This window comes from Hyperolius riggenbachi, chromosome 7 (assembly GCF_040937935.1).
Source record: "Hyperolius riggenbachi isolate aHypRig1 chromosome 7, aHypRig1.pri, whole genome shotgun sequence".
NCBI lineage: Eukaryota > Metazoa > Chordata > Amphibia > Anura > Hyperoliidae > Hyperolius > Hyperolius riggenbachi.
Window position 1 is genome coordinate 188,456,266 of NC_090652.1, and position 72,089 is coordinate 188,528,354.

Here is a 72,089-nt window from a genome sequence, read left to right on the forward strand (position 1 = left end):
TCCCTCCACTCTCCACCCTCCACCCTCCTCCCTGCCCCCTCCACCCTCCTCCCTCCACCCTCCTCCCTCCACCTTCCTCCCTCCACCCTCCACCCTCCTACCTCCACCCTCCTCCCTGCTCCCTCCACTCTCTTCCCTCCTCCCTCCACCCTCCACCCTCCTCCCTCCACCCTCCTCCCCCCACCTTCCTCCCTCCACCCTCCACCATCCTCCCTCCACCCTCCTCACTCCTCCCTCCTCCCTGCACCCTCCACCCTCTTCCACCCTCCTCCCTCCACCCTCCACCCTCCTCCCTCCACCCTCCTCCCTCCACCATCCACCCTCCTCCCTCCTTCCTCCACCCTCCTCCCTCCACCTCCCTCCTCCACCCTCCCTCTACCCTCCTTCCTCCTCCCTCCTCCCTCCTCCCTCCTCCCCTCCACCTCTTAACCCTCCTTCCTCCACCCTCCTCCCTCCATCCTCCTCCCTCCTCCCCACTTTTCTCCCTCCTCCACCCTCCTCCCTCCATCCTCCTCCCTCCTCCCCACTTTTCTCCCTCCTCCACCCTCCTCCCTCCACCCTCCTCCCTCCACCCTCCACCCTCCTCTCTCCACCCTCCACCCTCTTCCCTCCACCCTCCTCCCTCCACCCCTTCACCCTCCTCCCCTCCACCCTCCTCCCCTCCACCCTCCTCCCTCCACCCTCCACCCTCCTCCTTCCTCCCACCACTCTCCTCCCTCCACCCTACTCCCTCCACCCTCCTCCCTCCTTTCTCCACTCTCCTCCCCCCTCCCTTCCTCCCTCCACCCTCCTTCCTCCACCCTCCTACCTCCACCCTCCTACCTCCACCCTCCTCCCTCCTCCCTCCACCTTCCTCCCTCCACCCTCCTCTCTCCTCCCTCCACTCTCCACCCTCCTCCCTCCACCCTCCTCCCTCCCCCTCCACCATCCTCCCTCCACCCTCCTCCCATAACCCTCCTCACTCCTCCCTCCACCCTCCTCCCTCCACCCTCCTCCTTCCTCTCTCCACCCTCCTCCCTCCACCCTTTTTCCTTCCTCTCTCCTCCCTCCACCCTCCACCCTCCTCCCTCCTCCCTTCACTCTCCACCCTCCTCCCTCCACCCTCCTCCCTCCTCCCTTACCCTCCTCCCTCCCCCCTCCTCCCTCCACCCTCCACCATCCTCCCTCCACCCTCCTCCCTCCACCCTCCTCCCTCCACTTTCCTCCCTCCTCCGCACTCCTCCCTCCACTTTCCTCCCTCCTCCACCCTCCTCCCTCCACCCTCCTTCCTCCACCCTCCTCCCTCCACCCCCCTCCCTCCACCCCTTCACCCTCCTCCCCTCCACCCTCCACCCTCTTCCCTCCTCCCACCACCCTCCACTCTCCACCCTCCTCCCTCCACCCTCCACCCTCCTCCCACCACCTTACTCCCTTCTCCCTCCACCCTCCTCCCTGCCCCCTCCTCCCTCCTCTCTCCACCATCCTCCCTCCTCCACCCTCCCTCCACCCTCCTTCCTCCTCCCTCCTCCCTCCACACCTCCACCTCTAAACCCTCCTTCCTCCACCCTCCTCCCTCCACCCTCCTCACTCCTCCCTCCACCCTCCTCCCTCCACTTTCCTCCCTCCTCCACCCTCCTCCCTCCTCCACCCTCCTCCCTCCTCCCTCCACCCTCCCCCCTCCTCCCACCACCCTCCTCCAGCCACCCTCCTCCCTCCACCCTCCTCCCTCCCTCCCTCCACCCTCCACCCTCCTCCCACCACCCTCCTCCCTCCTCCCACCACCCTCCTCCCTCCACCCTCCTCCCTCCACCCTCCACCATCCCCCACCCTCCTCCCTCCACCCTCCACCCTCCTCCTTCCTCCCTTCACCCTCCACCCTCCATCCTACTCCCTCCTCCCTCCACCCTCCGCCCTCCACCCTCCTCCCTCCTCTCTCCTCCCTCCACCCTCCTCCCTTCCTCCCTTTACCCTCCTTCCTCCTCCCTCCACCCTCCTACCTCCACCCTCCTCCCTCCACCGTCCACCCTCCTCCCTCCACTCTACTCCCTCCACCCTTCTCCCTCCTCCCTCCTCTCTCCACCCTCCTCCCTCCCCCCTCCACCCTCCACCATCCTCCCTCCACCCTCCTCCCTCCTCACTCCTCCCTCCACCCTCCTCCACCCTCCACCCTCCTCCCTCCACCCTCCTCCCACCACCCTCCTCACTCCTCCCTGCACCCTCCACCCTCCTCCACCCTCCTCCCTCCACCCTCCTACCTCCTCCACCCTCCCTCCACCCTCCTTCCTCCTCCCTCCACCCTCCTCCCTCCACCTCTCCACCCTCCTGCACCCTCCCTCCACCCTCCTTCCTCCTACCTCCACCCTCCTCCCTCCACCCCTCCACCTCTCCACCCTCCTCCCCTCCTCCCTCCACCCTCCACCCTCCTCCCTCCACCCTCCTTCCTCCTCCCTCCTCCCTCCACCACCCTCCTCCCTCCACCCTCCTCCCTCCACCCTGCTCCCTCCACCCTCCTCCCTCCTTCCTCCACCCTTCACCCACCTCCCTCCTCCCTCCTCCCTCCACCCTCTTCACTCCTCCCTCCACCCTCCTCCCTCCAACCTCCACCCTCCTTCCTTCTCCCTCCATCCTCCTACCTCCACCCTCCTCCCTCCTCCCTCCACCTCCTCCCTCCACCCTCCTCCCTCCTCACTCCACCCTCCTCCCTCCACCCTCCACCCTCCTCCCTCCACCCTCCACTCTCCTCCCTCCACCCTCCACTATCCACTCTCCTCCCTCCTCTCTCCTCCCTCCTCCCTTCACCCTCCTCCCTCCACCCTCTTCCCTCCACCCTCCTCCCTCCACCCTCCTCCCTTCACCCTTCCTCCCTCCACCCTCCTCCCTCCTCCCTCCTCCCTCCACCCTCCTACCTCCACCCTTCTCCCTCCACCCTCCTTCCTCCTCCCTCCTCCCTCCACCCTCCACCCTCCTCCCTCCACTCTCCACCCTCCTCCCTCCACCCTCCTCCCTCCAACCTCCTCCCTTCTCCCTCCATCCTCCTCCTTCCACCATCCTCCCTTCTCCCTCCACCCTCCTCCCTCCACCCTCCACCCTCCTCCCTCCTCCCTCCACCCTCCACCCTCCACCCTCCTCCCTCCTTCCTCCACCCTCCACCCTCCTCCCTCCTCCTTCCTTCCTTCACCCTCCTCCCTCCACCTTCCTCCCTCCACCCACCTCCCTCCACCCTCCACCCTCTTCCCTCCTCCCTCCACCCTCCTCCCTCCACTCTCCACCCTCCTCCCTCCACCCTCCTCCCTGCACCTTCGTCCCTCCACCCTTCTCACTCCTCCCTCCACCCTCTTCCCTGCAAACTCCACCCTCTTCCACCCTCCTCCCTCCACCCTCCTCCCTCCCACCCTCCTCCCTCCACCCTCCACCCCTCCACCTCTCCACCATCCTTCCTCCACCCTCCTCCCTCCACCCTCCTCACTCCTCACTCCTCCCTCCTCCCTCCACCCTCCTCCCACCACTTTTCTCCCTCCTCCACCCTCCTCCCTCCACCCTCCTACCTCCACCCTCCTCCCTCCACCCTCCACCCTCCACCCTCTTCCCTCCTCCCTCCTTCCTCCACCCTCCTCCCTCCACCCTCCTCCCCTCCTTCCCTCCACCCTCCTCCCTCCACCCTCCTCCCTCCTCCCACCACCCTACTCCCTCCACCCTCCTCTCTCCACTCTCCTCCCTCCTCCCTTCCTCCCTCCACCCTCCTCTCTCCTCCCTCCACTCTCCACCCTCCACCCTCCTCCCTGCCCCCTCCACCCTCCTCCCTCCACCTTCCTCCCTCCACCCTCCACCCTCCTACCTCCACCCTCCTCCCTGCTCCCTCCACCCTCTTCCCTCCTCCCTCCACCCTCCACCCTCCTCCCTCCACCCTCCTCCCCCCACCTTCCTCCCTCCACCCTCCACCATCCTCCCTCCACCCTCCTCACTCCTCCCTCCTCCCTGCACCCTCCACCCTCTTCCACCCTCCTCCCTCCACCCTCCACCCTCCTCCCTCCACCCTCCTCCCTCCACCATCCACCCTCCTCCCTCCTTCCTCCACCCTCCACCCTCCTCCCTCCTCCACCCTCCCTCTACCCTCCTTCCTCCTCCCTCCTCCCTCCACCCTTCTCCCTCCTCCCCTCCACCTCTTAACCCTCCTTCCTCCACCCTCCTCCCTCCATCCTCCTCCCTCCTCCCCACTTTTCTCCCTCCTCCACCCTCCTCCCTCCTCCCTCCACCCTCCTCCCTCCACCCTCCACCCTCCTCTCTCCACCCTCCACCCTCTTCCCTCCACCCTCCTCCCTCCACCCCTTCACCCTCCTCCCCTCCACCCTCCTCCCCTCCACCCTCCTCCCTCCACACTCCACCCTCCTCCTTCCTCCCACCACTCTCCTCCCTCCACCCTACTCCCTCCACCCTCCTCCCTCCTCTCTCCACTCTCCTCCCCCCTCCCTTCCTCCCTCCACCCTCCTTCCTCCACCCTCCTACCTCCACCCTCCTACCTCCACCCTCCTCCCTCCTCCCTCCACCTTCCTCCCTCCACCCTCCTCTCTCCTCCCTCCACTCTCCACCCTCCACCCTCCTCCCTCCCCCTCCACCATCCTCCCTCCACCCTCCTCCCTCCACCCTCCTCACTCCTCCCTCCACCCTCCACCCTCCTCCTTCCTCTCTCCACCCTCCTCCCTCCACCCTTTTTCCTTCCTCTCTCCTCTCTCCACCCTCCTCCCTCCTCCCTTCACTCTCCACCCTCCTCCCTCCACCCTCCTCCCTCCTCCCTTACCCTCCTCCCTCCCCCTCCTCCCTCCACCCTCCACCATCCTCCCTCCACCCTCCTCCCTCCACCCTCCTTCCTCCTCTCTCCACCCTCCTCCCTCCACCCCTCCACCTCTCCACCCTCCTCCCCTCCTCCCTCCACCCTCCTCCCTCCACCCTCCACCCTCCTCCCTCCACCCTGCTCCCTCCACCCTGCTCCCTCCACCCTCCTCCCTCCACCCTCCTTCCTCCTCTCTCCACCCTCCTCCCTCCACCCCTCCACCTCTCCACCCTCCTCCCCTCCTCCCTCCACCCTCCTCCCTCCACCCTCCTCCCTTCACCCTCCACCCTTCTCCCTCCACCTTCCTCCCTCCACCCTCCTCCCTCCTCTTTCCACCCTCCTCCACCTTCCTCCCTCTACCCCTCCACCCTCCACCCTCCTTCCTCCACCCTCCTCCCTCCACCCTCCACCCCTCCACCCTTCACCCTCCTCCCTCCACCCTCCTCCCTCCACAAAAACTCTAAGCGATCTGTTCAACTTGGAACATGTGCGTGTAATTTATCAATAAAGTCATTGTTTTTATCAAGCATATTGAATTATGAACCATATTACATGATTTTGAGCAATACTGTCATACATAGTAGCATACATTTTGTTTAAAAAAGACATCCTTCCATCAAGTTCAACCAGAATCAGTGCTAATTGAAGGAAACATTGCCTGAGTGATCATTAGGTGAGGGAAGCCTGTTTAACCTCCCTAGCGTTCTGGATGAGCTGAGCTCGTCCAGAGACGCTAGAGGGCAACGCTCAGGCCCCGCTGGGCCGATTTGAATAATTTTTGTTTTAAAACACGCAGCAAGCACTTTGCTTGCTGCTTGTCTCACCCGATCGCCGCCGCCGATCCGCCGCTACCCGCCGCGATGCAGGGCCCCCCCAGGTGAGACCCCGTGCGCTGCCTGGCCAATCAGTGCCAGGCAGCGATGAGGGGTGGATCGGGTCTCCCTGTGACGTCACGACGTGCGTCGTCATGGCGACGGGGGAAGCCCTCCTGGAAATCCCATTCAGAACGGGATTTCCGGACGGGTGATTGCGCCGGCGGTGATCGGAGGGGTGGGAGGGACGCCGCAGGGAGGGGGGAATCATGTAGCTAGCGCTAGGCTAGCTACATGATAAATTAAAAAAAAAATGTGCAAAAAACTTTCCAGCGGCGGTAGGGCCGCGGGAATCAGAACGCCAGGAAGGTTCCCTACAAGCACTCATGATCATTGAAGTAGTGGTCGAGCAGACTCAGTGAGTCAGTTATCACAGGGTGTTGGTGGTGGTTGTGTCACAACTTTATGACACAAGAACTGGTTAAGAAAACAAAAAAGCATTGAATGGTGGAACACTTTTCCTTGTGACCCCAACGCATCAGTTTCATGAACTGATGTTAATTACTATTCCGATAATAATGAGAATATATTGTTGAGAAAAGAGATAATGCAAGAGATTTGCAACGTATCTGCATGTGTGTGATAGTCTTAAAGGACAACTGTAGTGAGAGGTAAATGTAGGCTGTCATATTTATTTCATTTTAAGCTATACCAGTTGCCTGGGAGCCCTGCTGATCTGTTTTGCTGCAGAAGTGTGTGAATAACACCAGAAACAAGCATGCAGCTAATCTTGTCAGATCTGACAATAATGTCAGAAACACCTTGTGATTGATATATACTGAAGGACACCGGTAGTGACCACTAGGAGGAGAGTTCAGGAGTTTTATTAATCCACAAAATACCAGGACCTAGTACAACGGTTGATGTTCCAGGCAGTGGCGTCCCTACCATGGGGCGGCCAGGAGCGCTCCGCTCCGGGTGTCAGCTCCAGCGGGGGTGTCATCAAGGCCTCCCCAGAAGCCTTGATGACACAGGAGGGGAAGCAGCGCTGAAGGAGGGGTGGCAGCGTCGGCGGGGAGGGGGGAAATACCCCCCCACATCTCCCTCACCTGGGTCCCCTCCTTCGGCGCTTCCCCTCCACGGGCGCCGGCAATGGGCACTGACAGGGCGGCTGATAGCCGCCCTCAGTTTACCCGAGCAGGGCTACGGGAAGATGGCCGCCGAAGCCCACACTGGAGACAAAAATAGACGGCAAGATGGCCGCCGACGCCATCTTGCCGTCTATTTTTGTCTCCCAGTGCGGGCTTCGGTGGCCATCTTCCCGTAGCCCTGCACTGATGACGCAGCAGGAGACGGCGCGGGACATTCAAGAGGAGCTGCGGAGGCTGCCTGGGATTCGGAAGAGAGGTTTCATCTGCAGGTAAGTGAATGTTTTTTTTTTCTTTTACAGGCCACCCACCGCTGCTGCCCACCTACCCACCGCTGCTGCCCACCACCTACCCACCACTGCTGCCCACCTACCCACCAGGCTACCCACCGCTGCTGCCCACCTACCCACCGCTGCTGCCCACCTACCCACCACTGCTGCCCACCTACCCACCAGGCTACCCACCGCTGCTGCCCACCTACCCACCGCTGCTGCCCACCTACCCACCACTGCTGCCCACCTACCCACCAGGCTACCCAGCAGGCTACCCACCGCTGCTGCCCACCTGCCCACCGCTGCTGCCCACCTGACCACCACTGCTAGCAGGCTACCCACCACTGCTGCCCACCTACCCACCGCTGCTGCCCACCTACCCACCGCTGCTGCCCACCTACCCACCACTGCTGCCCACCTACCCACCAGGCTACCCAGCAGGCTACCCACCGCTGCTGCCCACCTACCCACCACTGCTGCCCACCTACCCACCACTGCTGCCCACCTACCCATCAGGCTACCCACCACTGCTGCCCACCTACCCACCACTGCTGCCCACCTACCCACCACTGCTGCCCACCTACCCACCAGGCTACCCAGCAGGCTGCCCATCTACCCACCACTGCTGCCTACCTACCCACCAGGCTACCCAGCAGGCTACCCACCACTGCTGCCCACCTACCCACCACTGCTGCCCACCTACCCACCGCTGCTGCCCACCTACCCACCACTGCTGCCCACCTACCCACCACTGCTGCCCACCTACCCACCACTGCTGCCCACCTACCCACCGCTGCTGCCCACCTACCCACCGCTGCTGCCCACCTACCCACCACTGCTGCCCACCTACCCACCAGGCTACCCACCACTGCTGCCCACCTACCCACCACTGCTGCCCACCTACCCACCAGGCTACCCAGCAGGCTGCCCACCTACCCACCAGGCTACCCACCACTGCTGCCCACCTACCCACCGCTGCTGCCCACCTACCCACCGCTGCTGCCCACCTACCCACCACTGCTGCCCACCTACCCACCAGGCTACCCACCACTGCTGCGCACCTACCCACCACTGCTGCCCACCTACCCACCAGGCTACCCAGCAGGCTGCCCACCTACCCACCAGGCTACCCACCGCTGCTGCCCACCTACCCACCGCTGCTGCCCACCTACCCACCACTGCTGCCCACCTACCCACCAGGCTACCCACCGCTGCTGCCCACCTACCCACCACTGCTGCCCACCTACCCACCACTGCTGCCCACCTACCCAGCAGGCTACCCACCGCTGCTGCCCACCTGCCCACCGCTGCTGCCCACCTGCCCACCACTGCTAGCAGGCTACCCACCACTGCTGCCCACCTACCCACCAGGCTACCCAGCAGGCTGCCCACCTACCCACCAGGCTACCCAGCAGGCTGCCCACCTACCCACCACTGCTGCCCACCTACCCACCACTGCTACCCAGCAGGCTGCCCACCTACCCACCAGGCTACCCAGCAGGCTGCCCACCTACCCACCACTGCTGCCCACCTACCCACCACTGCTACCCAGCAGGCTGCCCACCTACCCACCACTGCTACCCAGCAGGCTGCCCTACTACCCACCACTGCTGCCCCCCTACCCACCAGGCTACCCACCATGCTACCCACCTACCCACCACTGCTGCCCACCTACCCACCAGGCTACTCAGCAGGCTGCCCACCTACCCACCACTGCTGCCCCCCTACCCACCACTGCTACCCAGCAGGCTGCCCACCTACCCACTAGGCAATCAGGCTGCTCACCCTTAACCACCTACCCACCAGGCTATCAGCTTGCCAACACTCAAATCTGCTACCGATATTGTGTATTTTGTGGTCAGATCTGCTACCGACATTGTGTATTTTGTGGTCAGATTAACTGCCGACATTGTGTATTTTGTGGTCAGTTTAACTACCGTCATTGTGTATTTTGTGGTCAGTTTAACTACCGTCATTGTGTATTTTGTGGTCAGTTTAACTACCGTCATTGTGTATTTTGTGGTCAGTTTAACTACCGTCATTGTGTATTTTGTGGTCAGTTTAACTACCGATATTGTGTATTTTGTGGTGAAATCTGGTGCTGACATTGTGTATGTTCTGGTCAAATCTACCACAAGATTGAATGATTTTTTTCTGGTCAAATCTGCCGACATGATTGAATGTATTTTCTTGTGAAATCTGCTCACATAACGTGTAATGTCTGGTGAAATGTTCTCGCATTACGTGTATTTTATGTTGAAAGCTTCTGACATTTTGTGTATTTTCTGGAGAAAAGCTGTGCAATGATGTGAATTTTCTGGAGAAAGGTTGACTAAAACTTGGGTGCACTTTTAAATTAGCTCCGCCCCATCCGGTCATAGCCACGCCCATTTTTTCGCCGCGGCGCGCTTCGCGCGCCGCAGGTGGTGCTCCGTGGGTGGGGGGGGGGTGTCTTTCAATACCTAGCACCGGGTGTCAAATGCCCTAGGTACGCCACTGGTTCCAGGGAAACAAACTTCAATAACAACAGCCGAACAGGGACAGAGTGAGAATTCTATACAGTCCAAGAGGATTTCATCTAAAATCCAGGTGTTTTAGTCCAGCATCTCACATAGAGGTTTTAGTAAAATCCAGTGATCTTGGGAGAACAGTTCACAAAGTCCAACTGAGTCTATCCCAGGGCAGGCACCATCTACAGCATTGGATCCACTGCAGCCTGTTGGATCCCTCTCAGAACATCCAGTCTCACAGGCAAAGGAACACAGATCAAGAAAGTAGCTACTCCAGTAGCTCTGGATCCAGGGGAATGGAGAACCAGCGCCGCAGCTTGCTGTCCCCTTGACTGACTTCTCCCTCAGTTACTGACCCTCTTTTTAATGCACATGCTGAATGTTATCAGTCCAGCAGGGCCCAGTCCCCAGTCCACTTAGTAGATAGTGAAAATGACCTTCTGTAGGTGCCTTGTGGTCTGGCAGAGAGGAGTCAGACAATTGTCTCTTGAGCAGATAAGAACAATCCTCCAGGTGCTGTGTTTGTCCAGCAAGGGCAGTCAACGATTGCCTTTTGGATAGATAATGAGAACACAAGTCCTCTATGAGCTCTGGGAGGTGCAGCTACAATTTACAGACAACCTACACAGCAATGAACCATGTAACAATAAAATGAAAATATACATATATTTATAACAAATCTATCACACACCTGATCTGCTGCATGCTTGTTCAGGGTCTAGTATTAGAAGAAGAGGATCAGCAAGACAGCCATACAACTGGTATTACTTGAAAGGCAATAAATATGGCAGCCTTCATATCCCTCTCACTACAGTTGTCCTTTAATTAATAGTAGCTATTTCGCACAAGTTACTGTTATATTCGAACAGTAAATCTTTTCTATCTTGTTCTACTGTTCAGTGCGTGCTTTGGAGTAAGAATGTTGATTGTAATTATGGGGTTGATTCACTATAGCAAATAGCGTGCCTTATGATAGTTAACATGTCTTATCTGAGTTAGCGTGCCTTATCAGAGTTGCATAGCGAGTGCTACGAACTTATGCCTGCTAATTGGAAAAGATGAGAGCTCCACTCGTCCTGCCCTGAGCCCCTGCAGGTCCAATGATTTTAAAGGACATTATCCCCGCACTATGGGGTTGAGTCACTAAACAGCGCCTTATTCATAACGCGCATATGGTGTATAGAGATGGCTTGAACCTTCGATATTTGGTTCGCCAACCTCGAACTCGAACTTTTGCAGACGTTCGTGTTCGCGGGAACCGCAAGAGACTTGAGTGGGCAGGCGAACTTTGAAAAATACAGACACTGTTTCTGGCCACAAAAGTGATGGAAAAGATGTTTCAAGGGGCTTGATTCACAAAGCGGTGCAAAGTGTTTGCACGCCAGTGAAAAGCCCCTTATCACGCCTAAACTCACTTTAGGCATGATAAGAAGCAACTCGCGCGAATTTTCCGCGCAACAGCGCACGCGCGCGCGCAGCGTCCCCGCTTCGCGCGAAGCTCCCATTAAGCCCTATGGGACTAAATTCCTAAATTGGAGGCATAAAGTGCTTGAAAACATCTTGCATGTGTAGGCATGGATCAGCAGGTAGAGCAAGTAGTGTACTGCTTCACACTGACAGACCAAACTCACTGAGTAACGCACCGCAAACAGCTGTTTGTGTAGTGATGGCCGAGCTGGACTGGTGCGCACGATGGCGAGAGTGCAGACAATGGCAGTTTTCAAGCTCATATGATCGGGCTGAGGTACCTCAATGACAGAACAACAGTGACTGTCCAGCTGATCGAATTTCGTCTGTCCACAATGAAGCAATGACCTTATTATCTTGGGTGTGCCCCCCAACACACTCGTATAGCCGGTGATTGCTTCATTGTGATACACAAGCCGCTTCACTGCGGCAAGGTACCAATCACGAAGGGGAATTGACACATGTACATGCCTTTTGTTTTGTTGTGTCAGCCGCTGTGCAGCCAGAAAAATTAGGCATGCACCAGAAAAATTATTATTCATTTTGTTAGCGGCCGCTGCTAGCAGGAATCCACTTGGAGTCCTGGACCCTGTTGGTGGTGGTGGAGAAGGCAGTCAAGCAGCCTGCAGGCATAGATGCTGTGTGGGGACCGACTTAGTCTTGGGGCAGGAAGTCACACAGCGGGCAGGCAGAGATTGCTTCCGTTGTCACACACCACATTCCTGATCTCCAGTTGGTGTGGGGTCAGCCACTGATCCACCTGTTTGTTCAGAGCAGCCAGGAGAGCTGCTCCAGTTTGACTCTCCGCTTTGAGGCAAGACATGTCCAAGATGGTGTGACACTGTCGTACCTGGCATGCAGCATAGGCCCTGGGTAGCTGGGGTGTGTAGATGGAGAGGAGATCGCAGCACCAGTAGAGTAGCACTGCCACTCAGCCGAGGAGGACGACGACGACAGTGAAGAGGATGCAGCAGGAGGAGTAGGAGGAGAAGGAGAGGAGGTGGCATCAGGCCTGCCTGCAAGCCGTGGAGGTGTCACAATTAGGTCCGCTGCACAGCCACGTACTCCCTGCTTACCAGCGGTCACCAGGTTGACCCAATGGGCTGTATAAATAATGTACCTGCCCTGACTGTGCTTTGCAGATCAGGCATCCGTGGTCAGATGGACCCTTGACGCAACGCTGTGTGCCAGAGATGACACCACTTGCCTTTCAACATCACGGTACAGTTTGGGTATCGCCTTTTTTGAGAAATAATTGCTGCCTGGTATCTTCCACCTCATCTTTCTCAGCTTCCGCATGGAAGTGTGACATATCTTCCTCCTCCTGCTCTGATTCTGGCACCCCACTTAACACTCAGTCAGCCGCCACCACCAAAGTGCCATCACCCCAGGGCTCAGCGGTGTGGAAATTTTTTCGTATGTCTGCCTCAGATGAGAGCAATGCCATCTGTACTCTCTGCCACCGAAAAATTGAGCCGCAGAAAGACCAAGACCCGCATAGGGACAACTACCTTACGAAGGCACATGATTACAAAGCACAAACTGCAATAGGATGACCACCTGAGGAAAAGAAGCACACAAAAGCAAAGCCACACACCTCAGTGGAAGATACCAGGCCGCAATTTTTTCTCAAAAAAGGCGATACCTAAACTGTACAGTGATGTTGAAAGGCAAGTGGTGACATCTCTGGCACACAGCGGTGGGTCAAGGGTCCATCTGACCATGGATGCCTGGTCTGCAAAGCACGCTCAGGCCTGCCCGAAGTCAGTCCCCACACACAGCATCTCTGCCTACACGCCGTGTGACTGCCTGCCCCAAGACTAAGTCGCTCCCCACACAGCATATCTGCCCGCAGGCCACTTGACTGCCTTCTCCGCCACCACCAACAGGGTCCAGAACCCCAGGCGGTTTTCTGAATTTTTAAGGCCGCTGCTAGCAGTGGCCGCTAAAATAATTTTTCTGGTGCATGTACATGCCTGCCTAATTTTTCTGCCTGCAGTGCAGCTGCAACAACAAAACAAAAGGCATGTACATGTGCCCATTCCCCTTCGTGATCATTACCTTGTGAAGGGGCTTGCGTATCACAATGAAGCAATGACCGCCAGCTATATGGGTGTCTTGGGGGGGGGGGGGTGGAGGTGTCACACCAAAGATAATAAGGTTGTTGCTTCATTGTGGACAGACCAAATTTGATCAGCTGGACAGTCACTGTTGTTCTTTCATTGAGCTACCACAGCCGGCGACCATATGGGCTTGAAAACCACCACGGCCTGCACTCTGGCCATGGTGAGCACCAGTCCAGCATGATTGTCACTATGCAAACAGCTGTTTGTGGTGCGTTACACAGTGAGTTTCGTGTGTCAGTGCGAAGCAGTACTCTAATTACACTCCCTGATTGATGTATACACAGGCAAGATGTTTTAAAGCACTTTAGGTCTACAATTTAGCATTCAATGTGATTTCTGCCCTTAAAACGCTGCTTTGCGTCCAATCCAGATTTTTACTGGGGACTTTTGACGTGTATCCCACCCCGCCATGGCCCCCTCCAGGTGTTAGACCCCTTGAAATTGCTCATACAGGTTCCTTTTTGACTTCCACTATAGTTTGCATGCAAAGTATAATATACTGGACACTTGCGCCACGGTGAGGCAGGCATCTGGGCAAGTGGCCTAACCTAAGTTAAAAACAACATATGTATAACCTTGGGAGCAAGGTTACACAACATATGTTGTTTTTAATTTGGGGTAGGCCACTTGCCCGGATGTCTGCCTCACCGTGGCGCAAGTGTCCAGTATATTATACTTTGCATGCAAACTATAGTGGAAGCCAAAGTTCCTCCATAGTATAATAAATGTAGCATTTGTGTTGGACGCAAGGCATGCATTTTCAGCCTAATAGAGGTGGTGCATGCCTGAGCGATTAACCAGTCAATTGCAGCATGTTTTTAGGGATTTGCAAACTCCCCCCTCCCCCCCCCCCTTTTTTTCATAATTTTGCTAGTATGTAACTACCAGGTTAGCTGCTCCCAGCCCGTATTCCTGAGTTTCCCATTTGCATGGTGAGTAATAGTAGTTATGCATATGATTTGCATCTGATTTGAATGCGAAGTATGCAGATAACTTATTAGAGGTGCTGCACGTGTGAGCTGTTGGTCATTTCAGATGCAGCCTTTGTGGTATGCGCTGGCCCTCTCCTCGCTGTCCATTAAAATGTAAGTTACACATTTTTGCTTAGCTGCTCCCAAGGTTATGTAAGAATTTATATGTTGGTTGCTATTGGCAACAGCACCACAAACCTTTTGCTCCTGCACCAGCAACTCATCAGAGCTGCAACTCACAGCGACAGCATACAGGAGATAGAGCGGAGACAGCCTTCTTCACCTTTCAAAGGGGTTTATTAAGCTTGTGTTACATGTTGATTTCTTCAGAGTATACAGTCTTTCCTATGTCCTATGTACATCACATATATTTACAGCATACAGACAGGAAGCTAGTATTCTAACTAGGAAACATAGAGAGAGCTGGATAGCTGGAAAGTATAGTACCCTTTTCCCTCCGGTCTCCCTAATTTATATGAACATCAAAGAGTTAAATTCTGACAACACCCGAGCCATACCCCTAAGCCTACAATTGGCTGGCCTGGGCATGAGACCCACCTTATTAATTAATATTCCCTTGTTCTATACCCTAGTTACAAAGAATGCAATGTTTTGTAAATATCGGCTTTGTTTATTGTTCCCGTGGTCTAACTGCAGGTACAGTTCTACCAGATCACCCATTATGTGGCCTTCTAGAGGCACATGTTCCTGGTAACAAGCCGCATCATTTCTTCTTCGAGAAACTCTGCTTAAAGAGAACCTGTATCTCAAGTCTTTTACTAGACTTCAGTACCTGAGGCTAGAATCCAAGTATACTTAAATTCTAACAGCCCCCCTGAAATGACTTGAGATGCGGGTTTCTCCATTAGGGTGCAGACGGTACCTATAAGTCTGCTTTTTTTTATGTTTCACCCTTCCATGCTTGTCTCCAAACACACTCTCTCTGCTCTAGGTGAATGCCCCTGGGAGGGAGAACAAGACCTCTTGTCTCTCTGGGAAGGCCCTTCTTCTAAGCCCTAATCCCACTCTCCGCTCAGCATTCTCGTCACAGGCGTATTGTAACAGACGAAGGGGCAGCTGCGGCGAACAGCACTGCTGCCGCAGCTGCCTCCGTGCCCCTGCCCGTCCCTCCGGCATCTAGGACGCTGAGGACGGGTCTGTCGTTTTCTCATAAGGTCGCTGTCTCGCGCGGGCGCGCACACAGACGGGACCTTTATGCTGGGAGGAGGCTCGTCAGCTGACCTGCTGGTCGGCTGACGTCAGAGGAGACTCACGACGCCTCGGATTGGCTGATTGCAGGGGGCGTGCCTGTGAGGTCTCCTCTGCTTCTTTTTTTTTTCACTATTAAATTTTTATTAGCAAAATCAAGCAAGTTACAAACATTTGGAACAGAACATAAAGTATCTGAGAAGAAAAAGCATACAATATAGGATGTAGCTAGCACTTTGATATACTTATAACCTATTAAAACAAGGCAGTAGGGCGAAAGTAGACCAGTACACAGTCAAAATTCAGAGCACAGTAAAGCTGTAACAAAGATTGGAGTAACTCAAGTGCCTTGCTATGGCTTAAATGACTAGACAGTATGCAGTGCTATGTCTATCTATGCATCTCCCATGTGCCATCGCGCGAGACGGGAAAAAGAAAAAAGGATGTAGGGAGGGAAAAAGAAGAGAAAAAGGAAAGGAGTGAGAGGGAAGATCAGAAGAGATTATTGAGCCATCAGCTCCTTGTATTCATCTGAGCATTGGAACTCTGTCCACACCGACCAGGTAATGGTATATTGATCTGACCGATCTGTTGAGAGAAGGATCAATCTTTCCATGGTATCAATTGTGTCAACCTTCTGTAACCAGGCTTTAATAGAGGGGGGGTTCTGGGACTTCCAGTGCAAAGGGATAAGGGCTCTCGCTGCATTCACCAGGTGTATCGTCAAGGATTTTTTGTAGCTTTTGACTGAAGTAGTTGTGTCATGCAACAGAAAAAAGCTCGGGCTGAAGACCAGAGTCGAACAAGTGATCTTTTCAATTAGTTTATGGATAGATTCCCAAAAGTTAACCAAGGAGGGACAGGACCAGAACACTTGAAGTATATCTGCATTTTGGTTTCCACATCTCCAGCATGAGTCTGAAACAGATGGAAAGAACGTGTGCAGGAGGTTAGGGGTCCTGTACCACCTGGTCAAAATCTTGTAACCTGTCTCCTGTGTTGAGACATTTAATGAGCCTTTATGGTTGAAAGTAAAGATGTTTTGCCATTGATCCTTGCTCAAGGAAATACCCAAATCCCTCTCCCACTTCTCTTGGAACCTCAGTCTGTCAGGGCAGGATGACATCAGTATAATTTGGTATATTTGTGAAATCAGATGGTCAAGTGGAGCTATAGATGAGATCAAATTTTCGAAGGATTTTGACCAATTAAACTTACCCTTCAAGGAGTTATCCTCTGCTTCTTAAGCCACCGGGCTTCAGTTGTTCCCTGTCTGCTGTCATGAATACATTGTGTTAGCGCTCAGACCTTAGATTAGTTCCCAGGTGTTGAAACCAAGGACTTCACACCAGACTAGGATTGTTATATTGTTATTGATTACTTGTGTATGATTCTGGCTATCCTCTGACCTCTCATTCGCTCACTGATTCTGTACTTCTGCCTATCTGCCTATAGTTACTGAACCTCTGCCTGTTTACTGATTACTCTTCTGCCTCACGATTCTGTACTGATACTTACCTCTCTGTTGCCGAACCTTGCCTGTCTGACCACTCTACTCTCCAGTGGGCCCTAGCCACTGGTGAGGTGCTCTATACCCACCAGCTCCACTGGTGAGGTGTTGCCTAGTGACTGACAGTACCTTCCCAGCTCCCCTGGGAAGTTTTAGCCAAATCTATCCAAGTCACCTGTTATACCTTTCCAGCTCCTCTGGGAAAGTCTAACCTTGCTTCTCTTCAGCTCCTGTTTAACTAGTTCCTTGCCAGCCCCTCTGGTAAGGATTAGTCAGCCTATTTCTGTATCCTCCTAGTCAGACCTTTCCAGCCCCTCTGGAAAAGGTCTGTGTGAATATTGGTCTCTTGCCAGTTCCCCTGGTAAAGACCAGCATTACTATTTTCTGTACTCTCTCTGTTAGTACCTTCTCCAGCTCCTCTGGGAAGGTTTGATCAAATCTATACAGTCAGCGTACTGATAGTACCTTTCCAGTTCCTCTGGTAAGGTCTCGCAAAACTATTAATGTTACGGTTGCACCAAACACTACTCACACAGTTTGTGTTAGCTATACTGGCATTATTGGTGATTCTGCAGATCACCTAATAATCTGGTATAGTGTCTGCATTATTGGTGATTCTGCAGATCACCAAATAATCAGACGTCTGAGTTATAACATTCAACCATTACACGTATCCCTTGCATACTCCACTTGACCATGGAAAGTGAAATTTGTTTGTACCCAAAGCGACGGAACAGTGCTAGGGGTCTTCTAGAAAACCACCTTTATACAATCAGCTCCGTCCCATAGGTACCTGCTGAAACCTTGTATTATGTGGCTGAGCTTGAAAATATAGGCTTGTGAGATTGTGTACTTGACCCCGATCCTCGAACCATGTTTATTTGTTTGTGTAATTTTAGTTTCAAAGTATTTTATTGAAGTTTAGTAACAAAACAGGTTATGCAATAAGGTTGCCCCGATAGGGCCAAAATTACAATGGTATGCTTGGGGGGTAGAGAAAAGAAAAAATAAATGGTGGTTGATATCGAGAGAAAATAATGGGTTTGTTAGGTACAGAATCAGCAAGAATGATAGTCAAATTATACATGTTCAGGCGATCAAGGTGTTTATATGCTTAAGACCGTGGTTCGTAGCTGTTGTGTTTCAGTCAGGGATAGCCAGGGCTGCCAGGTTCTGATAAAAGGTAAGGTAGAGTCATTAGCAATTGCCAAAAGGCATTCATTGATAAGAATCTCATTTATTATTTCTTTAGTTTGGGTTAAGGAATGGTTGAAGCCATTGTCTGGCCAAGTGTATTCTGGCAGCCTTGGCTATGTGCTGAGCCAATCGATGTTGAGGATATTTCCATCCTTTCGGTTTGTGGCCTAGTAATAAAAGGAGTGGGTCGGTTGGTTGTGCTTTTTCAAGTGCCGAGTTGATGAGGGCTGACACCTGATCCCAGTAGTTGCGGGCAAGTGGACAAAACCACCAAGTGTGGGCCATGGAACCAACTCGACCACAGTTTTGAAAGCAGTATTTAGACCTGGACGGGTCAAACCTGTGGATCTTATTTGGGGTTTGGTAGGTGCGATGAAGCACCTTCATGTTGGTCTCAATGTGGGAACAGTAGCTACTTCCTTTTGTAAGGGTCAGGCAACATTCCGACCATTGTTTTAAAGATAAAGTTACGCCTAGGTCAGATTCCCACTGTGTCATGGCGGTTAATTTGGAAGGTTCTAATGGCTGTGAAAATATGGAGTACAAGTAGGAGATCAGACCACCTTCTAATGGCGTGTTTAGACACCATAATTCAAACGGAGTCCTGGGGGGGGGACCCGGCCAGCGGCGTGGGAAGAGATTTTAGATAGTGGAAAATTTGGAGTGCTGAAAAGTATTCCGATGGCGGAAATGAAGTTTTCTCTTTAAATTGGGCCCAGGAAGAGCATTTGTCATCTACCAATAAGTGCTTGATTAGGAAGTAGCCACTATTCTTCCACCAACGAAATGATGCATTCTCTAGACCGGGGGTGAAGTCTGGGTTCCCAAATAGTGAAGTTAATTGTGGGAGGGCCGATTTTAATTGTTTAGTGGTTTTAAGTTTGTTCCAGAGTGTCAAGGTGTGGGCAGAGAACGGCGATGAGGATTTGTAAGATGGGGGGAGTTTGTTGGACGCCCACATTAGTACCAAGATGGCAGCCTCTCCTTTTACCTGCTCCACACCTTGTCTCGGCTCTGGGAAGCATTAATCACATATATGCACAGAAGGAACAAAAATACTTACAGATTCTGCACCATGAAATCTCTGGCTACAACTGGAACCTTCTGGGAAACGTGGAAGTTTATGGATGCCTAAGTTACAAGCTGGATTGTACTCACCATGAAAGTCATGTGTAGCTGACCTTGGTTTTGGAGTCCTGCATGGGATTGGGAAGCTGATAATCCACACAAACAAACAAAAGCCTTCTCTACTCCTACAAGGACACACAATGGAATAGGATTTCTCCACCTGGATACTCATGAGGTCCACAGCTTCAAACAAACCAACATAATAAAAAGCATGTCCATGCAACACAGCAAGCAGATCTCCTACCTTCCCAAGTCTTCTTCCCAAGGTAAGGGAATTCATCCTCCTTCCCCAAACAGAAGTAATATCTTTCAGCTGGCAATCCGTTTTTGCAGACTGTACAAATACTTTAAATGCATTCAGAGGCTGAAATTATATTGACTCCATTGCCTTTCTAAGTAAACCTTAGTAGGCCCCATGCTTCTGCATATCAATGGACTTTTCACACCTATTCTAGCAGATTCTGAAGGCCAGCATTTGCTTTTGTCTACCCCCCACTGATAAACAACAACAATCAAAGGAAGAGCTTACTTAACCCATTCCTTCCCAAAGAGCAATGTTAATCTATACAGCCAGCTTCTTACTATCTCTCAGGCCATTGAGAGCTGCATCCCACATTGGAAAAAAACAAGCTAATTTGCTGGAATCTCTAGGGATTTTAAATAAAACGCACAGAGGTAAAAAAGGCGGCCAGGCCCATAAAAAGTGCCACACTCAGTCTCAGTCCAACTTCAGGGACCCAGGCTCATTCAAAGAAAAGAACTTTCCAGCGATCTCTAGTGATGTGTACTGGAAATCAGAGGCTGAAAGTAGCAGAAGTTACCATGTCCCTAGTCAGAGATGCAGTAACACCCCGGCAGTGAACCCAGTCGCCATTGCTAAGCCCCATGCAGTCACTGCATTGCTCTGCAATGCCCGCTCTATAAACAATAAGACAGCCATTATTGCGGACCTTATTCAGACATGCGATTTTTCATGCATCACTGAAACCTGGATTGATGCCAATGCGGGCCCCACATTGGAAGCAACCATCCCATATAATTACTCAGTCCTAAGTGAGGGAAGACGAGACCGCAGAGGAGGGGGTGTAGCAATTTGTGGCAAAACAACTCTGCAGCTCAGGGCCCTGAATGTTGGCTCAACAAAGTCCTTTGAATGTATAGGTGCCCAGATCTCAGCTGGTAAAGGCTTCAAAATTTTAGTGGTTTATCGTCCCCCCGGAGATGCTGACCCTTTCCTACAGGAATTCCCAGAACTTCTGGCCATGCTGGCTCTGTCTTATCCGAGATGGATCATCCTTGGTGACTTCAACATCCGGGCTGATAACACTCAATCACAAGATGCAAATGAACTAATAAATCTCATGGGTGGACTAGGCTTCACACAAGTTGTAAAATCAGCTACCCACAGAGGAGGGCATACGCTAGACTTACTGTTCCACCTCGGAATGGACATTAGTAACATAACAGTAACCCCAGTGGTGTGGTCAGACCATCACATAATACAGTTTACTATTGAACATCACCCTATCAAGCAGCTCCCTAAAGAAACAATCAAAACCCGTCCCCTGAGTAAATTAACACCGGAGAGGATAACTGCCAACCTGGATTTTACAAATCTGCTCCACAGTCAAATGGACCCAAACTCTCTAGTAACCCAGTACAACAACACGATATATGAAACACTTGACAGTATTGCCCCATGGCGCACCAAATCAGCAACCAAAAAGCAGAAAGCTAATTGGTTTGACAAAACCATCATGGATCTAAAAAAGAAAGGGCGCAGACTAGAAAGACAGTGGCGTAAATCAGGGACTGGGGAGCACAAATCTAGCCTAGTTCAACACCTCAGACAATACCAACAAGCAATAACCAAGAAAAAATCAGACTTTATCTCGCACAAAATATCTACAGCCAACAACAGAGCTGCTCAACTCTTCCACACAGTGGAATCACTCTGCAATCCTTCCTGCCTAAAAGCCCCAACCACATACTCCAGGGAAAGGTGTGAAGAATTCTCTGCCTTCTTCACAAACAAGGTGTCTACCATCTGTGCCAGCATTACACCAACAACATCAATTGACCACTGGACGTTGCATATGCCTACTACCGTACCACCATGGCAAGTCTTTGACACTCTGAGTGTAGAAGATTTTGGAATTCTCATTCAAAGTCTCCGCCCCACTACCTGCGACCTGGATCCTGGCCCAACTGGATCCTTAATGCAGTGCCCAGCGCTGTTCAGGCCAGCACTTCACAAAATCACTCAGTGCTCCTTGCAAAGTGGACTTTTCCCAGAAGAACTAAAGAAAGCAATCATAAAACCCGTCCTGAAGAAACCATCACTAGATCCTGATTCTGTAACCAACTACAGACCTGTGGCGAACTTACCATTCCTATCAAAAGTTATCGAGAAAGCAGTCGCCAACCAGCTAGAAGCCAGGCTTACAGATAACAACATCTTTGATACTTTTCAGTCAGGATTCAGGAAAAGGCACAGCACTGAAACAGCATTAGTCCGAGTAATGAATGATCTACTTACTGCAAGGGACAAGGGTGATTGCTCAATTCTGATTCTTCTTGACTTGTCAGCAGCATTTGATACTGTGGACCATTAAATACTAATCCAGCGACTGAAGAATTACTGTGGCCTAAGGGGTACTGTTCTTAGCTGGTTTCAGACCTTCCTATCTGGCAGGACACAGCAAGTATGTCTGGGCACACACTACTCTAATCCAGTGCCACTTGCCTATGGAGTTCCACAGGGTTCTGTACTATCACCATTACTCTTTGCAGTCTACATGCTCCCACTGGGCAAAATAATCCAGAACTATGGTTTAGGATACCATTGTTATGCAGATGACACACAACTGTATCTGTCCTTCAAGCCTGGCACCCAAGACCCATCAGCATCCATAAATGCGTGTCTAGTGGATTTACAAAATTGGATGAACACCAGCTGGCTGAGGCTGAACTCTGACAAAACAGAGGTGTTGGTGGTAGGTGGTCCACACATGATGGATAAAGTTCAAAACGCTCACCACCTCAAACTAGCAATTGGGGGAGATACTGTACAGTATAAAGACTCTGTGCGAAACCTTGGGGTGATCCTGGATGGAAATCTAAAACTCAGACAGCAGGTATCAGCTGTCGTCAAGTCTTCCTTCTTCCATCTAAGAAATATAGTGAAAATAAAACACCTTATCCCAGCTGAAGACCTACCTGCCCTGGTTCACGCATTTGTATCCTCCCGCCTAGACTACTGCAACGCCCTGTTAATCGGATCTACAGATAAGGTTCTGCGCCCCTTACAGCTAGTACAGAATGCTGCAGCCAGACTCCTAGCCAATGCCCCCCGCAGCTCACACATCACCCCAGTACTGCAAACTCTTCACTGGTTGCCAGTAAAATGGAGAATCAATTTTAAGATCTGCCTGCTGACATTCAAGGCTCTACACCACATGGGACCCAAATACATAGCGGATCTATTGGAACTTTATGCCCCTCCACGCACCCTCCGCTCTGCCAACAAGATGAAACTGATTATTCCCAGGATACACTTAACATTTGGTGCTCGGGCCTTTTCCTATGCAGCCCCTACTCTATGGAACTCACTTCCACAATCAGTACGAGAGGCTCCTTCTCTGGACAGCTTTAAAAAAAGGCTAAAAACTCACCTCTTTTCCCTAGCCTTTGAGACTGCATAATGCAGGGTCACAGCGCTTTGAGTCCTCAGGGAGAAAAGCGCTATATAAATATTATTGTTATTGTTATTGCAGGGAGTACGGTTTAAGGAGACTGTTTTCAATTTGGGTCCAGAGTGGTGGGTTGTGCAGGGAGAAGAGTTGAGATAATTGGGCTATTTGGGATGCTTTGTAGTAACTATAGAGGTCTGGTACCCCGAGCCCGCCCCTAGATCTGTTCCAGTACATTATTTTGCGGGAGATTTTGGCCTTCCTGTTGTGCCAGATGAATTTGAAAATATGACCTTGGAGGTCTTTCAGGGAGGCCTGGGTGATGGAGATAGGTAATGATCGGAAGAGGTAAAGTATGCGTGGTAATAGTGTCATGCGGACGGCGTGGATACGCCCTGTCCAAGATATGGAAGGGGAGGCCCATTTTAGTAAGTCTGATTTTAGTTTGGCTAGCATTGGCTTGATGTTTAAGTCATATAGTTCTGATGGGTTACCTGAGATTTTGATGCCTAAATATGTTAGGTACTTGAGCTGCAATTTAACTCCTAGTGAAGATGTTAGGGAGGAGGCCACTGCAGGTGAGAGATGTATAGGTAGGATCTCTGTTTTGTTAACATTAAGCTGAAGCCCAGATAGTTTCCCAAATTGTTTAACTAGAGAGAGGAGGTTTGGCAGGGAGGTGTGTGGGGAAGTGAGAGTTAATAGTAGATCGTCAGCAAAGAGGTTGGCTTTATATTCGTGGCCTGCTACTTTAATTCCTTGAATGTCAGGGGAGTTGCAAATTTTTTCTGCCAAGGGCTCGATCACTAGGGCGAAGAGGGCAGGGGACAGAGGGCACCCCTGACGCGTGCCGCGTTGGATGGGAACTAGTGTGGGATGGTCGGTTGGTAGTTTTAAGGTGGCGGTCGGGGAAGAATAAAGGCAATTGATAGCTTTGAGGAAGGGGCCTCCGATTCTAGCTTTCCTCAGAGCTTCCATCATGAAAGGCCAATTGATAGTATCGAATGCCTTTTCCATGTCAAGGGAGGCTAGGATAGTTGGATTTTTGCTGGTCTTAGTTATGTGGATGAGGTTTATTACTTTTCTCAGGTTATCGGGAGCTTGTCGTAAGGGGATGAATCCCACTTGATCTTTGTGGATTAGGGGTCCCAATACTTTATTTAGTCTGGTCACCATAATAGAGGTAAAAATTTTGTAATCTAAATTTAGTAAGGATATGGGCCTAAAGTTTCGGCCGTCTAAATGGTCTCGTTTTGGTTTGGGGATGACAGTGATTATTGATTGGAGAAATTCTGGAGCTGGGGTTTTGCCTTGTAAGATGGAGTTAAAGAGCCTTGTGAAGTAGGGGGTTAGGGGCCATTTAAATTTTTGTAGTAGATTGCGGTTAGGCCATCAGGGCCAGGGGATTTGCCGTTTTTCAGTTTTCTGATGGCCTCGGTCACTTCCAGTTCAGTGATCGGGACATTTAAAGCTGCTGACTTTTCTGGTAGTAAGCGTGGTGTAGGGATCGTATGCAGGAAATCACCTATGGATGGGAGGGCCCTACTATCTTGGTTTGCCGAGTAAAGGGTTTTGTAATAATCGGCAAAGATTTGATGAATTTTAAGGGGATCTGAGGTTATTGTTCCTTGCTGTGTTTTAATTTGGAGTATTTTGTTGATATTTTGTATTTCGCGTAGTTTTTTGGCTAGCCAAGAGTTGGGCTTGTTATGGTGCATATAGTGTTTTGACTTGGTCCAACGCATGGCTTTTTCTGTTCTATTGGATAGTAATACATTGATCTGCTTGGTGGTATCTTCTATTTGTTTTAGGATGTAAAGGGATGGGTGATGGGCATGAGTTGCTTTGAGGCGGTAAAGTTTATTTGCTAGTTGGAGTTGTTTTTCTGTCTTGGATTTCTTTTTTTGGCTAGCTATCTTAATGAAATGACCTCTTATGGTCGGCTTGTGTGCAAGCCAGAGGATATCCGGCTTGATTTGATTTATGTCATTATCTTTAAAGTAGTTTAGTATGTGCTCCTCTATATCAAGGACTGTTTTGGAGTCTGTCAGGAGTGTCTCGTTGAGCCTCCACGGTGACCGCGAAATAGGGGTGCTTAATGAGGTGCAGGAAGCCCAGACGATATCGTGGTCAGACCATGTTGCAATAGCGTGTCTTGCATAGGCCAAATTGGGGATTAGTGAGGATGACATGATGATGGCATCTATTCGGGAGTAGGAGTGATGGGCCTGAGAGAAAAAGGTGTATCCCCGTTTATTGGGGTTGAATTCTCTCCAGGTGTCCACCAAGTGGAAAGGGGATAGTAATCCTTTTAGTGTTGCCGCTAGTTGTTGTCTGGGGGAGACTGTTGTGGTAGATCTGTCCATGGCGGGGTTGGGTGTCACGTTAAAGTCTCCTGCCCAGATGATTTGTGTTTGTCCCAGGTCAGATAAATGGGCCAGTATTTTCTTTATGGCTTGTATTGGGGCCTCCGGTGGTGCATAGAGATTTATTATACAGATTTGCGTGTGTTGGAGTTTACCCTGAATAATGACAAACCTGCCCTCATCATCTGTAATCGTTTTTTCAACCAGTAAAGGAAGGGAATTAGCTAGTAGGGTGATCACTCCTCTGTGTTTTTTTGCTGCTGATGAAGTATAGAATCTCTGGTAGTTTTTGTGGAAATATCTAGGGGCGGAATTTGTGGAGAAATGGGTCTCCTGGATACAGATTATGTCCGGATGACATTTTTGATAGTCTATGTGTAACGATCGGTGAAGCACAGAGAGAATCTGATTACCGGTGATCTGCAGTATCACTGGGAATACAGATGTATACCAGATTATAAGTGATCTGCAGTATCACCGATAATCCGATATACCAGCTAACCACTGTTCACCTGAGTAGAGTGTAGTGTTTTGGTGTAACAGTAACACTTTAAGGACAAGGCCTCAGTGCAGTCAGGAGTACTGCATGGATTCCTTCCGCAGACCCGGACTCTCCAAGACGGGAGGAGTCGGGCTGACAGCAGGAAGGATTGTCTGAAAGTAACCCTCTGGAGGAAGGGTCACTAACAGAACGAGGAACCGCTTCTAACAGTAAGGTCGGTTCTCGAGGTCGGACAAGCCAGGTCGTACACACAAGGACAGATAAAGTACAAGATCAGGAGGCAAAGGCGGAGTATAAGTACAGGCAGGGTTCGGCAACGGGGTATCAGATATATCGAGGTACAAAATCAGGAGGCAGAAGCAGAGTCTAGGAACGAGCCGGGGTTCGGCAACAGAGTATCAGAAATATCGAGGTGCAAGATCAGAGTTCAGGAGGATAGTCAGGCAGGCAAAGGGTCATAACAAATAATCACAATCAAACTAGTACTTTAGCTATCAACAGAATCTAGCTAAGTGTAGGATTACAGCTCCAGCTGGTCCCGGCACACTTGCGGATCTGACTACGGATCTGGGTGCTCCCACGTATGTGATCGCAACGCCAGACAAGGAACAAGTGAACAGCCAGCAGTATATATACACAAGGACCTTTCCAGGACCTCCCTAATTGCTGGACCAATGAGATTGGTGAAACATGTCAGCTGACCCGCCTGGTCAGCTGACTCCCTTCTGGCTGTTATTTAAGCTCTGCCTCTGTGCGCGCGCGCGTGTCACTCTGAATCCAGGTGGACTAGCAGTCCCAGCCACACCAGTACTGTTTTGCAATGTATCGAGTGCGGATTCCGCCGTTACCAATGCGGATTCCGTGGTCACCAACGCGGATTCCGCCGCTCTGCCTATGCAGCATGCGGCGTTCTTTCTGCGTTGTGACGCCATGTTGGATGCGGAAACAGCTGCCTCACCCTGAGAGGCAGCGGCTTTTCCGCGTTTCATCACACTATGACAGCCTTCTTCCTTTTTGCAGGAGCGTTCAGGCCCTTGGCGTTGTGGGATATAATATTAATTGAAGCCATTACTATTTTTGTGCCGGAGCGGGCATGCTATTTGAATGTTTTGCCTAAAGAGCTTGAGATTCTGTACTACAGCAGCTAGGGAAGGGAGCTCGCAGGGTGTGTCAACCAGGGAAAAAAAGAACTTAAAACAGGCAAAAGATAACATAATGATTGTTGGTAGAGCTAGTTGAGCGTGAACTGAACCAGCTCTCAGAGAGCAAGATATGCTCTTTGTGACAATAGGCATAGCTGGGGATATTAAGATGCCAGCCATGCAGATTGTCATTGTGAGGCAGCACTTCTAACCAGTGCCTGCAGCAACCATGCTGTATTTGGCTATAAAGTGAGAAGCTAGTTATAACATGACCAACGTGGTAACAACAAGAGTTAGGGTACACTGAAATGATATGCATTGGTATATATCAAATGAATAAATGGTTTTTGTATCAGTGATCCTAAAACGGAGTGAGCAGGTAAGAAATTCAACATGAACTATAATACATAATGAAGGGGAAGGAAAAATGAGAAGTAAGGGCCTCGTGAGTCAAAAGGCGTCCCAAGTCGACCCGGGAGTCCAGATCAGTGATACAATGTAGGTAGTCCTCATAGTATACTGGGGTGGCCTACAGTGGTGCAGATAAGTGTTCAGGCCGTTTATCCGTTAGGTGAGGCTTGCGGTATCAAGGTGTTGATCAGTTCAGGGTCGGGATAGCCGTCCCCGACTAGGTGAAAAAGTGAAGGTTGTATTTATTGTCTCTAAGTAGTAAAGTCAGCATTGGTTATGCTCCGGTTAGGGACATTGTCAGTCGTATGGTGTGGCTGAAGGTGGCCGCATTTCATTAGAAATATAGCGGAAGAAACCGTTCAAGTTCCGACTTAGGTGGCCCCTGTTAGCTTGATGCGGTATTAGGGTCTTTACAAATCACTAGTAGGTAGGGGCTGTAGGTTAGGTACCATGTGGACTCGCCCAGGAGACTTTAAATAAGGGACACCGTAGTACTCACAGTTTTAGGCCCAACTTCCGTAGGTCGGAATGTTCCCCATGGCACCTTCGTTACTTGTCTCCTGTTTGAGGGCAGGAGCGAGGTGCTTTGGTTGTCCAAACCTCTGTTGGTCTCGGGGCTCATTGCGGTAAGGGGGTAATGTCCATGGGCTCTGCTTGTATTCCTGCCAGCTCTAGTTGCTTATGGCCTTCCTCCAAGGTGCGACACATGAAGGCCTTTCCGCCATGCTGGAAAGATAGAGAGAAGGGAAATCCCCACCTGTATTTGACGGAGGCCTTCTGGAGCGATAGGGTTACAGGTCGGAGGAGTCATCTGCGCTGGATCGTCATCGGAGCCAGATCAGCATATAGATGGACGGTGTCTGGGACTCCTGGTAGGGATGTTAGGTTTCTGGCAGCTTGCAGTATTTGGTCTCTGACCTCTTCGTAATGAAGTTTAAGGACCACGTCTCTGGGCAGGTGCGGTTTGGGTGGCTTGGCTAGCGCCCTATGTATGCGTATGTTGCGAAATTGCTGCGGATCTTCCTGGGGGAGGAGAGCGCTAAAGAGGGCAAGCGCCACGGCTGGTAGGTCGGTCTCTGTTTCTGGGAGCCCTCGGATTCTGAGATTGGCGCGGCGGTTGCGATTTTCAAGGTCTTCTATCTTTAGCTCTAAGGTATCGATCTGGGTGCCTTGACTGTCCATCTGCTCTTTATCTTCCGCTAGGCATACTGTGATGGAGTCTGTCTGTTTTTCCAGGTCAGCGACCCGGCTTCCAATTTCCCGCATCTGGAGGGTAAAATCCGCAAATCTCTTTGCGTTCAGCATGGAAGACTTTTTGGATATTTGCCACCAGCTCGTCCTGGGTAGCAGGCCGGACCGGGGGAGTTATTGGCGAGTTCTTTTTGTTGGCTTGGGGTGAGGTTCGGTGCTCTGGGGAAGCCGGGCTCTGCTGCGTAGTGGCTTGTTGAGCCTCCGCCATCTTGCTTTTAGCAGAGCGCGTGGAGGCCGGAGATGTCTTGGGTGTACCAGAGGTTGTGGAGTCCGGAGGATCGCCCTTTTTGCTCTTCTTTTTCTTCCTGTTCATGTCACGGGGCCAGGCTGTAAGTTTTGGGCGAATTTATGCCCATTTGTAGGAGTTTTTAAGTGGGTTGTGCAGGTCTGGAGCGGAGCAGCCGGGGATCATGTCCACATCGGTCAGCGCCGCGCATGTGCCCTGTTTGTGTAATTTTAAACACAAACTCACCTGTGTAATGATGCATATGATTGTAATCCCCATCACTACGACCAGTGGGTGCAGGAAAAAAGTTTGAATTGCGGAGGCCCAGTCTGAGTGCCCCTGGAATATCGCCAGAAACCTACTCCACCAGGTCAGACTGGAACTCACCTGATTATATTTGTGTTCAACCTCTTTAAGATCACCTTGATCATGGTGAAATATCACCTCTATTTTAGTGTTCTGTTTGTTTAACCGTTGTAACAAAGTGTGGTCTTGTGTCAAAACCTGTACCCATTTGTCCCATGGCGTGTTACACAGTACTTCCCCACTGGAAATATTGGTTTGGCTTCAGGGCAGATCTTTTGAATGGCCACTGTGCATTTGGTGCTATTAAGCCAGCAGGCTTTATCATTAAATCTGACTTGTCCTGGCAAACACAGGTACTTATCTGCACATTACAAGCATAATGGCAAGTCCACTTGTTTCATTTCTCCGTTGAGCACCACAAAATGCTGACCTCTCAGGTCATGGTGTAAGACATGCAAAAGATCCTTCCCAGGAAAATCGATGAATCTGTGCAATCATCTTTTGAGAATTGTTTGAATGTGCCTTTGAATGCACCCCTGAACCTTATAGCTGTTCCCAAAACCATTTTCAGATGATACTGGGTACCCACATTCTGCTGTCCCAATGTGCCTAATTTCTGAATGACCTACTTTTAGTCCCCTCACCCTTTTATCACAGAGAGTCCCCGGGGTGCTACCTGATCTATCCCAGGATTCTACCTCTCAACTGCCAAATGTCCCCTGATCCATTAAACTAACCTCCCATGCTAACCCTTGTGTCCCTCCCCTGAAGAATATGGGTGGGACTCTCTCTTCAGGGAAACTGATTAGAATATCAATGACAAACGCTATTCCCAACTGTCCTGATTGGACCTTTGCCCCCCCACCTTATGTCCTGAGGCAAAATACGTACCTTCAGTCGGGAAAAATGTACTCTCGGCAATCTTTCTATTAAGAGTACCTGGTCACTTAACCATCTAACATTAGTGGCTAATTGGCCGTGGATATGGACTGTGTAGTATTGTCTCATATTGTGACCCGTGTAGTGAGGATGATGTTACCTGTGTTGGCTTTCCCTTTTCTAGGATCGCTGTCCCCACCCTCTTTGTCAGCTGAAAATGTGTCTGGATCTCGATTTTTACTTCTCGTTCCGAGAACCAAACCCTTCTGCTTTCCAGTCTTTATGTGTGCATAGTGGTCTCAGAGACACCTCCCGTTGGTTGCTCCAGAGTGTGATATTGTTCCCTGCTTCTCTCCTGGAGGGGCAGTGATGCTTACTGCTCGTTCCTCTCTAGTCTAGAACCATCTCACTCTGGAAAACCAAGACAAGGTGACCCTGTACCACGCTTCACCTTTTGCATATACCCAGTGTAGTGCAATGTACCTTTTAACCAGACTTTGGATCAGTGTCTGGGCTGGGAGAGCATGACATTCAGGAGTAGCATTGAGCTTCTGTTAATATCATTCTTCCAGCACACCTGACCCTTCATACCTGTTGCCACCATCGGGCCATGAAATAAGCTTCCATCTGGCACCAATGACTCCTTTCTCCTACCCGACTTGGTCCGTACTGACCACTCTGTGCAGGACAAAAGGATCAGTACCTTTTACTCCAAACATGAACATGCTTGGGCCTTTTGTTCTCATTAACCCCTCATTGTCCATGAGAATGTCTTCTCTTCTCCTCGGACTTCTAGGATGACATGGCAACCTATGATCACCATCAGCACGGTACTCTTCATTATTAAAGCACCTCCTTGGGAAAGAAAAACATATGCACTTTGTATTATGCTGTGCTCAGACAGTGTCTTTAGTCTTTGTCCAATATTGGAAAACTCATTCTTTTCCACTGCAGGATTGGCCGGAAACTTTTGCTCATCCGACTGACATCTCCATCTCTGCCTCTGCTGCCTGTAATTCAGCTTTCTTGATTCCATATTCGCCAAACTCCTTATCAAAGCTTGTTGCTTTGCGTTGGCCTCTGTACCAGACAAGCTCTGAGTCTCCCAGCAATCTTGGCCCAGTTTTCTCACAGGCGTCCGATGCGCTGAAGCTCCTAATGGGATCTGGCCAAACCCATTTTCTCTTTGACTGACTTCCCCTGTGTGTACGTACATTACATGACAGGTCGCCCACATCTCGACCCTGCCGCCGGGACTTCCAGACTCACACACACATAAGCACAGTGCTTATCTCCTCTTGATAAGCTTTGCACTTCTCGTCTCTGGCCTCCGTAGCCTGCTCTTAACTCTTCCAGCTCAGCTCTGAGCTGCTCCTGTTCTCTTGTGCTTGCTTCACAGAGATGTAAGTCGCCGCCTCAAGAAGTTGTAATCAGACTGACTCTTGTGCACACCTGGATCACCAATTAACGATCTGGGATCGGCCTAGGGTTTCACGGCACCAACTGTAAGAATTTATATGTTGGTTGCTATTGGCAACAGCACCACACACCTTTTGCTCCGCCACCAGCAACTCATCAGAGCTGCAACTCACAACGACAGCATACAGGAGATAGAGCGGAGACAGCCTTCTTCACCTTTCAAAGGGGTTTATTAAGCTTCTGTTACATGTTGATTTCTTCAGAGTATAAACAGTCTTTCCTATGTCCTATGTACATCACATATATTTACAGCATACAGACAGGAAGCTAGTATTCTAACTAGGAAGCATAGAGAGAGTCGGATAGCTGGAAAGTATAGTACCTTTTTCCCTCCGGTCTCCCTAATTTATATGAACATCAAAGAGTTAAATTCTGACATCACCCGAGCCATACCCCTAAGCCTACAATTGGCTGGCCTGGGCATGAGACCCACCTTATTAATTAATATTCCCTTGTTCTATACCCTAGTTACAAAGAATGCAATGTTTTGTAAATATCGGCTTTGTTTATTCCACTATTAAATGTTATTAGCAAAACCAAGCTAATATACAAACATTTGAAGCAATGCATAAAGTATCTGAGAAGATAAAGCATACAAGGTAGGATATAGCTAGCACTCTGATATACTTATAATCTATTAAAACAAGACAATAAGGCGACAGTGGATCATTACACCCTCAAAATATCAGCTCACAGTGAAGCTATGGCAGGGATTGAAATGTTTCAAGTGCCTTGCTATGCCGGAAGTAACTAAATAGTATGCGGTACTATGTTTATCTATGCATACATCTCCCATGTGCCGTCACGCGAGATAAAGAGTAAGGAGTAGGGAGGAAAAGAGAAGGGAAAGAGGAGAAGGAAAATGAATGAGGAATAGGATCAAAAGAGATTATGGAGCCATCAGCTCCTTGTAGTCATCAGAGCATTGGAACTCTGTCCACACTGACCAGGTAATAGCATATTGATCTGACCGATCTGTTGAGAGAAGGATCAATCTTTCCATGATCTCAATTGTGTCAACCTTCTGTAACCAAGCTTTAATAGATGGGGGATTCTGGGATTTCCAATGTAAAGGGATCAGGGCTCTCACTGCATTCACCAGGTGTATCGTCAGGGATTTTTTGTAGTTTTTGACTGGGGTAGGTGTATCATGCAGCAGAAAGAAGCTTGGGCTAAAGACCAGAGTCGAGCAGGTGATCTTTTCTATTAGTTTATGGATAGATTTCCAGAAGTTGATCAAGGAGGGACAGGACCAGAACACATGGAGTATATCTGCATTTTGATTTCCACATCTCCAGCACGAATCTGAGACAGATGGAAAGAATTTGTGCAGGAGATTAGGGATCCTGTACCACCTGGTCAAAATCTTGTATCCTGTCTCCTGTGTTGAGACATTTAAGGACCCTTTGTGGTTGAAGATAAGGATATTTTGCCATTGTTCCTTGGTAAGGGTTAAACCCAAATCCCTTTCCCACTTCTCTTGAAAGCTCAATTGTTCAGGACAGGATGACATCAGCAAAATTTGGTATATTTGTGAAATCAGATGGTCATGTGGAGCCCTGGATAAAATCAGATTTTCGAAGGGCGTTAAAGATCTTGACCAATCAAACCTACCCTTTAAGGAATTGATGTATGAACGTATGTGAAAATATTGCCAGAAGGTAAGTTTCTTGTCTTCCCAAAGAGCCTGCATTTCAACCATGTTTTTCACCTGTCCGTTTGCAATGAAATCTAGAACCCTCGGGCAACTGTCTTTCGGCCACCTCTGTAAAAATGGTATATCAGCTGCTGATAAAAAATTAGCATTGGCTATTAGTGGAGTGAGTTTACTGGGGAAGGCTGACAACCCGAGCGCTGGAAGGTATTTCCGCATATTTTTAATTGAAGCGGAAAGCAAAGAATTGTTCCAAGATTTAATCATCTGGCTCGGGGTGTCAGCCCAACCCAGAGTACAGGCCGAGCAGCTAGCAATTTCCTGTTCAATGAGGACCCATTTTTTAGGGGTGGTGGTGTTTGCCCATTCCACCACTCTTGACAGTATGGAGGCAAGGTGGTACTTGAACAGATCTGGGATACTCATGCCCCTCGAGTCTTTAGGAAGGGACAGAATAGTGCGTCTAATGCGGGGTGGTTTGTGGCCCCAAATAAATTTGTCAATTTGGGTTTGTAGCGTGTGCAAGAAGGAGGCAGGAAGCGTAATCGGTAGACACTGGCTGATGTATAAGAATCGGGGTAATATATTCATCTTGACTGATGCCATCCTGCCAAACCAAGACAGGTGAGGCTTCTGGCCCCATGACAGAAGATCTGTCTTAAGAGCTTCTCCAATCCGTGTGAAGTTTGCTTCAAATAATTTATGGAGGTCATTTGTAATATCTATCCCCAAATATCGTATTGATTTCTCAGCCCAGAGGAAGGCAAATGAGGAGCGGCATTTTTGAACTGTCCCGATATCTAAGGATATGTTGAGGGCCTGGGATTTATGAAAATGTATACGTAAGTTAGAGATTGCCCCAAATGCCTCAAATTTCTTAATCAGACGAGGCAAAGAGATAAGCGGGTCCTTAAGATAAAAAAGTAAGTCATCTGCGAAAGCTGCTACGACATGGTAAGTTTTACCAATCCACATTCCATTAATTGACTCATCCTCTCTGATTGCATTCAGGAAGGGCTCCAAGGTAAGTATGTAAATCAAAGGGGAAAGGGGACACCCCTGTCTAGTTCCATTAGTGATCGTTAGTGGAGCGGATAGCACCCCATTTGCCCTTACTCTGGCCGAGGGATTTGAATACAAAAGGCCAATCCACCCCTCCATAGCCGGACCTATGTTAAGGCGTGACAGGGTGGCATGGATATAATCCCACGCCACCCTGTCAAAGGCCTTTTCTGCGTCTGTGGACAATATGAAGGTCCCTTTGGCTGAGTTTTTCGCATAGGAGATAACATCTATTGTCCTCATGACATTGTCTTTGGATTCTCGACCTGGGACGAATCCAGCTTGGTCTAGATTAATGTGCTTGGGAATGTGTGGTAATAATCTATTCGCCAAAATTTTTGCCAAGAGTTTGGCATCTAGATTTAGAAGTGAGATCGGGCGGTAATTAGAGCAGTTTTGGGTGTCTTTACCTTGCTTAGGAATCACGGCAATATGAGCTTCCAGAAATTGTCTGGACGGATGAATACCTGGTGGGAGAGTATTAAAGGCTGCAACAAAAGCAGGGGCAAGGATGCCACTAAAGGACTTATAGTACTGAGAAGTAAAGCCGTCTAGCCCGGGGGCCTTCCCTGGTTTAAGGGCTTTAATTGCAATCAGGCGTTCATCTGTTGATAATGGCGCTTCTAGGTCTTCTCTGTCAGAATTTGTTAGTTCTAGGGGTTTGGAGTGTTTAGCCAGAAACTCTGAAATTAAATTTTGCCTTCTTGTCTGTTGGTTTGGATCTGGTTCCCCAGAGCGCAGATTATATAAAGAATTGTAGTATGAATGAAACTCCTCGACTATCTCATCAGATCTTACCAGATTACGTTGTTGTTTTATTGATCAAGGATGGAATTTGGGAAGAAATAATTTGCTTTCTCAGAGCCCTCGCCAGGTATTTTCCTGACTTATTGCCGGATTCGTAAAATATGCACCTACCATTCAATATCTTCCTCCTAGCTTCTGAGAACAATAGGTGATGGAGTTTAATTCTAGTAGAGTTCAGTTCCTCAAGGGTCTGAACAGCTTGTGACCGTTTGTGCAGGGATTCCAGTCTCGTTACCTCAGATGTTAATTTAAGGATACCCTCCTCCCGTTCCCTTTTTAGCTTTGCACCCAGTCTAATCAAATTCCCTCTCACTACAGCCTTATGAGCCTCCCAGACCGTAAGGGCTGACACCTCTGGACCCGAGTTGGTAGAAAAGTAATCTGAAAGTGTATTAGAGATTGCCTCTCGTCTGCCGCTATCAGAGAGCAAATTTGGATTGAGCCTCCAGCACCAAGTTTTGGATGTTTTGTTAGAGAAGCGGAGATTAAGGAATACTGGAGCATGATCCGAAATAATTTTAGTGTCAATGGAGGTGTCAGATATCATTGATAAGTCTCTCTGTGACAGAAAGATATAGTCAATTCTGGTATGTTTGTTATGTAAAGGGGAGAAGAATGTGAAATCTCTTTCCGTTGGATGTGAGATCCTCCACGTGTCCAGCAGAGTCAGCCCTTGTAAACTAGTTTTGATGGTATTTAAGGCTCTGAAGGAGATAGAGGATGAGCCATTGGAGCAGTCAAGCAGGGGATTGAGTGGGACGTTCAGGTCTCCACCCAAAGTCAGAATGCCTCCATAGAAAGTTAACAGTTCTGAAAGCACAAACTTCATAAACGTTGGTTGATGTTGATTAGGGGCGTACAATGCCACGAAAGTAAACTGTCTTTCTCTAATCATACCCTTGACAAATAAAATATCTACCCTCTGGATCCTGTCTGACATCTTGCATTACAAATGGGATACGCTTGTGTATGAAAATGTAGACTCCTTTTGTTTTTGTGGTAGGAGAAGTGGAGTGGAATGCTGTAGGAAAAGCAGCATGAAATTTTGTAGGAATATGATTTGCTCTCAAATGGGTCTCCTGGAGGAGTGCAACATCTACTTTTTCTTTTCGTAAGTAGTCAAACACCACCGTCCTTTTTTCTGGTGTATTGATCCCATTTACGTTAATGGAAGCAAGTTTTAGGCATTCCCACCCCGAAGTGTGGTTTTCGTTGTGTGGTTGTCTTGCCATATCTGGTAGACGTCTAATAATATCAGACAGGATCCAGTGGGGGCCAATTGAAGATGGTCTAAGATAATAGAATTTAAAGAGAGTAAAGAAAAGAAGAGAAAATATGAGAAAGGCAGAGATCGCCTGGCACATGGGAGAATTTGAGTGTTTTTACTGATAGAAACAGTAAAACTGAGAATGAACCCGCTCAGGAACGACTTGGGGGGTCGCTCCTGGACTTTAGTGGGAGATCAAGTGGTCAGTGTGCAAATCAATACACACTGGGCGGGAGGGTGACAATTGACAGTCTATAAACAGGAAAACAGCAGTTTAACCATATATCCCGCATGACCCGTGTGGTTGAAAAAGTAAAGATAATCGTTAGGCCCTAGACATATTAATGCAAAAATAGCAGGTCCTGTACATTCTTAGCTGTAGTTGTCATAGTAATAACCGAACAGGAATTCAGATTTAGCTAATCACATTAAAATAATGTCAGCAATAAATCAAACAAGCAATATACTGAGAAGGTACTAGAATAGCAGGTGAAAAATGTCCCACACAGACCTGAGTAAGGTGGAGAACTGTGGGGTACTGTGTGCAAAATAAAGAGTCATTATCAAAACTTTGGCAGAGAATAAACCAAGATTAATACCTAAAGCAGACCCAGGTGAGAAGTATGGGTCATCGAAGGGGTTGTACCGGGCGAGAGCCCATGCTGGTTTAGCAAAGTTCAGTCCTCTTCAGAATGACCCTGACTCTGCTCACTGGCTTGAACTTGTTCGGGCCTGGGGTCCTCTTCCTGGCCTATCTGGGATTGTGTCATCTCGGAACTGCAGTTTTGAGCGGTGGTAATTGAGTCCAGTCCCGGAATCAGGCAAATACCCTCCCGTGGAGGGATCTTTAAAGTGGGTAGGCCCAGATCTGTACAGAATTCCCCGAGTTCAGCAGAGTTGCGGAGTAGAAACATCTTGCCATTAGTAAAAACTGACAGAGCGAAAGGGAATCTCCAGCAGTAAGTTAGGCCTTTATCTTTCAAAGCTTTCAGCAACGGTTGGAGAGCTCGCCTTTTAGACAGAGTGATAGGGGACAAGTCCTGATACAGATGGATAGGGTGATCATTAAACAGAATCTCCTCCTGGGTTCTGGAAGCCTGCATAATTTCCTCTTTAAGAGGGAAGGATTCCAGGAAACAAATAATGTGTTTCTCGGAATCCATATTGCGGGGTTTCAGGGCTCTGTGGGCTCTGACAAAGTTTATCTCAGTTTCGGGAGATCTTTCAAGCAGATCATTAAAAATGGCCGACAGCGCTTTTTTAGTGTTCTCAGCCGTTACCGATTCCGGCACTCCTCTCACCCTAATGTTGTTTCTTCTGCCCCTGTTATCAAGGTCTTCAAGATGTGTAGAGTGAGCAGCTAACAGAGTATTGTGTGAGACCACTGTCTGGTGGAGCACCGAGATCTGCGCATCTCTTTTAGTGCCCGCAGCTTTTAGTGTGTTCATGCATCCCCCTATGGCGGCCACTTTAGCGCGTACTTCCGCAATGGCGGCATGCAATGAGGACTTGATGTCCTCTGCCATCGCCCGTATGCCAGCCAGGGTAGAGGGTCGTTCACCCACCTTTGAGCTGTGAGGAGGAGAGGACTCGGAGGAAGAGGAGGAGGAAGCGGCCTTAGTGTCTTTCTCCTTCGCCGGCGCCATCTTGGCCAGCTGAGTTGCGCTTCTCTGTGTTCTGAAGATCTCTGGATCGATTCTCACTTGTTGTGATAGAGGGAGTTTGGGGTCTGTGAGGGTGCTTTGGGAGCTTCTGGTGCTTCTCACAGCAGTTGGGGGCCAAAACGAAGCTCAGATATGCAGCTTTAGACGGGTTCTGCGCGGGAGCTCTGGTTCAGGCAGCCATCTCCTTACGGCGTCAAGCCACGCCCCCCTTATTAATTAATATTCCCTTGTTCTATACCCTAGTTACAAATAATGCAATGTTTTGTAAATATCGGCTTTGTTTATTGTTCCCGTGGTCTAACTGCAGGTACAGTTCGACCTGATCACCCATTATGTGGCCTTCTAGAGGCACATGTTCCTGGTAACAAGCCACATCATTTTTTCTCCAAGAAACTCTGCTTAAAGAGAACCTGTATCTCAAGTTTTTTACTAGACTTCAGTACTTGAGGCTAGAATTCAAGTATACTTACATTCTAACGGGTTATACATATATGTTGTTTTTAATTTAGGTTAGGCCACTTGCCCGGAGGTCTGCCTCACTGTGGCTCAAGTGTCCAGTATATTATACTTTGCATCTAAACTATAGTGGAAGCCAAAGTTCCTCCATAGTATAATAAATGTAGCATTTGTTTTGGATGCAGGGCATGCATTTTCAGCCTAATAGAAGTGGTGCATGCCTGAGCGATTAACCAGTCAATTGCAGCATGTTTTTAGGGATGCGTACCCCCCCCCCCCTTTTCATAATTTTGCTAGTGTGTAACTACCAGGTTAGCTGCTCCCAGCCCGTATTCCTGAGTTTCCCATTTGCATGGTAAGTAATAGTAGTTATGCATATGATTTGCATCTGATTTGAATGCGAAGTGTGCAGATAACTTGTTAGAGGTGCTGCACATGTGAGCTGTTGGTCATTTCAGATGCAGCCTTTGTGGTATGCGCTGGCCCTCTCCTCGCTAAGAAAAGAACATGTTTATTGATTCTAGGGGCTTTTTTTTGTTCCAAATAAAGGAACCAATCTTGCATTGTAGCCCCTGTAGGAACTCTTTAGGGAGTGTTATAGGAATAGCTTGAAATAGATATAAAATATGAGGGAGTATATCAGGGGCGTAACTAGACATCACTGGCCCCCCCTGCGAAACTTTGGATGGGCCCCCCCCCTGCGAAACCTTGGATGGGCCCCCCACCCCCGCGAAACCTTGGATGGGCCCCCCACCCCCTCGCTTTCTGCACAGGAAAACTGAGGACCAATGTGTTTTCCCCATGCAGATAAAAACACTTAGGCTTAAAGGAAATGTCAGGCAATCGATGCTACCCCCAGATCTACTTGCCCGGGGCTTCCTCCAGCCCCTTGCAGCTGACAAGTCCCTAGTTGCAGCTCTGCTCCCAGTACATACACACACACACACACAGCTGTATTATTTTACCAAATGAGAGCACATGCTATATGGAGGAACAACAATGACATGCTGAACAATAGATATAGTATTCACTGTAATGCTGGGTTTACACCATACAATTTTCTGTTAGATTTCCCTGCCAGATAGATAAAGTTCAACATGTTGGAAATGCATCTATCTTATGATCTATCTGTGAGCAATTAGGCATTGTTCTACTCAGCAGGAGATAAACAGAAGACAATGCACCAGAGATAATGGCCATTCTCTACAGAAAATAATCTAATTATGCATTCTAACAGAAAATCTAACAGAAAAATCTAACAGAAGAATCTAAAATTGTATGGTGTAAACCCAGCATAACTTTTGCAAAACATTCAGAATGTCACTGATTGATACTGTTATTACAAGATCTTGGACTTCATTAATAAGCTCTCAATGAAGCAGCAGCAACAGTAAAGACATCAATCTCCACTCCATTGTGTTGTAAAAGTAATCCGAGGGCATAAGGAATCTAGGAATCTCCACTCCATTGTGTTGTAAAAGTAATCCGAGGGCATAAGGAATCTAGGAATCCTTTCAGAGTGAAAAAGGGAAAGTCTGCAACTTCTTTTCAAAATGTGACTCTTTTGTTTGTAAGGTTATATATGTGGTCATCAGAGCTTTGCAGCAGTGAGAGACAGATGTTTTCTATGAACCCTAGGGAGCAGGGACAGTGTACAAATTTTAAAGTGTTTGAGTCCTTATCTGTGTGGTGGACACATGCAGTCAATATAACAATGGTGCGAGAGCAGAATACAGTATGTTTTTTATCTCCATGCCCTTAGCTGTCAGTCTCTCAAACTTTTCCCCCCACGGGCCCCCTGTGGCTTCTGGGCCCCCCTGCAGAGGCATCCCTTGCAGGGTCTATTAACCTGACCCCTAGAAATGTTATAACCCCACTACTGCATTGAAAGGGCATTTTTTGCTTTAATTCTTCAGCCAAGGATGAAGGAACCATGACGTTCAGAGCCTCAGACTTTGTCATGTTCATTTTAAAGTTAGAAAGTGATTCAAAAATACCAAAAGCTTCTATAGCTGCTTTCAAGGAAACCCTAGGGTTAGTCAAAAATAATAAAATGTCATCTGTGAAAGCAGCTATTTTAAAGCAGATGTTACCAATTTCAACACCCATTATTTGCCGGTCAATATTAACATGTCTGATGAATGGTTCTATCGTTAAGGTGAAAATCAGTGGTGAGAGTGGACACCCTTGACGCGTTCCATTCTTTAGGAAGAAGGGCTGGGAGAGACAACCATTGATCCGAACATGAGCCGTAGGCTCAGAATATAAAGTCAATATCTTTTGTTCCATAGCACTCCCTACATTTATGTATTTCAGCACCTCCCTCATATAACCCCATGCTACTCTGTCGAAGGCCTTCTCCGCATTCACAGATAGGAGAAGGCCCTCGACATTTCGCTTCTGCATATACTCGATTAGTGTGATGGCTTTCGTCGTGTTGTCCCTGGCTTCTCTTCCAGGGACAAACCCCACTTGGTCTTTGCCTATTATAGAGGGGATTATTTTAATGAATCTGTTGGCAATAAACTTGATAAAAAGTTTCGTATCCATATTTAGCAGCAAAATTGGTCTATAATTAGCACAAATTGTATCATCTTTCCCTTTTTTGGGTATCACTGTAATATGCGCTGACTGCATCTCTGCAGGTAAGTGATTTAGATCACAGATCTCGTTGATCATAGCAGTAAAATGGGGTGTTAAAATGGCACTAAAAGCTTTCTAATATGCTCCAGAAAAAACATCTGGGCCTGGACTTTTATTTGGTTTAAGTGTTTTTATAGCTGCCACAACCTCCTCTTCCTGAAAGTCCCCCCCCCCAATCTTCAATCTCTTTCTTATCCACTTTGGGCATACCTGAAGTGTTTAAGAACTTATTAATTTTACTTATCCTTAGATTTTTCTCATCGTCTGAAGTGTTGTGAGATTTGATGGAATATAATTCGGAATAAAATTCTTTAAATCTTTTAGCTATCTCTGGTGTTTTCTGCAGTAAATACTGTAAGGAAACGCGGAAAGGCTGCCGTCTCTCAAGGTGAGGCGGCTGTTTCCGCGTCCAGCATGGCGTCACAACGCGGAAAAAACGCTGCATGCCGCATAGGCAGTGCGGCGGAATCCGCATTGGTAACGGCGGAATCCGCATCAGAGGCGGCCCCCGCACTAGATACATTGCATGACAGTACTGGTGTGGCTGGGACTGATAGTCCACCAAGATTCAGACTTACACGCGCGCGAGCACAGAGGCAGAGTTTAAATAGCAGTTAGAAGGGAGTCGGCTGACCAGCTGGGTCAGCTGACAAATTCCACTGCTCTCATTGGACCAGCAATTAGGGAGGTCCTGGAAAGGTCCTAGAGTATATATACTGCTGGTTGTTCACTTGCTCTTTGTCTGGCGTGCGATCACATATGTGGGAGCACCCAGATCCGTAGTCAGATCCGCAAATGTGCCGGGACCAGCTGGAGCTGTAATCCTACACTTAGCTAGATTCTGTTGATAGCTAAAGTACTAGTTTGATTGTGATTATCTGTTATGACTTTTGCCTGCCTTGACTACCCTTCTGAACTCTGATCTTGTACCTCGATATTTCTGATACTCTGTTGCCGAACCCCGGCTCGTTCCTTGACTCTGCTTCTGCCTCCTGATTTTGTACCCCGATATATCTGATACCCCGTTGCTGAACCCTGCCTGTACTTTGACTCCGCCTTTGCCTCCTGATCTTGTACTTTATCTGTCCGTGTGTGTACGACCTGGCTTGTCCGACCTCGAGAACCGACCTTACTGTTAGAGGCGGTTCCTCGCTCTGTTAGTAATCCTTCCTCCTGAAGGTTACTTCCAGTCTGTCCTTCCTACTGTCAGTCTGACTCCTCCCGTCTTGAAGAGCTCAGGTCTGCGGAAGGAATCTGTGCAGTACCCCTTGCTGCACTGAGGCCTAGTCCTCTAAGTGTTACTGTTACACCTAACACTACACTCTACTCAGGTGAACAGAGGTTAGCTAGTATATCGGATTATCAGTGATACTGCAGATCACGTATAATCTGGTATACATCTGTATTCCCAGTGATTCTGCAGATCACTGGTAATCAGATCCTCTCTGTGCTTCACCGATCGTTACAAATACCCTTTAGTATTTCTTATGGCTCTAATGTCTCCCCCAATTTGCTTCTCCCTCAATGTTCTGGCTAAATATTTCCCGGGTTTATTGCCTGCTTCATAAAAAATCCCCGTTCTCAGAGTAAATTCTGCCTGGAAACATCTATCAAGGGCCTTGTTAAAGCGGTTTAAAACTCTGACAAAATATTCAACAAAAATGTGTTTTCTTACTTTTTATAACCCATACAATTATCATATTTTCTTTTGTGCACAAGTATTATAATTCATTTAGACATTATAACTTCCCAAAGTTCAGTTTATTTACTTTGAAAGCTGCTGGTGCATTTTATTCACAACTGTTGAAATTCTGTTTTAAATGCAGCCATCAGTGATTTCTGACCTGCCTTGCACTCCAGGACGCATTAGCATAAGTTTCTACACAGCCAGAGAATGTTTACTTAATTGTATCACGTAAAGAATGTATACAGAAGATAAGCTAATCACCAGTTCGGATGCGGCAGCCCCTGCAGGAGAAAAAGTCAGTCCTGTGATGTAACCCTTTAAATGCTGTTTTACTAAAAAAAAAAAAACATTGTGTTAGTATATTATATGCTGTAAATAATCTTTTAGAGCAAAGAAGAAATACTGGGTTATATTCCACTTTAAGCAATGTTCTTATTTCTGTTAACCTGTTAGAGTTTGTAACAGACATATTTATTTTATTCAGAATTTCCAAACACCGTAGCTCCTCCATCCAAAAATCAATCTCCTCCCTCTTTATTTTCCTTAATTTAGATTGTTCAGCCAATAGCAACCCCCTCATATTGCATTTATGAGCTAGCCAAACTGACTGTCTGCTGGTCCCTGGCGTGACCTTTTTCTCAAAAAATAATTCAAGCCCAGCTCTAAGCTTGAATACCTTCTTCAGTGAGTAATTGTGCAGGGAATCTCCAATTGAAATCTTTATCTGGTTTAGCCCCCAACACTAAAGTCAAAATAATAGGAGCATGGTCTGATCTAGTTCTTAGCTCAATTTTTGCTTCCAAAAATGTAGGTAGATCCTGGTGTGAATTGAAAAAATAATCTATTCTTGTTACCTTATTATGTAAAACAGACCAATATGTAAAGTCTTGTTCCAAGGGATGGCTCATTCTCCATGGATCTATGGGCCTGATTCACAAAGCGGTGCTAACAGTTAGTACGCTGGTGAAAAGCCCTTTATCACGCCTAAACTCAGTTTAGGCATTATAAGTTTGGGGGCCTGATTCACAAAGCGGTGCTAACAGTTAGCACCCTGGTGAAAAGCCCTTTATCACGCCTAAACTCAGTTTAGGCATGATAAGTTTAGGCGTGATAAGTTTAGGTGTGATAAGTTTAGGCATGATAAGTTTAGGTGTGATAAGTTTAGGCATGATAAGTTTAAGCGCCAACTGCGTTAGCACCGCAGTGCACAGCTGAGCAAAAGTTTTGCGCTAGCAAAGACTGGTGCACTTCGTATAAAGTTTAATGGCGCTGCTTTGCGTGCGGGACTTTGCAAGCGATCTAAACATATCTAAACTTAGCATGCCTAAACTTATCACACCTAAACTTATCATGCCTAAACTTATCACACCTAGGGCCTGATTCACAAAGCGGTGCTAACAGTTAGCACCCTGGTGAAAAGCCCTTTATCATGCCTTAACTCAGTTTAGGCATGATAAGTTTAGGTGTGATAAGTTTAGGTGTGATAAGTTTAGGCATGATAAGTTTAAGCACCAACTGCGTTAGTACCGCAGTGCACAGCTGATCAAAAGTTTTACGCTAGCAAAGACTGGTGCACTTCGTATAAAGTTTAATGGCGTTGCTTTGCGTGCGGGACTTTGCAAGCGATCTAAACTTATCTAAACTTAGCATGCCTAAACTTATCACACCTAAACTGGCTTTTCACCAGAGTGGTGCAATGGTTATCATGCCTAAAGTCTCTAACTGGGTTATCACCGCTTTGTGAATCGAGCCCCTAAACTGGCTTTTCACCAGAGTGGTGCAATGGTTATCATGCCTAAAGTCTCTAACTGGGTTAGCACCGCTTTGTGAATCGAGCCCTAGGTGTGATAAGTTTAGGTGTGATAAGTTTAGGCATGATAAGTTTAGGTGTGATAAGTTTAGGCATGATAAGTTTAGGTGTGATAAGTTTAGGCATGATAAGTTTAAGCACCAACTGCGTTAGCACCGCAGTGCACAGCTGATCAAAAGTTTTACGCTAGCAAAGTCTGGTGCACTTCGCATAGAGTTTAATGGCGCTGCTTTGCGTGCGGGACTTTGCACGCTATCTACACTCATCTAAACTTAGCATGCCTAAACTTATCACACCTAAACTTATCACGCCTAAACTGGCTTTTCACCAGCGTGGTGCAATGGTTATCACGCCTAGGGCCATATGCAATTCACTTTTTCTCCTGAGTTTTCTCCTAGGTGAAATTTTTAAACTTGAGAATAAAATGCCTTTTAAGCTACCAGAAAGCAAGATAATGCTCAAAATAAATTTGATAGTACCTTTTCACCTACTTTTTGGTACTTTTTTAGTTGAAAAGTGCTGTAAAGTAATTTGAAATTGAAGATGAAAAATTATCTCCTAGGAGAAAACTCAGGTGAAAAAGAGAATTGCATTTGGCCCCTAAAGTCTCTAACTGGGTTAGCACCGCTTTGTGAATCGAGCCCTATAAGTCTAAGCAAGGAAAAGTTATGCTTGATTCTGTTCAGCACCTTGCATCTTGGGGAGGAGGCCCATCTGAAGTATCCAACTCTGGGTTTAGAGTAATATTCAAATCGCCACCCAGAACAAGCATACCTTGAGAGAATGTCAGCAGACAGTCAGTTATATCAGCCATAAAAGGAGCCTGACCTGAATTGGGAGCATAAATTGCACCTAGAGTGACTAGTTGATCATTTAATAAGCCCTTCACAAAAACAAATCTGCCATTTTCATCAATTGCACTATCCCTGAGTTCCCATCTTACCCTTCTGGAAAGAACAATAGATACTCCCTTTATTTTACCCTCAACAGTCGAGGAATTGTAGATAGTTGGATACCTTTTGTCAAAAAACATAGGGGTTTTGCCCTTCTGAAAATGCGTTTCTTGCAAGAATAACACATCACATTTATTTTTATGAGCTTCATAGAAGACCCATTTCCTTTTATACGGTGAGTTTAGCCCTTGCGTGTAAGGACATAAAGGATACTCTGGCGTTGTCTCTAGGCATAGTGAGGACTTATCTTTATCTAAATTATCAAATATCTGTTTCAGAGAGTATGCACTGACAAGGTTCAAAGTAACCGGGTTTTATACAATTCAAGGATTGATTGGGTTCTGAACAAGACCTCTTCCGTAACGTGGGAGAGTGAAGATCCAGGGACCACAGTTAATAGCACTACTTGGCTTTTGAGAACAGAGTAAAAGGGTTAAAACCCAATTACAGCATGTGAGAAAACGCGGAAAGGCCGCCGCGTGTGTCAAGAGCAAGGCGGCTGACTCCGCGTCCAACGCGGCGGTTTGCACGCATAGACACGCGTCTGGTAGTATGGTGGAATGTGGAAAGGCCGCCGCATGTCCTGACAGCAAAGCGGCTGTTTCCGTGTCCAACGCGGCGATTTGCATGCAGCAGCGTGCGCTTGGTGTGGCTGGGTCTGTTAGTGCACATAGGCAGATGGAGAGCTACGTGCACGCGGGCCTGAACTCAGGACCTTTATACCAGCAGGGGAAGTGTCAGCTGATCAGGAAGATCAGCTGATTCCTGCAGGACTCATGATTGGCTGAGTGGCTCGGGCGGGGCGGCAGAGTCCAGCTACTATATATGCTGCTGCTTGTCAGTTGCTGGTTGTCTGCCATTGCTAACACTTACTTGAAGGCACTCAGACCTTAGTCAGATCCCACAGTGTGTTAGAACCGGGTGTACCTGGGAATTCACACTGAGCCAGATTACTTTTGTATTCTTATTGCTGTGTTATTCTCTAGCATAGTTCCAGGGTGTTGATGATCACGGACCTCACACCCCAGACTAGGAATACTGTATATCATCTGTGTTATTCTCTAGCATAGTTCCAGGGTGTTGATGATCACGGACCTCACACCCAAGATTAGGGACTTGTGTTATCCTGCTGTTATACTTCAGACTAGTTCCAGGGTATTGATGACTACGGACCTCACACCCAGACTAGGGAACTTGTATGATCTTTGTGTTATATATTTCAGACTAGTTCCAGGGTGTTGATGACTACGGACCTCACACCCAGACTAGGGAATTGTATGATCTTTGTGTTATATTCCAGACTAGTTCCAGGGTGCTGAGACTACGGACCTCGCACTCAAGACTAGGGAATTGTATTTGTGTTACGTTAGCCCAGTTCAGGGCAAGACCTTTCATATTAGCAGCAGGGCTTCCTGCTACCCAGCCTGGGTCCCGCTCCTAGGGGTCCACAGGCTACAGGAATATCACCCACAGTCAGGGGTGAGTTCCTCAAGTGTCTTAGGCTGCTAGCTCCTCTGGTGGTCTCTACTCGAAGTTATTACTGTTGCACCAAACACTCACACACTCAGGTGTCTAGATGTTAGACATATCTGATTATTGGCGATTCCGCAGATCCTCAATAATCAGGTATATCTGTATTCTTGGGGATACTGCGGATCGCCAAGGATCAGATTCTCTCTGGTTGCTGACACCGATCGTTACAGAATGGCAGACCGAACCCAAATGGATGCACTGTATGGCCATGTTGAAGTCCTGACCACCGCGGTAAACCAACTTTCCGCGGCAGTTTTGAACCAACAGACCCAGATATGTCAGATATTTGGAGCTATTCAGGAACTTCAATCAGCTATGAACGCAGTGCGATCTTCTCTAGTTACGGACATCCCTATGTCCGTGCCTGAAAATTTTTCTGGCAACAGATCTGACTTTCGGAACTTTAGAAATAGAGTGTTATCATACTTTGAGTTAAGGCCTAACTCGTCTGGAACCGGGGCAAAGAGAATTACATTCATTAAGACTCTGTTGTCAGGGGATTCCCAGACCTGGGCATATGGTCTTCCTATTGGGCATCAGGCCCTGACCTCAGTCGACAAATTTTTTAAGGCTATGGCTATGATTTACGATGACCCGGACATCACCTTGACTTCTGAACGGAAGCTCAAGGTTCTACGTCAGGGCAAAGGTCCGGTAGAGAATTATGCTGCGGAGTTCAGGAGGTGGGCAGTCTCGGCTAGATGGGACGCATTCGCTCTCCTAGATTGTTTTTTGGCCGGATTGTCAGATAATATTCATGAGGTAATGATAGGTCATCCTGAGCCCGAATCATTGTATGAGGCGATCTCTTTGGCCATACAGATAGATCGCCGGTTGCGCCACCAGAGACAGGTTCGTGGTAGAGTGGCCAGAAGGTCTATCTTACATGACTCTTCTCGGTCTCCCTCACCCCCAGGTGAACCTATGCAAATTGGGTACACAAGGTTGAGTCTGGGGGAAAAGAGTCGCAGGAGCCCAAAGAAGAACGCTTTACATGGGCCAGACAAATGCTGTCGCCTAGGGTTAGTCAAAACCATAGGTGAGCAGGGTTCATCCCTGAATGACGGTCGGCTGATCCTTCCTTGTTCGGTTACGTGGGAAGGTCAGACCAAGTCCGCAGATGCCATGGTGGACTCAGGTTCGTCAGCGAACCTCATAGATTACGATTTTACCAAAAGTTTGGGGATACCGTTATCTGCACCCGACCGGCAAATTTCGGTCACTGCAGTGGATGACTCTCCATTGCGCAGTGCCCAGTTTCTTTCCCAAACCCCCCTACTGTCATGTTGTTTAGGGGCATTGCATGAAGAGAGTTTACAGTTCCTGGTCCTGCCGATGAAAGGCTCTACTGTTGTTCTCGGTATGCCCTGGTTACAACTTCACTCTCCACTGATTGACTGGGCTTCAGGACAGCTACTGAACTGGTCAGCCCATTGTCATGAGCACTGTTTGAAGAAGGGTGAGGTGGTTAAAACCAGGATACAGGTCGCTGGAAAGGCAGGACAGTGTACAGATATTTCTAATGGTTCCTGTTCCTCACGGTTACCTCTCATGCATAAATCTGATAGCAAAAGCCCCAAAGCAGACGCTTTAGACAGAGGTTTTGGGCCCAAAACCATTCTACCACCGAAAAGACAGGCTGACAAGAAATAATTTCCTGTGTCCCTGCCCGGGTCAGTGCTGCATGTGGATTCCACTCCCTCCCTCCCTGGGTTGATTGATGGCCGGCCTGAGTATGAGATAAAAAGAAAATTCTCTAACTTACATCCTGGAAAGCCAGGAAGGATATGTCCGGAGTCCACTCCTCAGGGGGGGTACTGTGAGAAAACGCGGAAAGGCCGCCACGTGTGTCAAGAGCAAGGCGGCTGACTCCGCGTCCAACGCGGCGGTTTGCACGCATAGACATGCGTCTGGTAGTATGGTGGAATGCGGAAAGGCCGCCGCATGTCCTGACAGCAAAGCGTCTGTTTCCGCGTCCAATGCGGCGGTTTGCATGCAGCAGCGTGCGCTTGGTGTGGCTGGGTCTGTTAGTGCACATAGGCAGATGGAGAGCTACGCGTGTGCGGCTGAACTCAGGACCTTTATAACAGCAGGGGAATTGTCAGCTGATCAGGAAGATCAGCTGATTCCTGCAGGACTCATGATTGGCTGAGTGGCTCGGGCGGGGCAGCAGAGTCCAGCTACTATATATGCTGCTGCTTGTCAGTTACTGGTTGTCTGCCATTGCTAACACTTACGTGAAGGCACTCAGACCTTAGTCAGATCCCACAGTGTGTTAGAACCGGGTGTACCTGGGAATTCACACTGAGCCAGATTACTTTTGTATTCTTATTGCTGTGTTATTCTCTAGCATAGTTCCAGGGTGTTGATGACCACGGACCTCACACCCCAGACTAGGAATACTGTATATCATCTGTGTTATTCTCTAGCATAGTTCCAGGGTGTTGATGATCACGGACCTCACACCCAAGATTAGGGACTTGTGTTATCCTGCTGTTATACTTCAGACTAGTTCCAGGGTGTTGATGACTACGGACCTCACACCCAGACTAGGGAACTTGTATGATCTTTGTGTTATATATTTCAGACTAGTTCCAGGGTGTTGATGACTACGGACCTCACACCCAGACTAGGGAATTGTATGATCTTTGTGTTATATTCCAGACTAGTTCCAGGGTGCTGAGACTACGGACCTCGCACTCAAGACTAGGGAATTGTATTTGTGTTACGTTAGCCCAGTTCAGGGCAAGATCTTTCATATTAGCAGCAGGGCTCCCTGCTACCCAGCCTGGGTCCCTCTCCTAGGGGTCCACAGGCTACAGGAATATCACCCACAGTCAGGGGTGAGTTCCTCAAGTGTCTTAGGCCACCAGCTCCTCTGGTGGTCTCTACTCGAAGTTATTACTGTTGCACCAAACACTCACACACTCAGGTGTCTAGAGGTTAGACATCTCTGATTATTGGCGATTCCGCAGATCCTCAATAATCAGGTATATCTGTATTCTTGGGGATACTGCGGATCGCCAAGGATCAGATTCTCTCTGGTTGCTGACACCGATCGTTACACAGCAAAACTGTATCAAAGAGACACCTCCAAAACAGAGGGTGTCTTGGGTGCGGAGGTGCGGTCAATGTCTCCTATATTATACAGATATTCAAGACTCCAGAATATCTTGTATACCAACCGACAGATTCCTTCAGTTGTAGAAAAGGATAACTAGGATATAAGATGTGTATGCAAAGAACAAATCACTGATTCCTCTTTAAATGTAGATGAACTACAAATATGTGTCGCAAGGGGGGGGGGGGGGGCAGGCTAATAATATGTGAACATATAGCAAAGACAACCATTCAAGTAAGTCTCCAATACTAAAATGAAAGTGAACTTTTGAGAGATCGCTACATGACGGTTTACGCAGTAGTTTATGATTAAAAAAAGAAAAAAAGGGTAATATTCAGCCTCATCGTTATATCTTTTATATAAATGAAGGGACATAACATAAAACTCTTACGGATATCTGAAATAAAACTGTATATATCCCCATGAAACACCCATTCTCTCCCCAAAGCTCAATGTAAGACTTGTATCAAAAACTGTAAGTATCCCGATATGCTCTTTGGAGCAACCTCTTTAAAAAAACATCATATTAAACTTTAACACTAACATAGAGCAGAGAGTGTAATGTTACCATGACTTCAGCCTGAAAACTCATGTATGAAGTGAGGCAAATACCATTGAATTGCTTCAGTCTCATAACACTGTAGTTATATTATATGTAGCTTGTTCAGTAAGCCAGCACCTATTTCAGTAAGGAGTTTCTTGGGCAAGTCTCCTTAACACTGCTACTGCCTACTGAGTGCACTCTAGTGGCTGCCTCGCAAGCGCTTTGAGTCCAACAGGAGACATCGCTATACAAATACTGGAATTATTAATTATTATTATTATATCAAACTCTCCTGGATAGAATGCACTCCACATTCACCTATCATCAAACTGTATCATCTTCTTGAGCCACGATCTCCTGGTTTGACTCCTCCTCAGAAGAAGGGCTGACGTGATGTCATGTCTGAACTTGAGTTTATGCTCCTTCTCCTACGCTTAGAACGGCCTCTGTTTCTTTGCGGTTTAGGCGGAGCAACAGTACCCAGCAGTGTCAAAAGTCCAAATTCCTGCTTCCATTCGCTTAAATCAGGAATATTAATTCGCAATGCTTCGCAAAAGGGACCCAAGTCCCCTGGTGTGTGCACAATGGGAGTCTCACCAAGCTGGGTGACACTTAAACCAAATGGGAATCGCCATTTATACAGAATGTTTTTCTCCCTTAGAAGCTGCAATAAAGGTTTCAGCGCTCTTCTCTGTGTTATAGGGGAAAGATCTTGAAATATAGTCACTTCAGAATCATTAAAAAGAGAATCTGTATTGTTAAAATCGCACAAAAGTAAACATACCAGTGTGTTAGGGGACATCTCCTATTCCCCTCTGTCACAATTTCGCTGCTCCCCGCTGCATTAAAAGTAGTCAAAAACAGTTTTTAAAAGTTTGTTTATAAACAAACAAAATGGCCACCAAAACAGGAAGTAGGTTGATGTACAGTATGTCCACACATAGAAAATACATCCATACACAAGCAGGCTGTATACAGCTTTCCTTTTGTATCTCAAGAGATCACTTGTGTGTTTACCTTCTGTCCCCTTCAGCTCTCATGCACGGAATACAGGCTGTGAGGCTGATCCTTTCTTCCTGTTTGTAATTCCTCAGTATGTGTCAGCCAGCTACTTTCACAGCCTAACAGAGGAGGATTTTTATCCAGCTCTCTTCTATCACTGATAAGATAGCAGAGAAGCTGCTGGCTTATGTAAATAACTCATACACTGAAGTGTGCATAGAGGGGGAAGTGCATAGCAGACCAGCACGGAAGAGTTGGCAGCCTTCCAGACACAGGCCGACAAGTCTGACAGGGGAAAGATACATTGATTTATTACAGAGACAATGATAGTACAAAGTGCTGCAGTAAGCCAGAACACATTAGAAAAGGTTTAGGAACTTGTAGGATGGTAGAAAAAGCATTGTAATTTTTGTTACGGAGTCTCTTTAGAGATGACTGCCTCTCTTCCCAACAAACTGTTAAAGATTGTAAAAGCATTCAGTAGCTGTGCCGGTTGCACCGTTTCTGCTATACCTTTGATTCTCAGGTTCCTCCAACCTCTATTATCCTATATTAAGTCCTCGATAATCCTGAAGGCTTGCTGTATCTGACGATCCTGTTTATGGGCTTGCTTCTTAATGCGCTTGATGTCTCCGGCCTGGTCTTTAGCTGTACTAGCGATCACCTCCACTTTATTTGTTAAGAACTGAATGTCTCCGCGCACGGAGGCCACCGCATCTTGTAAAGCAGACTTCAGGTCTCCGGCCACCGCATTTAAGTCTCCCAGCGTAAGTACCTTTGCCTGGGGCTATTGTTCCACTCTCGGCCCCTGTGTGCCTTCTCCAGAGGGTTGATGCGTCACAGCCTGGGTTTCCGGGGTCTGGCGCCATCTTACTCCTTGTGTTTGTGCTCGGAGTGGCCATCTGTGATCTAAAAATCTCCGGTATGCCTCTTTGTGAGCTTTTCGGTGAATTCTCTCTCGGCAGATTGCCTGCTTTTCTTTCTCTGCCCATCTCTACGGAATGGTTGCGGGCTAAAAATAGCTTTCAAACGCCTGCCTCCCCGGAGCTTCTCCCTTACACGTCCTTCTCCATCAACTTCCGGCCACACCCCCTCAGTCGTGATTCACTTTATGCAGCCAAGCAATTTTCACCTCTCATTCATTCACCTATAACTTTATCACTACTTATCACAATGAACTGATCTATATCTTGTTTTTTTCTGCCACCAATTAGGCTTTCTTTGGGTGGTACATTTTGCTAAGAGCTACTTTACTGTAAATGCATTTTAACAGGAAGAATAAGAAAAAAACTGAAAAAATTCATTATTTCTCAGTTTTCGGCCATTATAGTTTTAAAATAATACATGCCTCCATAATTACAACCCACGTATTGTATTTACCTCCCGGGTCCTGGGTATTACACCGTTTAAATTATGTCCCTATCACAATGTATGGCGACAATATTTTATTTGGAAATAAAAGTGCATTTTTTTCCGTTTTGCATCCATCACTATTTAAAAGCTTATAATAAAAAAATATAGAAATATTTTATCTTTACATGGAAATTTAAAAAATTTAGACCCTTAGGTAAATATTTGCATTTTTACGATTGGTTTGTTTACATTACGTCACTCTAAGCGTAACATGTACGTAAGAGGCAGAAAAAGCGAGGCTTCCGAGAGAAGCCGTCGCTTTTTCTGCTGGGGAAAGGGATCAATGATAGGGCACCATGTCCCAATTCATTGATTCCCTGGCTAACAAACCGCGACCCGGGAGCGCGCGTGATCGGCCGCGGGAGGGCACATGCGGCCTTTTGGACGCTAATTATACGTCCAAAAGGCCAAAGCAGTTAAAGAAAAGCCATGACCAAGAATTGAACTTCATCTTAATCAGTAGCTGATACCTCCTTTTCCATGAGAAATCTATTCCTTTTCTCAAACAGATCATCATGGGGCTCTGTATGGCTGATTTTGTGGTGAAACCCCTCCCACAGTGTGATGTCAGCGCCTCGCAGCACTGAGGTGCTGACATCATACTGTAGGAGCCTTGTTTCATTGTGGGAAATAACAGCTGTTTCTAACTGACAAAAATGCAAGCAGCATCTCCTTCCAGTGACATCACCTGCCAGCAGTAAAAATATCACCATGTGATAAATGTCAGAATGTAAATCAGGGAGAGAAAAATTTTAACAATGAGCAAACACTGACTAAATCATTAGAGATGGCATGAACGATTCGCCGGATAGAACTTGTTCGCGCAAACTTAGCTGGTTCGAGTTTGCGGTAAACCGCGAACACTTAGTGAGTTCGACCCACCCCCTATACTACATCATTGGGCTAAACTTTGACCCTTTACATCACAGTTAGCAGACACATGGCAGCCAATCAGGCTGCACTCCCTCCTGGAGCCCCTCTTTCCCTTATAAAAGGCAGCAGCATCGGCAATGTTCTCACTCTGTGTGCTGCTGTATTAGTGAGAGAAGGGAGAGACATTGGAGAGATAGGGAAAGCGATAGTTAGGTCTGTAAGGTTGCTGATATTTGTTGATGAAAAGCACCCCAAAACTGCTCTTTTGAGAGTTAATGTTCTTCTGTGTTTTTTTTGTGTCTGTGTGCCACTGACACTGCATATACAGCCCTGTCTGTCGCAGCTGGCCCTTGCTAATTGCTGTACTGTGCCAGGCCCAGCACATTCAGTACCTTTCACTGCCTCTGTGTGACTGCACTGTGTATTACACCACCAGCAGTCAGTTCAAAAAAGTGTTCAGTACCTCACCTTTAAATGAATGAGGCTTGGATCCTGGAGGGCTACTGCCTGCCCGAAGACTAAGTCAGTCCCCCCACAGCATCTCTGCCTGCCGGCCGCTGCTGCCTGCCCCATGACTAAGTCGGTCCCCAAACTGCGTCTCTGCCTGCAGGCCACTTGACTGCCTTCTCTGCCACCACCAACAGGGTCCAGACCAGGACTCCAGGTGGATTCCGGAATTTTTAAGGCCGATGCAACAATAATAATTTATTCATGCGTCAATTCCCCTTTGTGATCATTACCTTGCCGTGGTGAAGGGGCTTGCATATCACAATAAAGCAATGACCGTCTATGTGAGTGTGTTGGGGGCACACCTGGCCCAAGATAATAAGGTTGTTGCTTCATTGTGGACAGTTGTTCTGTCATTGAGCTACCTCAGCCCGACCATATGGGCTTGAAAACCGCCATCGCCTGCACTCTCGCCATCGTGCGAACCAGTCCAGCACGGCCATCACTACACAAACAGCTGTTTGCTGTGTGTTACACAGTGAGTTTGGTCTATCAGTGTGAAGCAGTACACTACTTACACTAACTGCTCATCCATGTATACACACGCAAGATGTTTTCAGGCATTTTAGACCTCCAATTTAGCAATGCAATGTGATTTCTGCCTTTTAGGGATGATAGCCCTGCTGTGCGGCAAATCCGTAATTTTCCCTGGGACTTTTGGCATATATCCCACTCCGCCATGCCCCCCCTCCAGGTTTTAGACCCCTTGAAACATCTTTTCCATCACTTTTGTGGCCAGAAACAGTTTTTGTAGTTTTTCAAGTTCACCTGCCCATTGAAGTCTATTGCGGTTCGAAAAGTTTGCAGGTTCGCAAACTTTTTCGGAAGTTCCAGTTCGAGGTTCGCGAACCAAAAATCGGAGGTTCGAGCCATCTCTATAAATCATGTATACATAATTATTGTAAAAATTAAGCACTTTTTTATTACATTATTTTCACTGGAGTTTGGCAGTTGGCTGATGGTGTAATGGTTAAGGGCTCTGCCTCTGACACAGGAGACCAGGGTTCGAATCTCTGCTCTGCCTGTTCAGTAAGCCAGCACTAATTCAGTAGGAGACCTTTGGCAAGTCTCCCTTACACTGCTACTGCCAATAGAGCGCCCTAGTGGCTGCTGCTCTGCTCTGGCGCTTTGAGTCCGCAAGGAGAAAAGCGCAATATAAATGTTATTTGTCTTGTCTTGTCTATCTTTAAATTAACTTATTTTCCTTTGAATAGAAAGTCCAACACAGTTGTCACTTGTTTTTTGTCAGAGATTTGTAAGAATTTTAAGTCTAATAAAAACTTGCTTTTTTTGTGACAGGAAGATTTGTGTAAATGTTCCAGATGTTTTCATTTTTCTTTTTTGTCCTACTCAGAAAAAGTTTGGCTTGGCTAGAAACTGCAATAACAATCTGAGATCATATGAGATTCCAGATGTTTATCTTCATGAATAGTTCCAGCTTGTCATGAGAAACCTGATCAAGATGTTTAGCCTGCATTTTCCCATGCTTAGCGGAATGCAGCTATATGTTAATAGTCTGTCCTTTGTATAACTTGTCTCAGAGAGTTAATAAGTAAACTAGAGCACTGCTTGTAAGTAGAGCAAATGTCAGGCTGTAATGCTAAATAAAAAATAAATAAAAAGACAGTAATGTTTGCAATTCTATAACTTATCAGGAAATCAATCCCCCCCCCCCCACCCTCAAAAAACAAAAAACAAAAAAAACTCAAACCCTCTTTAACTGACTCTGCCCTACAATGAAGCCAACTGAATCGTGATTCAGAGCAGCAGTCTGTAGGGGGGGTGGCATTTGCTCTTCACTGAGACGATCTTTGTTAGTCTCTCCCTCTGGTCTGCTGCTCCTGCCTGAATTACAGAGCTTGCCTGCAGGGAGCTAGGGATGGTCGCTGGATTCCGCGGAATTAAAAATTCTGTGATTCCGGACGGATTTTGATGATTCCGTTCCATTGTGACGTAACGGAATTGCTATATCTCTATGGTGGAATTTCCACGGAAAAATATGAAATTCTGCTGAATTTTACGGAATTCACATTTTTTTTCCCACCGACCTGATTTCTGCCTAAGAAAAATTTCTACCCGACAGACTCCTTCCTCCTCTCTCCTCCCGGAGGAGGGTCTCGTCTTCCAGGGAATTGTAGGATTTTAAAAGCCAGCTTACATACCTTGGCCGGGAATTGCACCCAGGTCTAGTGCTTGGTAGGCAGCTCTCTTCACCACTATACCACCACCAACACTACATGCTGAAGCCAGCCTAGCATGTACCATTATGATATATCCAAGAGAAAAATGAGTTTGCTTAGGGATTTGTAGGATGTTAAAAGCCAACTCACATACATTGGCCGGGAATCGAACCCAGGCCTACTGCTCTGTAGGCTGCTATCCTAACCATTATACCACCAACACAACACACTACAATGCTACATGCTGAAGCCAGCCTAGCATGTACCATTGTGATATATACAAGAGAAAAATGAGCTTGCTTAGGGAATTGTAGGATTTCAAAAGCCAGCTTACATACAGTGGCCGGGAATCGAACCCAGGTCTAGTGCTTGGTAGGCTGCTATCCTAACCATTATACCACCAACACTACAAGCTGAAACTTCTTGGAGCAGACTTACTTCCTCCCTCCAAAAGACACACATACATCCCAATAAAATCATTCAACAGCAACTGTGTGCACAGTCTTTGTGGTACACAGTCTCTGTTGCACAATTGGTTAGCGCGTTTGGCTGTTAACTGCATGGTTGGTGGTTCAAGCCCACCCAGGCATGGCCTTGCCTTTGGTGTTCAACAGTTGTCTGAAGAGAATCCCATATAGCCATGTAGATTCATCTCTCTCTCTCTCTCTCTCTAGTAGGGATGGTCACCGCTTTCCGCGGAATTGTATCTTCCACAATTTTGGGTGGAAATTGGTCATTCCATTCCATTTGGTCGGAACGGAATTGCTTTTTCAATCCGGCGGAATTCCGAAATTGTCTGTGAAATTCTGCCGGTATAAGTTGATGGTTTTAAGCTGAAAATTCAGTTCAATGGCATCAAGTCCTAGAAAGAGAGAGAGATAGAGCTCATTTTTCTCTTGGGTATATCACAATGGTACATGCTAGGCTGGCTTCAGCATGTAGCATTGTAGTGTGTTGTGTTGGTGGTATAATGGTTAGGATAGCAGCCTACCAAGCACTAGACCTGGGTTCGATTCCTGGCCAATGTATGTGAGCTGGCTTTTGAAATCCTACAATTCCCTAAGCAAGCTCATTTTTCTCTTGGATATATCACAATGGTACATGCTAGGCTGGTTTCAGCATGTAGCATTGTAGTGTGTTGTGTTGGTGGTATAATGGTTAGGATAGCAGCCTACCAAGCACTAGACCTGGGTTCGATTCCCGGCCAATGTATGTAAGCTGGCTTTTGAAATCCTACAATTCCCTAAGCAAGCTCATTTTTCTCTTGGATATATCACAATGGTACATGCTAGGCTGGCTTCAGCATGTAGCATTGTAGTGTGTTGTGTTGGTGGTATAATGGTTAGGATAGCAGCATACAGAGCGGTAGGCCTGGGTTTGATTCCCGGCCAATGTATTCACATACATTGGCCGGGAATCGAACCCAGGCCTACCGCTCTGTAGGCTGCTATCCTAACCATTATACCACCAACACAACACACTACAATGCTACATGCTGAAGCCAGCCTAGCATGTACCATTGTGATGGCTTTTGACATCCTACAAATCCCTAAGCAAGCTCATTTTTCTCTTGGATATATTATAATGGTACATGCTAGGCTGGCTTCAACATGTAGTGTTGGTGGTGGTATAGTGGTGAGGAGAGCTGCCTACCAAGCACTAGATCTGGGTTCGATTCCCGGCCAAGGTATGTAAGCTGGCTTTTGAAATCCTACAATTCCCTGGAAGACGAGACCCTCCTCCCTCCGGGAGAAGGGAGGAGGAAGGAGGCAGGAAGGGAGGAGAAAAAGGACTAATGGAACAGTCAATAGGTTCTATGGGCTACCATTTAGCATAAATAAGATTCTATTTGCGATTATTTTAATTTTTCCGCCGGAATCCGGAATTCCGCGGAATTTTGCAAAAATCCAGCAGGATTTTCATAGCGATGGAATTTAGCGCTGGCGGAATCCGTGAATTCCGGCAGAACGGAATTTGCTCTTTCCGATCATCCCTACTGGGAGCCTCTGTGTGGTGGCATCCCCTTATTTATTAAACACTGCTGTTGTAATTATACAGGGAAACTTACAATAACGTTTGCATATTCACAGTGATGATTGTAATTATGATTTAAAACTGATTTTACATAAACGATGTTTAAGTACTGTTTGTTAATTTTTGTTTTGTTTTGTTTTTTATGATTTAACCGGATCAGGATCCAAAACATAGCTTTACGTTTTATACTACTACAAAGTTTCTAAACGATATTTTATAGCATTTTTATTATAACATTGATAAACCTTTAAAAATTAATTTAGTAAAGATTAAAACTTAATTCACATATTTCAAAAAATACAATCATTAAAAATATAAGTACGTTCATAATAACTGTAGTAAAACATTACTAAATATAACTAACATTTTACTACAACTAAACCTAACCCTACTCTCACACAGAATCCTTCCTCTACCTATCCCTAACTAGAGCTGGCCCAAACGGTTCGCCAGCGAACTTGTTTGCACGAACAACAGGGGTTCGCGATCGAACGCGAACTTTATGCGAGTTCGACCCGCCCCCAATACTACATTATTGGGCTAAACTTTGACCCTCTACATCACAGTCAGCAGACACATGGCAGCCAATCAGGCTGCACTCCCTCCTGGAGCCCCCCCTCCCCCATAAAAGGCAGCATCGAAGGCCATTTTCTCACTCTGTGTGCTGCTGCTATTAGAGAGAGAAGGGAGAGAGGTTGCTGCAGAGATAGGGAAAGCTTAGTTAGGCTCTTGTTAGCTTGCCCTTTGCTGATATTTATTGCTAAAAAGCACCCCAAAACAGCTCTTTTGAGAGCTAATGTTCTTGTGATGTGTTTTTTTGTGTGGCCCACTGACACTTGCATATACAGCCCTGTCTGTCACAGCTGGCCCTTGCTAATTGCTATACTGTGCCAGGCCCAGCACATTCAGTGCCTACCTTTTCACTGCACCACCTGACCTGTTTGACTGCTGCACTGCACATTTTATTGTAATACCAGTCACTGCATACCTTTAACTGCACCTGTGTGACTGACCGCAAGCTGTTTTATATACCAGTCTGTGCATACCTGTTCACTACACCTGTGTGTGAGACAGCTGCATATTGTATTGTAATACCAGTCCCTGCATACCTGTTCACTGCACCTGTGTGACCGCACGCTGTTTTATATACTAGTCCGTGCATACCTGTTCACTGTACCTGTGTTACAGCTTCACATTGTATTGTAATACTAATCACTGCATACCTGTTCACTGCACCTATGTGACAGCACCAGTGTTGCCAACCATCCGTAAATTTACGGATTTTCCGTTAATATGTACTTCATTTTCAGTGCCCGTGATTTCCGCAATCGTTTTGACACTGTCCGTAAAAATTGCAAGCTTGCCGGGGGCGGGACATCACCGCAGAACAGAGAGAGACTCCAGTCACTCAGACCCATCCGGCCCGCCCCTCGGCTCAGCCTGGCTGCCTACCTTCTTCAAAGCTGCCCAGCCTTTAACCATCCCCTTTATTTCCTGCCGGCCACTCACCTCTCTCATCGCTGCTTGGCTGTGAGTACAAGCTGCGTGTGACTCCGCCCCAAGCATCGGAGCTCCAGTCAGCAATAGAAGCCACTAGCCAATACTGCTGTAGCCGTCCCTGCTGCCAATCAGCACTCAGTGTCCTGTGCATCGGAAAAAAAAGCAGTGTGCTTGTAGTGCAGACTCTGTTCTCTGCACTGTGTCCAGCCAGCAGCTTCTCGAGCTGACAATGACAGGCAGCACACACAGAGCCCCAGTAAGCAGAGCAGACAGCTTGTGTTGGGAGTGGGACTTGAGAGAGTGTGAAGCTGGATAAAATATCTACCAGTATTGTACTTTATGATTTTACAATATGAAAACAAGCTTTCTCTCTCTGTATTGCTTGCTTCTTGTAAAGCAGGTCTTGTATTTCTGTTAATTATCAATATCTGCTTTGCTTTGCCAGATTCCATGTGTTTTGAGTGAAACCACTGCCAGATTCCATGTATATTGAGTGGAACCACTGCCAGATTCCATGTATATTGAGTGGAACCACTGCCAGATTCCATGTATATTGAGTGAAACCACTACCAGATTATGGGCTTGATTCACAAAGCGGTGCAAAGTGTTTGCACGCCTGTGAAAAGCCCTTTTTAAGAAGAAACTCGCTCGATCTCCCGCGCGCAAAGATTTGCGCACGTAGCGCACCGCGCTGCGCGCGCAGTGTACCGTGCTTCGTGCACAGCGCCCATTGAGCCCTATGGGACTTTGCGCGCGTGCCTGTGCGTTTGCGCGCGCAAAACTTTGCGCGTGGGAGCTTCGCGCGAAGAGCAGCACAAATCGGTGATAACTCAGTGGTGCACAGGTTATCACGCCTAAAGTCTTTTAGGCGTGATAACTGAGTTATCACCGCTTTGTGAATCAAGCCCTATGTGTATATTCAGTGAAACCACTGCCTTTCACTGGACTTATGTGACTGCACATTGTTATACCAGCAGTCACTGCATACCTTTCACTTCATCTGTGTGACAGCACGTTATTTTATAAACCAGTCCGTGCATACTTTTTCACTGCACCTGTGTGACTGCACGCTGTTTTATATACCAGTCACTGCATCTGTGTGACCGCATGCTGTTTTATATACCATCAGCAGTTGGCTGATGGTGTAATGGTTAAGGGCTCTGCCTCTGACACAGGAGACCAGGGTTCGAATCTCGGCTCTGCCTGTTCAGTAAGCCAGCACTAATTCAGTAGGAGACCTTTGCCAAGTCTCCCTTACACTGCTACTGCCAATAGAGCGCGCCCTAGTGGCTGCTGCTCTGCTCTGGCGCTTTGAGTCCGCAAGGAGAAAAGCGCAATATAAATGTTATTTGTCTTGTCTTGTCTATACCAGTCACTGCATATCTTTCACTGCATCTGTGTGACCGCCCAATGTTTTATATACCAGTCACTGCATACCTTTCACTGCATCTGTGTGACCGCACACTGTTTTATGTACCAGCAGTCAGTGCATCCATTTTCACTGCACCTGTGTGGGCTTGATTCACAAAAGCGTGCTAATTGTTAGCACGGCCGTTTTGCGCGAATTTTCAAATTTTGCGCGATCGCACCATCACCGTTTCGCGCGCAAACGCAAAAATTCTCGTTTGCGTGCGAAAACGTTATCGTTTCGCGTGAAAATTCACAAGCGCGCGCAATGCGAAAATTCACACAAAAACGGCTGTGCTAACAGTTAGCACTCTTTTGTGAATCAAGCCCTGTGACTGCACTTTGTTATACCAGCAGTCACTGCATACTGCATACCTTTTCACTGCACCTGTGTGACTGCACATTGTTCTACCAGCAGTCAGTGCATACCTTTCACTGCATCTGTGTGACCGCATATTGTATTATATACCTGCAGTCAGTGCATCCATTTTCACTGCATCTGTGTGACTGCACTGATAGCTCAATTTAATTGGAGGCAGCTACAAGATAATTTAGCAGATCCCAGATCTGCAACCCAGGTAAAATTCCCCCCTTCTAAGTGAATAATCTCTCTCCAGCTAAGAGACATAACCACAACACTCAAGTCTATGGAACAGCATCTCTGTCTAGCTAAGAGGTACAGACACCACGCAACACTCAAATTGGTGGAAATGCATCTCATAAAGTTTATATTGCATGTGATATTTGTGATACAGGCACAGACACTGATGTATTACAGTAAGCAACAAGTACAGTGAAATTCAACAGTCTAAAGCATAAAGCTTAGAAACCAATGCACACAATGTATACATTAATACATAACATTAATGCAGCTTCCCACTAAATCTCCTACAAATACAGCACATAATATGCAGTCCCATTATATCTTACCCATGGTTTTCACCTAACGGCCTCACCAGCAGCTTCCAGCCAAAAGACCCCCTCACAGCACATGGTCAAAGACAATATACCCCTTGACTCCACCCCCTCACCCTACAGCACTTCCCTTTGAGAAGGCTCAGTGTGATTGGCTGAAAGGATGCAGATTTGAACTTTATCTCCGCCTAAGGACAGTTAAACAGGAAGTGAGTCTTTTGTCTGAAACATGTGCTCTAAGAATGGATTTTCAAACAGTCCAGTTCTTACAATCCCCCACTTGAAGGTGATCGAAAGTTTTGAGAGAACCTTCACCAACATTTAACAGTCCATATATCCATGAATGGGATTAATTTGGATTCCAATGTCCTTATAAAGAGTCCATGAAAGTTCAAAGTAAAACAGTCCATTAAGTTGTCAAATGTTTTTCCAGGCTGCAGATTTTAAAGTTCATAATGACTCCAGTGTGGATGCATTCAGTAAATCAATTATTAGTTCCACCTACAGTTGAGCAAAAATAACAGAACACAAAACAACACAATTCACAGACTCACAAGTCTTATTATTTAGTTAAGCCAGTTTTGATAAGGCTTCTGATTGAAAATGACTATGATATACAAAGACACTGCATGGGACCCATAACATTTTCCAAAATTACCAATTTGAAGACTAGCACACACTCCATCCACTACTACTCCATGTTCAGGTCATGCCTAAAATGCAAACATCTGCCATTACCTGCCCAGCTCACAGCCTCTGCTCTCTGATCACTCACCACTCTGGGTGGTCACACTCCAGCTCTGTGTGGCTTCCACTGCCAAGTCCCTCTCCCAGCTCAAACTGGTTCACAGTGGTTTTACGCGGTTGCTGAGCTTTGAACTTCCATGGCAAGTTACACCTGCCTCTCCACTTACTCAGCCCGCACTGACAGTACCACGTCCTACTCTGGCAGCACTCAAGCATGCCACTTACCAAGCCGGGATGGACTCATGATGCTCCCACACTCAGTTTGTGTAGCACATGGCACCTCACATGTCACAGATGCTGGGAAATTAGCCAAAGAGCTCCTCACTCCGTGATTCTGAAACAGACAGGTTAGCAGACAAAGCACAGCAATGGAACCTCATTATGATTTCATAGCTTCAAAAGCATATGCGTGAACTATGTTACCCACTAAGTACAACAGTACTGCAAACTGATTTCAATCACTAGGGTCACCCATGTCCTTGTACATCAGCATCATCTCCAATTGTGATTCTGTAAACGTGCAACACATAGAAAACATTATAAAAACATAACAGACTTAGATATCTGGACTGTAACACTCTCACTGGAAACGATCTCTGTAAAAGGTAGACAAACACAGTTTAATCCCAACACACAGTTATACAATCTTGTGGACCTTTGACTGCATTTACAAAAAAAATCTTAAGGGTTAAGGTGCTCATAATGAGAGCACATGGGGCTTTCAATATTTGCTGAATCTGATTAATAATTCTGGCTAAATCTTGACTAAGATATGATCTGCATATGAAAACTGTACAATTATTTGGGCATCTACAATAACAATAGAAACAGTTTAAATTGTGCTTTCTGTAACAAAACAAACAGAGCAAACATCCCCCACTTGGCTATATACAAACCCCATCAACACAGTAAAAGTAGTCAAAGAAAAACTGTTGTGTGCTTTGCAGTTTCAGGTTAATGCAAAATAACTGACAAAAAAAAAAAAAAAACACATGAAAAACAAAAAACTTCAGATTGAACATGCCTTTCCGTATGTTAATTTTTATAACCAACTTTAAATTACAAATTTTAAGACATGTTAAATCTGGTTCACCCGAAATAAATTGTTGTCTTTGCAAAACGCTTAATTCAAAACATCACAATGGCCAGCAACTTTGTGCATGGGTCCTTCAGGCCATTCACAAGCCCTCTACTATAAACTGATAGCTCAATTTAATTGGAGGCAGCTACAAGATAATTTAGCAGATCCCAGATCTGCAACCCAGGTAAAATTCCCCCCTTCTAAGTGAATAATCTCTCTCCAGCTAAGAGACAGAACCACAACACTCAAGTCTATGGAACAGCATCTCTGTCTAGCTAAGAGGTACAGACACCACGCAACACTCAAATTGGTGGAAATGCATCTCATAAAGTTTATATTGCATGTGATATTTGTGATATAGGCACAGACACTGATGTATTACAGTAAGCAACAAGTACAGTGAAATTCAACAGTCTAAAGCATAAAGCTTAGAACCCAATGCACACAATGTATACATTGATACATAACATTAATGCAGCTTCCCACTAAATCTCCTACAAATACAGCACATAATACGCAGTCCCATTATATCTTACCCATGGTTTTCACCTAACAGCCTCACCAGCAGCTTCCAGCCAAAAGACCCCCTCACAGCACATGGTCAAAGACAATATACCCCTTGACTCCACCCCCTCACCCTACAGCACTTCCCTTTGAGAAGGCTCAGTGTGATTGGCTGAAAGGATGCAGATTTGAACTTTATCTCCGCCTAAGGACAGTTAAACAGGAAGTGAGTCTTTTGTCTGAAACATGTGCTCTAAGAATGGATTTTCAAACAGTCCAATTCTTACACTGCACATTGTTATCCTAGCAGTCACTGTATACCTTTTCACTGCAACTGTGTGACTGCACATTGTATTAGTCAAGTCAGTGCATACCTTTCACTTCATCCCCCCCAATATGGACAAAACAACAGGCAGAGGCAGGCCACCCGGCAGGTCTGTTCGAGGTCATGCTCACATGATGTCGTGCGGCCCTGGACCAAAGTACAGTGTTCAGAAGAAACGTGCCATCAACTCCCAAGATTTTCAGGACTTAGTTGACTATTTAACACAGAATACCTCATCTTCCACAGCCACCAGCGCTACTACAAGCACCACATCCACTCCAAAATAACTCTGTGACAAAATCTACAGAGTACACCCAGGCAACAACCCTAATAGCTCCAGCACAATTCAGCAGAGATGACAGCCACACATCTGGAGACTGTTCTGTCCTGGAATCCTCAATCTCAGACCCTAGCTCCCAGGGGAGCCCCATCAAGGCTGTCCTCTGCAACGTCAGATCAATAAACAACAAAACAGCAACCATACATGATCTAATAGAGTCTTCTGATCTGGCCTGCCTGACTGAAACCTGGCTTTCTGAACCAGTTGGCCCCACCCTGGAGGCCGCCGTGCCAACAAACTATTCCGTGATATCCTGCAACAGGAAAGAACGCAGGGGTGGAGGGGTTGCAGTTTGCTTTAGATCAGCTTTGAAAATCAGACCACTTACTGTAGGACCTACCAACTCGTTTGAATGCTTGGGAGTGCAACTTTCAGCCGAGAAAAACATTAACATATTGCTGATCTACTGCTCACCAGAAAAATACTCAGACTTCCTTAAGGAACTTGTAGATCTCCTATGCAGCCTAACACTGGAACACCCCAGATGGATTGTCCTTGGAGATTTCAATACATGGGCGGATGGCTCCTCTTCACAATTTGGAATAGAGCTACCTCGTGCCTTACATGAACTGGGCTTCCTCCAATCAATCAGCTCTGCTACTCACAGGAAAGGTCACACTCTGGACCTTCTAATCCATACTGGGCTGTGAATAGCCAATGTGGAAATTAATTCTGTTGCCTGGTCAGACCATCACACTATCCACTTCTTCCTCTCAATACCAGCTGTCAAACATCAGGTCAAGAATCAAATAAAATATTGCCGCTTAAAAGGGATAACACCTCAACATATCCGAGATAACCTTAGTTTTGATTAATTGACTGACTCCAACTTGGACCCTGATACTCTGGTGTTTAAATACAACAAATGTGTGTCCTCCACCTTTGAGACCATTGCTCCTCTGTGCACCAAATATCTTACTCCACACCATCATGCACAGTGGTTTGATAATGCTATAAAAGAGCTGAAAAGACAAGGCCGAAAACTTGAGAGACTGTGGCGCAAATCTCAGTCCCCAGAAGACAAACATGCCTTAATCCTCCACTTGAAGAACTACCAAAAGGTAATCACGGGAAAAAAATCATCCTTTCTATCACAAGAGATTGCAAATGCAGTTAACAAACCAGCCCAACTGTTCCGCACAGTGGAAAAACTCTGCAACCTGGCATGTCAAAAACGTAATATCGAGTCTTCAAAGGACCTCTGTGACCAATTTGCCCATTTCTTCACAGACAAAGTCTCCGCTATAAGGTCTGCCATCCAACTTACAGCATCTGAGCCTAATATAGTGCCAAAGACCATTAGCAGAGACAACGTAACACCTTGGTCAAACTTCAAAGAAATTGATGAAGAAGTCACATCAAGCATCCTCCTTCACCTTTGCCTAACTGCCTGTGACCTGGATCCTGGCCCAACACATTTCATGTTGAACTGCCCCGACCTGTTCGTACCGGTATTCCTCAAAATTGTTAACTGTTCCTTACAATCAGGGATATTTCCTGCTTTACTGAAGGAAGCAATCATCAGGCCTCTCCTCAAAAAACCCTCCCTGGACCCAGATGCAATGACCAGTTACAGACCTGTCTCTAACCTCCCCTTTCTGGGCAAGCTAATTGAAAAAGCTGTTTACCTCCAGCTAGAAGCCCAAATCCTACAAAACAACAGTTATGACCCATTCCAGTCTGGCTTCAGGAAACACCACAGCACTGAAACTGCCCTCATCCAAATATGCAACCACCTGCTCATGGCAAGAGACAGAGGATAGTGCTCGATCCTCATACTGCTAGACCTCTCTGCAGCCTTTGATACAGTTGACCAGGACATCTTGATAAACAGGCTACAGGAATACTGCGGCATTGATGGCATAGTTCTTCAGTGGTTCCAATCTTTTTTAGTGGCAGTCAGAACCCACAAAGTGTCTATGGGGCCCTTCCTGTCCACCCCTGTATCACTTAAGTATGGGGTGCCCCAGGGCTCAATCCTCTCTCCCCTGCTTTTCACAATTTACATGTTACCGCTTGGAAAACTAATCCAAAATCATGGCCTGACATACCACTGCTATGCATGCGACACCCAACTATATTCAAGATATATAGAGGAGGCGGGCACCAGTGCTCGTGTTGCCATACAGGATTTATTGGCAGCAGATGATAAAAAACCCAGATTATTTGCTCTGGTCATTCACAAGGCTGAAGTGCTAGTCATTTTTCTTTCTCTCTCTGTGGAAATTGTTGCTTGTTGACTAGTGACGGTGTGCACCAGCCGTTTTCCTCTAGAAATCACATGATGTCTACACCAGGAAGTGAGCCAGTTGTGGAAGAAGAGGAGGTTATGGTGAATGACCGAGTGAATTGGAAGGCATTGTTTGCAGATGGAGGTGGTAACTCAGAGGGCCCCATGAAGTCAGTACATGCAGGGAGGCTGGAGTTTAAGTGGGCTAAGACAGCAGAAAAAGAGGTGAAACTGTTCTGGTCCAGCAAGACGTTTCAACAATATGAAGATAAGGGATATGTTTCTAGGGGATTCAGAAGATACTATGAACCCCTGGAATATAAAGATGACCCTGCATTTGTTGAAAGGTGGAAAGATTTTCACCTATTACACTGGAAAAATCTTACCAGTTTGGTGAAAGAAAGAACAGCACAGGAACACACAAAGGTGATGGAAGAAGGGGAGAAGTTGCAGCAACAACTTAATGAGGTGGTGGGGGAGGAGAAATTTAAAAGCATATCTACAAAAATCAATAAAAAAGTTAAAAGTGTTGAAAAGGAAACTAAGGAGAGGAAGTTGTCCAAATATTTGAGAGATCAAGAGGACTTTCTTAATGGTAAAGTTTTTGAATGGTTTCCAGTCCCCCAGCGCTCACCAAGGCGGTTCCCTAGACGCCATCCAAGGGAAGGCTGGACAACAGACTCTGGGTCCGACTCAGGCAATGATGGAGAATCCAATAAAAAGAAATCTAATAAAAAGGGTAACCCCAAAAGAAAGGATGTCCCTTTAGGAGGAGAAGGAGAGGGGGCAGGCGAAGGGGGAGGAGGAGAGAAGAGGCAGGTGACCTGGAAGGGGCTGCCACAGGAGGAAACGAGGAAGTGATGGGTTCTATCAAGGAAGAGCTACAAATAGTGAATATAAGTGGAAAACATATACCTGATGAATGTCTACACACTTTGAAGAAGGGTCTGAATTTTGCAATTGTCCAACAGTTTGATTATTTTAGGTTTGAAGTGGATCTATATAAGGCCATCAGATGACTGAGCATTGATAAGTTTTTTGCCATTAGGAAGTCAAAAGGTGAAGGAATTGAATCTGAAGAAAATTCCCTGATAGGCAATTTAGGATTTATTCCTCCAGAGTTGTCTACTACCCAGGACCTGCAATGTTTGCAGATCTTGGAAGATCTCTTAAGAGAGAACAAACGCAGTGAGGAGGTACAGCAGGTATTTAAACCATGTAAATCTACTAAACCCTTTCCAGTAACGGCGGGATCCTCTCTTGATATTTTCCAACAAACTGTGTTGAGGGAAATAAAGGCGCTAATATATCCAGAGGATAGACCAAATTTGACACCGATGGAAGTTAGGGCACTGTCATGGCTTAGATTAGTGTTGGGCGAACATCTAGATGTTCGGGTTCGGACCGAACAGGCCGAACATGGCCGCGATGTTCGGGTGTTCGACCCGAACTCCGAACTGTCAGGCATGGACTCACCCCTCCGGCGGCTGGCAGCGTGGACGCCGCTCTCGGCTCTGACGTCACCGGATCTCCGAACTTCCGGGCTGCGTCAGCTGGCAGCGCCGGCGGCCGTTCTAGCCGCAGGTCCTCATCTCAGGGCAGGGCAACGCGCGCACGCACGGAGCGTCAGGCCCTTTATGCCCTGAGAAGGAGGCTGCCTTGATCCGCCCTGCTGAGGCACTCTCCGCCCCTTGCTGACCTCATCCGGGGGGTGGGGGTTCCTGAACTGACAGTCTGCATTTAAGCAGCAGACTGCCAGTCCTCCTTGTCCGCTGTAGCGATCACACTCTGTGCTAGCTCTCGGATCCACAGTATACTTATATATTGGTTACGCCAATATATAAGTACTGGAAGAAACATACCATTGTATTTTACCTGTGCCTTTGATCTTTTGCCTGTCCTTGACTCTGAGTTTGCCTAATCCTTCTGTACTGCTGCCTATCTGATTACCCGTTGCCAACCTTGCGGTGCCCTCGTTTACTCTTTTGCCTACCGTCTCTGTACCTCGTATCTCTGATCTCTGTTGCCGAACCCCGGCTAGCCCTCTAGACTCTGCCTCTGTCTCCTGATTCTGTACCTCGTATTTCTGTTTACCTGTTGCCGATCCTTGCTTGTCGACCATCCCCGCCAGCGGGCCCTTGCCGCTGGACGGTAGTCTGTGCTCTGTGGGCCCTCGCCACAGAGCAATACGCTATTATTGTTTGCACCAATCATTACACCCCATTTTGGGTGGACAGAGGTTAGCATATATATCGGATTATCGGTGAGACTGCAGATCACTTATAATCAGGTATATCTGTATTTCTGGCGATACTGCAGATCCCTAGAGATCAGTCACTCTCTGTCCTCTCTAGTGGTTACGGAACGTGACAGTACAGCGGACCAGTGAGATTATAAAGGTGACCCCTGGGAGGCATGGTTCCAGGTCTGAGTTCAATCGGGCAGTCATACGGTCTGTGAGGTGGCAGTGAGTCAGCAGACCGTGGACAAAACACATCGGCATAAGATACATAAGGCTGCGGGAGGCCCTGAAGAACTAGGTGAGTAGAACGAAGCGGAATTTGTGAAATACAATGCTCCTGACAGTAGGGTGACCAGGATAGTAATTGCCCAGAGGCCCAATCAATCTGTGGGGAATGCAGACGTAGCCATGGCAAGCCCAAAATAATAGGACAGGATGGCATTCTAATGAGATAGAATCGTAACCTCTCACAGTGCAGAACCCCCACATTACAGGTTAATTCAGGTGTGACAGAGACAGGCAAACTATCCTGCAATGGTGAATCGTCAATGGCCGTGACTATGATATGCTTCTCTAAAGGAATGACTGGTATGCCTATCTTTAATGCCAGATTAGAATCCATAAAATTGGCTGCAGCGCCTGTATCAATAAAGGCCTGCAGTAAATTGTCTTGTTTATTCCAGGAGATGGAAATGGGTAATAAGACCTTATCTCTGGGAGGTACAGAATTCTCGCCCAGGGTAGTACCTCCGACTAACCCTAGGCGGAGAAGTTTTCCGCCTTCCTGGAACAAACAGACGCGATATGACCTTTCTCCCCACAATAAAGACATAGACCCTCCTTTCTCCTTCTTAACTTTTCTGTCTCTGATAGTTTGGAGTGACCCAGTTGCATGGGCTCGTCAGAAGGAGGAGTACTGGGAAGACTCATGGGAGGCTGAGGTCGCATAATGGGTCGCTGTCTAGATGACTTATGAAAACGTACCCTGCGATCAATCTTAATAGCAAGGCTTATGGCCTCATCCAGGGTTCTGGGTTCGGGATGACTTAACATCAACTCAGATACGGAGTCAGCCAACCCAGTCAAAAACCTATCTAGAAGAGACTGTGCCTCCCATCTGGCGTTCAACACTCAGGACGGGCATTACGAATATACGGTCATGCCGTTTGGCCTGTGTAATGCCCCCGCTGTCTTCCAGGAGCTGGTTAATGACATTTTCAGGGACGTTGTAGGGAGGTTTGTGGTCGTTTATTTAGATGACATTCTGATTTTTTCTCATGATATCAAGGAACATCGGTCACAGGTTCAGTATGTTTTGCTCAAATTGCGTGAGAATTCATTATATGCCAAATTGGAAAAATGTTTATTTGAGGTCACTGAGGTACCATTCTTAGGTTATATAATTTCTAGTTCCGGGTTATCAATGGATAACAGCAAAGTCACGGCTGTATTGGACTGGCCTCAACCGGTTGGGCTGAAGGCCTTACAACGGTTTTTAGGCTTTTCTAATTATTACAGAAAATTCATAAGAGGGTATGCCGCTTTGGTAGCCCCTCTTACTGACATGACAAAAAAAGGGGCTAACACCGTCAATTGGTCTTCCGAGGCCATCTCCGCCTTTCAAAGCCTTAAGACAGCCTTCTGTTCCGCCCCCATTCTACATCACGTCGATTCTTCTAGGCCGTTTATCGTGGAAGTAGACGCATCTGAGATTGGGGTTGGGGCAGTCCTATCACAATACACCGGGTCACAGGGAAGACTCCATCCCTGCGCTTTTTTTTCAAAAAAATTTTCTGAGGCAGAGAGAAATTATGATATCGGGAATAGGGAATTGCTTGCTGTGAAACTGGCTTTTGAGGAGTGGCGACACTGGCTTGAGGGGGCGGAACATGTGATCACAGTATATACGGATCATAAGAATTTAGAGTATCTGAAGGGGGCTAAGAGGTTAAATCCTAGACAGGCACGGTGGTCTTTATTTTTTTCCAGGTTTGATTTCATTATCACGTTTAAACCGGGAAGTAAAAATGTCAAAGCAGATGCTCTTTCCCGATGCTTTGACATAGAATCGGTATTGCCCTCTGAACCAGATCCAATTTTATCGGAGAAAGTGGTGTTGGCTTGTATAGGCTCCAGGGAGGATCTTGCCTCTGTTCTCCTTCCTCATCAACCAGACA